Genomic DNA, 72,089 nt, shown 5'->3' on the forward strand with positions numbered 1-72,089 from the left:
ATTAAATAAAAAAAGTTCTAAAATTTATAAACTCATGCATAGTGATGTTTGTGATTTCAAAAACACTTAACTCGTGGGGGTAATCTTTATTTATAGTTTTTATTAACGATTTTCAAAATTTGTTTATGTTTGTCTTATAAAAAGCAAAAACATCCTTTGAAAAATTTAAGATTATTTAAGGTTGAAGTTGAGTATTTTGATAATTAAAATATTGCTTTATTTGGGTTAGATAGAGGTGGAAGATATTTATCTCATGATTTTATTAATTTGTGCAAAAAATATGACATATACAAACAAAACACAGTAACTTAGACTATCGAGAATAATGGTATTATATAACGTAAAACTAAAACTTTAATTGATATGGCGAATGTAATGTTTAATAGTTATTGTGTAATATCACGTATTTTTCATACTTAGTCATTTTATAATTTTGTCAAAGATTTAGCTAAGTCTGGGAGAAAAATCATTTGAGCCTCGATTTTAGACCGATGTTTTTTAGTCTGGGCTTGGTCCAGGTCTCGTCGACAAGGTTGAGGTGAGTCAATCGAAGTGTGAGAAAAAGTTTTATTTTTTACTTTTAAATTCGAGTAAAATGCAGGTTGTTTTTTAGCAAAAATCAGAATTTGATATTCGTGTAATGTGTCGTTGGATGTGTCTCAAAATTTTGAGCGCAATGATATTTTACTTTTTCGAATTCGAGTTTCGGTTGGCCCAAAAATCATATTTTTTCAAAAATTGAGCAATTTAATGGCTTGGATGAGGAGTTGGATCAGACTGGTTCTGAGGGATTTGATCCAAAACAATATGGATTTGGGCTCTATCCAAGACCCATATTAATTTAGATTTGGTCCAGTTCAAAATCTATTTGGATCCTTATAGATGGATTCGGATTTTGGATCTGAATCCATGTCCAAATCCATGCCCAATGTTTTTATAGCTTCAAATTAAAAAACAATTTTAATTTGAAGTTAAATAAGGTTGAGATGTCTTCTAGGTTGATTAGGCTATTTTTGGAAGCTTTTAAATCATTATTAATTATTTATTTATTTTTTATTAATTTTGAATCTTTGTAATTAGAGTTGGGAAGGACTCCTAATGGAATCCTTCTACATGCCTAATAGGGCTAAAGAGAGTTTAGAAAGACTCAAAAAAAAATTATCAAACGTGAAAAAAAGTTAACAAAGAAGAAGTTTGAAAAAAAAAATGAAAACTTGAGAGAGAGAGTTCCATTTTATTGGAAACTCTCCTTCTCCAGCCCTTTTAGAAAGAGCTGGAGAGAAGGGGGGGGGGGAGAAGGAAAAAAAGAAAAGAGCAAGAAAGGAAAAGAGAAAGAGGGAGAAGAAAAGAGAAGAAGAATGAGGGCTTTCTTCTCCAGCCCATCCAGGCTTTTTTCACCATTGGTTCTCATTGTTCTTTCAATCATTGCAAAGGTATGTGTATCTTCTTTTGTATGCAAGTGAGAAACCGAGTGTAGATGGGTTTCTATGCATGATTTAAATGAAAATCCATGAAAAATGAGTAGATATATATGTCTACTATAAGATATATAAAAGACGATTTATGGATCCTTTTTCATGAAGTTTTTTTTTCACCCATTCAAAAGAAATTCCTTTGTATATTTTTTTCTATGAAAACAGAAGTTATTTTATAAATAAAATATCCTAATGAATGCTTGTTTTATGCTGGATTTGATTTCCGTTGGTTTATATTGTTTTGAGCAATTGGCTGTATGTTATTTCGTGAAAAAAAATTTGCTCATCCATGCATATCACTTGGGGGATCCATAAATATAAGTGCTCTTGATTAGGCATAAGTATGTAAGCTAAATATTCATGTTGTTTATGTTTTTGGTGCATTCATACATAACCGAATGGGAGTATACATATTTATGCATATGTGAACTAATGTGCTTTTACATGAGTTCAGAATAAAATAGTCGGTTTAGTGGTATACTCTATGATGATTAATTTTATTCAGATTTTATGTGAAAGCTCAGTGTAAACCCAGCATGTGCACATATAGACTGCAAGCAAACCTATCTATATATGAATAGCTGGGGGTTATTTTGCTTAAGAATCCTCATTGGTTAGTGAATCTGAATGTACATGTATTTTTTTTATGGAAAGTTTCATGTGCTTACATGATGGTTTTCAAGCATGTATATACATGCATACCTATGAGATAGACTGGCCAGACCCTGTCAAGGAACCCGAACAGCTGGCCCGGTCTGCCGGGTTTTTTTGCAACCCAGCTGAGTGGGCTTGGCTGGACATGATTTGTGTTAAAAAAAAATTACATAAACCTGTTTGGGCTAACGGGCAACAAGCCGAGAATGCTCGACTGGCTGCATGCACAAACCTCAATGAGGCCTGTGTGTCGGCTGGCAGACCCAGCTGGTCTAGAGCCGAGCCCAGCCGATCGGGTGGACTGGGCGCTTACAAAAAATCTCTCTCTCTCTCTCTCTATATATATATATATATATATATATATATATATATATATATATATATATTAGGTGCTCGGCCATTAGTTCTCAAAAAGAAATAAAAAAAAAGAGATACATATTATATGTATATATAATGCATAAGTTACACCATTTTTTTTTAAATATTCATGTTTAAGTGTTCAATGGGTTTGTATATGATGATTTGTTTAGCAACATATTCGATGGATGTTTATATATCCTGTCATGCCTAGTTATAATGTAATCAAAATACCTATGTTACGAAAGATGGTTAGGCATGCATCTATGTTAGTGGTGTGATATAAATGGATTATGGTTGCGACCATGATTTGGCTAAACATGTAATTATTTTCGGTTGTCGTCGTACAAGCTGTTTCAAATGCTAAACTGAATATCCTATGTTGGGGTAAAAGTGTTAATCATATGGTTGTTTTTTTATGCATGAGTATACATGGAATTGATACGGGTTTACATGTAATTGATTGCATATTGTGTTCACATATTTTAATTGAAAGGGGTCATAATTGAAAGCATGCATTTGGCATGAATACAGGTATTAAGTGAAGTCATGCATTTGACAAGAGTATGTGAATCAAATAAAAACATGCAATGAGTATGAAGTGGTGAACCAATGCACATACATATGCATATTATTGTTCTATGCACATCTTTACATGGAACATATGAATATACAATTGTGAAGCATTCAAGAGTAATGCGTTGTGGTATGTTAATCATGATATTTGCATATGATGCATCGATGATCACATAATGGATCATCATGGGCCTGGTGGGCCTCGAGCTTTGGTTTTGCTCCTCTTTATGTATTTTAAATATATTTCAAAAAATTAATTAAATAGTTTACATTGTATTGCATTGTTCTATGCTTTTCTACGGGTGGTAGTCCCGTGATAGTTCTCGCAGGAGATTATGCGAGTTTGTGTTTTTTGTTGCAAGCTGATTTGCAAATTAAAGAATTGATTATTAGTAATAAATAAAGATAAAAAAATAATGTAATATACGTTCTGAAATCTTTTGTCGTTAAAATGAGAATCTTAGAGTTTTTGTCTTTTGAGACCACGAGGATACAAAAACTCTGTGTGTATTATTTATTACCCTTTAACACGATATTGAAGTTTTATCTCTTTGTCACGATTTTAAAAAAATATCTGTCACTTTACTTGGGGGTGGTGTGTAGACACCGTCGTTGTTTTTTTTATACCAAGAAAGTGAAACTATTGGATGAAGGTTTTTAGTGTTCCGACATTAGATGTAGAGGTCTAATGTTCCGAAGGTGATTCGGTCGATGGCTAAGTTTGAAACTCAGTAATAAAATACAACTTATGTATTAAGTTATCCTAAGAACCATACTTAACCTCAAGAAATTTTACCTGTTTGGTGTATCCGCAGGCAACGATAATTAAAAAGAACTTAACTGTGTGCATTTAATAAGGATATGCATATAAAAAAAACTCTAATAAATGTTAATAATTTACTCATGCATTACACTGAAGTCATGCATATTCCTGTTATGCACTAGATCATGTATATTTACTTATGATATATGGATGAATGCATGATATGCATTTTTCTTTCGCATAATAGCATATCTTTAATGCTTGATTAATGCTCCCTGTTGATATAAGATGTTTCCTCTTGTTTATCAATTGTTCTGTGCTAATTACATGCTTGCCTAAATTATGGATCGGTCATAAATGCATTTCCTCTAAATTATTGCATAAATTATTATTTATATTATTTATGCTTACTTGTTTCATTGGAAGGATTCGTAAAAAAAAATGGATTCCTTACACCCCCCACTCTTGTAGTTTTCGCAGTCGCAGATGATCATTGAAGCGACTCACTTATGGGAGAGCTATGAGTACTACACATTTGCTAGACAACTTCACAGATGGACAATGTGGCTCTGCTTTTCTTTGTTTTTCTTTAAAATAAATTGTTCATGAACTATGATTTTTCTTATGCAATTATCTCGAGACCATTCTTGTTCATTTAATAAAATTTAACTTATTATGGTATCGATGATTAATGTAAGATCTATGATGGTTTGTTTGGTTATCCAATTGAGAGTGAAACTGTAAAGACCTCAGGTCTCTGGAAAGATTTCTGCAATGGTTTAAAAAAAAAATATAATTTTTAAGAGGTATGAGTTGTGGTCGTTACATATTGACTTGCTTTTAATTCATAGGAAGAAACTTTACTTAGTGCATGTTATATTTTGCATAAGTTACATCGTTTTTTTTTTAAATATTCATGTTTAAGTGTTCAATGGGTTTGTATATGATGATTTATTTAACATCATATTTAATGGATGTTTATGTATCCTATCATGCCTAGTTACAATGTAATCAAAATACCTATGTTACGAAAGATGGTTAGGCATGCATCTATGTTAGCAGAGTGATAGAAATGGATTATGGTTGCGACCCTGATTTGGCTAAACATGTAATTATTTTCGATTGTCGTCGTACAAGTTGTTTCAAATGCTAAACTAAATATCCTATGCTTGGGTAAAAGTGTTAATCATATGGTTGTTTTTTATGCACGAGTATACATGGAATTGATACGGGTTTAAATGTAAGTAATTCATATTGTGTTCACATATTTTAATTAAAAGGGGTCATAATTGAAAGCATGCATTTGGCATGAATGCAGGTATTAAGTGAAGTCATGCATTTGACAAGAGTATGTGAATCACATAAAAGCATGCAATGAGTATGAAGTGGTGAACCAATGCACATGCATATGCATGTTATTGTTATATGCACATCTTTACAGGGCACATATGAATATACAATTGTGAAGCATTCAAGAATAATGCGTTGTGGTATGTTAATCATGATATTTGCATATGATACATCGATGATCACATAATGGATCATCATGGGCCTCGAGCTTTGGTTTTGCTCCTATTTATGTATTTTAAATACATTGCAAAAATCACATAAATAGTTTGCATTGTATTGCACTGTTCTATGCTTTTCTATGGGTGGTGGTCCTGTGATAGTTCTCACAGGGGATTATGCGAGCTTGCGTTTTAAGTTGCAAGCTGATTTGCAAATTAAAGAATTGATTAATAATAATAAATAAAGATAAAAAAAATGTAATATACGTTCTGAGATCTTTTGTTGTTAGAATGAAAATCTTAGAGTTTCAATTTTTTGGGGACCACGAGGATACAAAAACTCTGTGTGTATTATTGATTACCCCTTAACCCGATATTGAGGTTTTATCTCTTTGCCACGATTTTAGAAAAATATTTGTCACTTTACCTGGGGGTAGTGTGTAGACACCGTTGTTGTTTTTGTATACCAAGAAAGTGATACTATTGGATGAAGGTCCTTAGTGTCTCGACATTAGATGCGGAGGTCTAATGTTATGAAGGTGATTCGGTCGAGGGCTAAGTTTGAAACTCACTAATAAAATACAACTTATGTACTAAGTTATCCTAAGAACCATACTTGACCTCAGAAAATTTTATTCATTTGGTGTATCCGCGGGCAACGACAATTAAAAAGAAGAACTTAATTGTGCGCATTTAATAGGGACATGATATAAAAAAAAACTAATAAATGTTAATAATTTACTCATGCATTACACTAAAGTCATGCATATTCCTGTTATGCACTAGATCATGTATATTTACTTATGATATATGGATGAATGCATGATATGCATTTTCTTTCGCATAATAGCATATCTTTAATGCTTGATTAATGCTCCCTGTTGATATAAGATGTTTCCTCTTGTTTATCAATTGTTCTGTGCCAATTACATGCTTGCCTAAATTATGGATCGGTCATAAATGCATTTCCTCTAAATTATTGCATAAATTATTATTTATATTATTTATGCTTACTTGTTTCATTGGAAGGATTCGTACACAATTTTTTTTGGATTTTTGACACCCCCCATTTTTTTAGTTTTCGTAGCCGCAAAGAATCAGTGAAGCAACTCACTTCTAGGAGAGCTACGAGTGCTACACGTTTGCTAGACAGCCTCACAAATGGACAAAATGACTTTGCTTTTCTTTATTTTTCTTTAAAATAAATTGTTCATGCACTCTGATTTTTCTTATGCAATTATCTCGAGACCATTCTTGTTCATTTAATAAAATTTAGCTTGTTATGATGTGGATGATAAATGCAAGATCCATAATTGTTTGTTTGGTTATCCAATTGAGAGTGAAATTGTAAAGACCTCGGGTCTCTAGAAAGATTTCTGCAATGGTTTAAAAAAAATCGTAATTTTTAAGAGGTATGAGTTATGGTCGTTACATATTGACTTGATTTTAATTCATAGGAAGAAACTTTACTTAGTGCATGTTATATTTTAAATCTTGTACCCTACTCAAAATTAGAAGTACTTCTTATAAATTGTGAAAAAAATAGAAAACCAAACTTAAATTATCTAAAGGTTTTGGGTTGCATTGCTTATGTTAGATTGAATGAACTTAAATAAACTAAAATAATACCTAAAACTGGCATGTGTTTTTATTGGTTATTTCCAAAACAACAAGGCATATAGATTTATGAACTTATATACTAAAATAATTTGCAGATCTATACAAGTGGGGTTTACGAAAGATCTAACTTTCAAAGTTTTGATTTTTTTTTAATCCAAATATTTTTTTTGAACCTATATCCCAAAAACATGTTTTGGATCGTGAAAATCTATAAATTGGAGAAAGAATAGAATTAGAAAAACAAAGGATTTTAAAAGAGATTTTCATCTCTACGTGATTAATAGAGGTCGTTTAACCTTTTTCTGAATGTGTCATCACCTGATGAAAATAAGCTATTCAAGGTGAAATTAATTATATTCTTGAAAAAAAACATGGGTTTAACCGAAATACCACTTGATTGTAAATGAACTTTAAGAATAAAATTCAGAGCATATTGATCGATTATCAATTTTAAAGTGAGATTAGTAACAAAAGGTTTTAAACAATAATTGATAATTGATTATTTTGACATATATGCTAATGCCTCTCGAATCACTTTAATTGGAGTTCTTATAGCCTTAACTTCAAATTTCAAGCACGGAATTAATTAAATGAATGTTACAACTGCATTTCTAAATGACAATTTAAAATAAGAGATTTACATGAAAAAACCCTGAAGGTTTTGTAGTTCCCGAGCAAGAAAACAAAACTTACAAATTGCTTAAGTACTTATACAAATTAAAACAAGCTTCAAAACAGTGACATAAAAATAATAATAATAATGAATTTTAATTGTGATTTTAGAATATAAAAAATGCATTTATACTAGAGTTGATACAAAAAACACTGTCATAATTTGTTTATATGTAAATGACATGCTAATACTTAGCAATAATATAAAACACATTAATGACACTAAGGAATTATTGTCATTTAATCTTGATATGAAAGTATAGGTTTGTTGATGTGATTCTTAGAAACAAATTTGTTAAACACAAATATGAATATGGTTAAACTCAATCACATTATATTCAAAAATTGTTTAGAAAACTTGTTGGCAGTTTGTTTGATCTCAATGTTGTATTATCTAAATATATTTAAAGAAGTATTTCTCAACTTAAGTTTGTTAATATTATTGAAAGTCTTATGTATGTTATGAATATAACTAGATAAGGCATAGCATTTTGCATAAGCAAACTAAGTAAATATACTAACAATTCACGACCTAAGTATTGAGATGCAATTTTTAAAGGTATGTAAGTACCTTAAAGAGACATTGAATTATGAGTTAATTTATACGAAGAAACCCACTAATTTTGAAGAATATAATGATGTAAATTGAAATTTGGATATGGATAATTTTATATCTACAAGTGAATGAATATTTATCCTTGAATACGAGGCAATATTCCGAGCATCCAATAAGTAAATCATCACAACTCAACCCACTAGGAACATATTATAGTATGAAAGCCGAATGGCTTAGGAATTTCTTTATTATAGTTCCATTGGGTAGCAAACCCCTACCTCATGTAGCAATTTACCATGATATATAAAACAATGAGCAATGTATTTAATGAGAATTTTACTCATATCAATCTAACCACATTACTGTGAATAATATACTTAATCATTGAGTAATTTCAATAAAATATATGAAATATTGTTGTCAGATTCACTTATGAATGATACTGGGGAATGAGATTAAAACTTACTAAAGAATTTATCGGTGATGAAAACCCAACAAAGTGACTTAGGTCGACTTAGTTATTGATTCAGTGAAAAAAAATGTCACTAGAATAATTGGTTGAACACTAAATAATATATAAATATTGCTTCCCAACGTGCCCTATGTATTATTTCATGTCACCTTGTATATGAGATTCGTGACAATCAAACACATCTCAGAACTGCATCTAGTTGAGAATCAAAGGAAGTTGACTTGAGGTCCTGAATTACCCGAGTCTGACCCGGATCCAACTCTGTAGACAACTTGTGAGTTGAGAATGCAAAATTGCAAATCCAACCAGTAGGGATGCAAATGAGTCGGATCCAGAACGAGGATTTTGCAATTTTCAGCTGTTTCTGGTTCGATTCCAATCCAAATCTTCATGTATTTTAACTGTTCCGGCTCCGAACTGTTTGCTTTCTACCACAATTACATATAGGCAGCTGATCCAGAGACCCGTTTGAATGGATATCCGATTCCTACATCTCAACCGTTTATTGTGCGATCCATGATGGTGTCTGATCCGAGTGGCCCGCTGCAATTGTTGTCGAAGTGAGGGATAATTCTAAAATTTCAACTTTTTGAGTGGCGTTCCTGAAATTGTGCAATCGTGAAAAGAAAGAAATTCGAGCAACGAAACAAAGCCGTGATGCCCGGGCAGGGAGGTTTCGTGATTCCTCCATCTTCTTAACAAATATCAGGAAAGCCGAGTAACTTTTGAGTATTACAATATAGGCCCTGACCTATAAGAAGAAAAGATCGAGTGGCAAGCAGAAGTTTGCATCACCACCGTCCACCCAAGGATGTGCACAAAATCAATAGGGGTCATTTAGTCATTTTGCAAAACTAAGGTCTATATCCGTCACGAATATATGCCCTTTGACCAAGAACTGATGCCCCATTTCTCACCGACGATGCCGAAACTGCCCTCCAAAGCTGGTGCCGACCTTCTCGAAGCAAACCCTTCTCCCGTCTTTGACTCGAGAACGCGAGGCGGTTTTCGTAATTCTATTCCCGTCGCTCAACGAAGAAGCACAAACGAAAGCACAAACCGGAGGGCGCGGGGAGCCACGTCAGCAGCCATGGGTATGAAGTCCTCCAATCAGAGGCAATGACTGGGATCGATGACGTGGCAATGGGAGTTTTCATATCCCGCCCAAATCCGGATTTGATCGGTCTCTGTGATTTCAGTTTTAATTCCTCTACCTTTTATCTACGCCCTCTCTCCACCTCCCTCTGTGCTCTCAACGATCTCTCGCTTTTTCTCCGTCGTTCCCTCTCTATCTTCCAAGGTACGCTACTCTTTTTTCTACTATTTGTTTCTCTTTCTCTGCTTCTGTTGAGGCTGACTCAGTTTTGTCCGATCCGATCTGTTTTTTCTGGCAGGGTTTCCGATGAAAGGAGGAAAATCGAAGGCCGATACGGCCAAGAAAACCGATAACAAGTGAGTTTCTTTTTTTATATGTTTATTTTTTTTCCTGCAGATTTTGTTTTGTTTCGTTTTATGATCTTTCAATAATCTAGACTCGTCTCTAGGGTTTCGGATGGATTCCATTTTGCTAGGGTTTTGACTTTTTTGGGTTTTCTGGCCGGGGAACGTTCGGTTTTAGGCTAGGGACGAAGAGGAAGGCCTCCGGGAGCGACCGAATCAGTAAGAAACCTGCGACGACGAAAGCGAAGGATCCGAACAAGCCGAAGAGGCCTCCCAGCGCCTTCTTCGTTTTTATGTAATCCTTTTCCCTTTATATTTCTGATTTTCCTTTTTCTTTCGCTTTATTTAGTTTCCTTCGATAGAAATGATTATCTGATTGTGCCTCTGATTTATCTAAACAGGGAGGAGTTTAGGAAGCAATTCAAGGAGAAGAATCCGAATAACAAATCCGTTGCTACTGTAAGCTTCAGAGATCTGCCTTCCTTTGATATGTTTTTTTATTCCTTGATTTTCAATTGCTCGATTTCCCTTTTATTTTTTTGTATTTATTGCATCTTTTCTATTTGTTAGGTCGGAAAGGCAGCTGGCGATAAATGGAAAACGATGACTGAATCTGTGAGTATCGGGATGAGAACGTCTTCTCCCTTCAATGATCGTTAGCGGATAATTTCCGTATTTACTCATTTTATTCGTTATTTAATTAAATTTTAGGATAAGGCACCCTATGTGTCCAAGGCGGCTAAGAAGAAGACGGAATACGAGAAGACTCTGGCAGCCTACAACAAGAAGCAGGTGCCTGATATGGAAATCAAATTGGTAAAATATAGTCATGGATATTCTTGTTGTTTTGGTGGCTAATTTGTTTATCAACAATATGTAGTCTGGTGCTTCGGATGATCGCGACGAAGAGGAATCTGACAAGTCTAGGTCTGAGGTTCATGACGATGACGAAGGAAGCGAGGAGGTAGTGAAATAACTTTTAGTCTCACCCCATCTGCAATCGCTTATGAAATTTCTCTTGTTTTTTGCCTGTTGATTGATACGATATGTAATTGTCTTTTTCCCCTTGCTATTTTGTTCCTCGTCTATTTACTCCTAATTGTTATATTCCTTGCTTCAGGAGGAAGACGACGACTGAAGTATTGATAGAAGGATGAAAGCATCGCATAATTGGCCGTTGAAATGATGACGTGTAGTTTTACCAACCATCTAGTTATTTCTGTGGGGGTCAATCGCATCTGAACGGAGTGCACAAAACATTTTGCTTTCCTTTTCGTTCTCCCTTTTTGGCCTTCTGGCGTTATGTTCTGGTTTTAGGCGATGCATACGAATCCATTCTGTCTCTCCTCCCTCTCTTTAGTGATCGCCTAGCATCCTTTTAGCTCTCTTCTGTAATTAGCAAATTTTAATTGAAGTTTAAATGCTGCTTTAATATCGCGCTGCTTGTATTTAGCGTTTGATTTCTGTCGTTTTGTGACTCATTCGGTGGGGTCTTGGACTCGGTCCCTCGGCACGCGATTTTCTCTCTATTTTTAGGTTGTCTACTGCTCACGATAAAGTCTGCCCAACTGGATGGGCGAAATGACCGCTTAGACCGAGCGTTTGCTTAAATCTCTTATGTCACTGAGATAACTCGAAGTGCGATCCTTTACGTGTTTGTGAGAACCAGTATTGGCTTCTGTAAAACGTCGATTTTGCGGATTTACAGTTGAAATGGTGCAACGCTCTAGGTAGATGTGGCTGCATGTTTGCTTAGGCTTAGGTGAATGCAAGGTATCGGCGAGTCTGGTTTGGTTTTTTATCGGGGTCGTTTCGGTGTTCGATGTGGCACGTAATGTCCGGCTGTGGCTTGTGGGTGGTTTGTTTTCCTAGAATGGTGGGTCTGAGGGCTTTGGTAGGGAGTTGGTTTCCTCCTTATTTCATGTCCTCCCTTCAGTCGTTTGTTTTCTTAGCCATGGGTTTTTAATGGTTGCTGCTTGGTACGTGGACCAGTGCGCGTTGGTTGGTGGATTGCGGTTAGACTGGATCTGGGAATAGATTTCTAATGTCAACTTGCTAACCGTTCCCGCTGTTGCTGCAATGTTCTCATTGTTTGGTTTTTGTCTGGGTTGTTCTCAACATCTTCACTGACGTCTTCGTTTAAAAACGAATCCTCATAAATTTGTCTTGGCATTTTTTGTCGACGTGGGATAAGTAGTTTTGGCAATAATGCGACTATTTCGTGATTAGGGTTGATGTTGAGTAATTGGGTTGCATTGGTTGTGGCAAGCTTTAGGCGGTTGTATGCGTTGATCGTCGAGGTGTTTCGCTTGTATTCGCGGTGCTTTCTTGCGGCTTCCTTGCTTGATCCCCGAATGAGACGCCCTCCTGCACCACCCAGAAAAGTGGACACTTTCTCACGTGCAAACGATCATGAAAAAGTGAGGTAGCAGGAATTTTTTTCTTCGACATATATAGCTGGGGTTATACAGACCCCTCTACCAGTTTATTATCAAGAATTGGACAAAATTACAAATTTACAAAGTAACCCAGTCCGTGTTCATATTCCACCAATGTTTATCATTCTCTTCTACAGCCATGATCGCCAATGTTTATCATTCTCTTATACAGCCATGATCGCGAGGGTTTTCACTAACACATTTGATGCATTTGGGATACACTTGGCCATACTTATTTCAAAACTCCATTACCTACCGAGTCAATCAAATGCAAAGAGCCACCGGCTACCCCTATTCCTTCCAAAGTACTATTTATTAGACCCACTTGATCTTTCCTTGATGAGACGATCAAGATACAATCCTGATCTGAAACTTAATTCAGAATCCGCAGCCATCCATTAAATCGTCTATCTAGTTCAAAGATATGATATTGTTTTACTTTTTTTCATTTGGTTGTAAATCACATTGTTTACTTTGGTTTGTGATCCGATGAATTGGAATTCTAGATGGAATCGCATGGGATGCAAGCGAACGTGCCCATAAGTAATTATGCCTTTGGGTCAGGCTGCTGCTGATTTGTTACGAGTGATGGATCTTAACGGTACTCTTGGTTCATGTTAGGAGGAAAGTTGGGTTATAGCGTTTTAGTGGCAAGTTTTTGCTTAAGTGGAAACATACGTGATTGTGTTTTTAGAGCAGATCTATTTCAAGGAGCTTCTGTCTAAGGCACCTGGATGCGATCCATCATGGAGATGAATGGCATCCAAAATCGAACCAAAAGGTCAGTTTTTACTTTTTTTTTATATTTTATTTATACCTGAAAAAACTGCGCCTGCCATGGAGTCGTGCTGGCTCAGCCTGATTTCTATTGTCATCTTGCCGGTAGTGTAGAACTCTGAGGCTAGGACTCCTGCCTCAGAAGGCTCCCACAAAAATTTCTGATATCATTAACTTTCTAGATGAATCGTGTTAATGACAGATACGTGGAAGGTTGCTGTTTTTTTGTGCAAGGCTCTTTGGTCCTGATCGTCTCTTTCCCCGCCATTTATTCTAACTTTGGTCTCAGATTAATTTGGTGACCAGAAACTATACGAACTCTTGTTTGGTATTTTTTTAAATATTGTGTATTTTATACTTAGTCAAATTTAGATATTTCTTAAAATTTGTCAAAAAGTCAATATATGCTCAATATTTTAATTAGATAATGTCTAAATGAGTCCATTAAAATGTGATAAAAACTTTTATTTTTAACCTTTAAATTCAAGAGAATCTTGATGGTGAAATTTAAATTACATATGTTAGATGTGTTTTAAAATTTTAAGTTGGTAGTTTACTTTTTCAAATTAGGCCACGATTGGTTTGTAAATAGCTTTTTTAAAAAAAGGTCCCCCTTGATGGATTGGGCCTGAATTTTCATTGGATTGGATCCAATGCATATTATTCAAATTCATGTAGATTTGGACTCTATTCAAGATCCATAGTAATTAGAAATTGATTCAACCTAGGATTCAAAATGAATTTGGATACTGGATTCAGATTGAGATCTAAAATTTATATCCAACGAAAATATAATTTTAAATTCAATATATAGGATTAAATTGAAGAAATTTAAAGTTAAAAAGACTTTCAAAGGGATAAGGTACCCTGTGAAAGTTTTTGGATATTTAATTACTGATAATTAATTAATAAATAAATAATTATTAAATTTAAATTAATTTCAAATTTCAGAATTGCTAACTAATTAAGAGTCCTTATTAGTTTGAGAAAAAATAGAGAAATCTAAAAAAAAAATGAAAGATTACATGAATTAGAAAAGAGAGTTAAAACGTCAACAAAAATAGAATTTCAAAAAAATTGAAAAGAGAGGGATTCCCAAATGAGAAGTCCTCTCTTCGGCCCACATTAGAAGGGGCTGGAAGGATGGATAGGGGGGTGGGGGGTCACCCCCTATCCCATCTAGAAGCTAAAAAAAAGAAAGAGAGAGAGAAAGGAAGAGGAGATCCAATCATCCGTCGGTTCTTCCAGTCGTTTTTCAAACTCCAAACAATGTACGAGTTTTTTCTTTTGTTTCAGATGAGAAAAACAACTTAAATAAACTTAAGGCAAGATTTTGAAGGAAAACCATGAATTTTATTTTAGTTTCATCATTTCGATCTATGAAAATCGACGTATGCATGTTTAGAATATGTATTTTTGATTTCTACGTTAGTGTGTATATATATATATATATGTCCCATGTGATAAGGAGACAAATTTTGACAGATCTGACCATCGTGATAGTGCATGAGAAGATCTGGATAGATCTGAACCCTTGTCCGTACTGTCTGTTCTGGATAGATTTGTCCACCAAACTAGTGGATGGATTTAAACAGGTCAACAAGGGACTGTGATTCTGAAAATTGATTCTGAACCATGAAAAAAAAGGATTTTCTGACTTGATGCAATTGCTGTTCGAGACAGGACATATAGCTGTCCAATCCCAGCCGACTCTTGGGTCCCTGATTTACAAAAGAGAATATATATATATATATATATATATATATATATATATATATATATATATATATATATATATATATATATATATATATATATATAAAGAAAAAAAAAGGTTATACAAAAAAAAAAGAATAAATAAAACTTTTATTTGGCTGCAGCCGGCCTAGTCGAGCCCCTGGTTCGGTTGGGCAGGTGGCTTGGTTGGGTGTGGTTCTGTAGTGCATAGACCCAGCCCACTGGGTTCGGCTGGGCCAGGTGCCTGAAAAAAAAAATTAAACAAAAACTTTATTAAATAGAACCCTTTTAAGCCCCCCAACCGACTCATTCGGCTGGGTTGGGATCCTGTTAGAAGAAAATACTAATATATTTAAAACTTTTTTTTCTTATTATACTGGGCGGTGGGCCCAGATTTGGCCCAGTCGTCTGGTTCGGCTGGTCAGGACATGAGCACCGGTCGAATGGGTCAACTGGGCTCTGTCAGGGCAAAATTTTCCATAAGCCACCTATAAATTCCCCAATTTGTACCACGAACCAGGATGAGCGTGCAGGTCTATAAACGAATAATAGTACAGAACACACGATGATTTTGTACACTTTTTAGCTTTGTTTTTCAATATGGCAAAAGGTGGGACTTGAAACTTTGATCCGTTGGTTAGGTTGTCATGACCAGCCACCTGAACATCATATTCAGTTCTCAAGATGGATCATGAAAGATTCATAGACATAAATGATGGGTCTTAAACCACTACTGAAAATTAGATCCTTCATAGGGCCACTGACATAGTAAGATATGATCTTCATAGGCCCTACGAATATGCATTTAGTATAATTCTCACATAACAAATTCACATGCAGAGAGTGCTCTTTTGGAATTTATTTACATGCTTGTCTAGATTATCAGAAAATATGCCATTTTGAGAAGCCATATTTCTCCATGTAAAGAATTTATCTCATGGATTGATCTGGCTGGGCAGTTGATCAGATTAGACCCAGCTGACTGAGTTGGCTGGGCTCAATCTGGTCAAACGTAAATAAAAAAAAATATGCATATACAATAATAATAAGTATGTGATATGCGCATATTTACATGTACATGCACTTTCAGATTTACTTGTTCAAGAACATTGCATAATGAATGCTCAAGATTTAGATTAAATTCACAAGTGTGGAATGCTTAATGTCTAATAAGATTTAGCATGACAAATATTCAGATTTGTGCACCTTGAATGTGCTGATTGAGCTCGATTAAAATTCTGTTTGGTGCATGTATTTTCAGACTTGCTCATAATGAATATTTAGATTTCTTACATGACAAGAATCTAGTTTTCGCATGCTCATGACTGGTTGATTATGCATTATCAAGACCTTTAATGCAATGTTAATTACATCTACACGTGCAAACCTGAAAATTTATATTGTTTTGTATATGCATATTTGTATGAATGTTCACATATTAAGCATGAGATATTCATGAAAAGAAATATGTATTTTGCATAATCATGTGAACACATGCACATATTTGTGTTTAGTATGTATTAATGTACATTTGAAAACGTGTTAAATGAATGCATAAGTCACGTGCTCTTTATGGTTTTTGCATTAGATGCATTGGTGGTCAAAAGTGGATCACCGTAGGCTGTGAGGGCCTTGAGCAGGTGTTGCTCTATGTTTAATTTTTTTATGCATCACAAAAATTAATTTAATATTTATTGAACTAATTGCACTATTCATGTTTCCATAGGCTGTGGTCTCGTGATGTGTTTCACATAATAATTTGCGAAACAAATGCTATGTTTTGCATGTTGATTTGCAAAATAAAGAAGTGAAATAAATCATTCTTTTAATAAAAAGAAAAAAATAATGTAATTCAATTTTTTTTCTGAATGTCCATTTTTTAGTGTAGGAATCCTGAACTGCGGTTTCGGGGAATCGTGAGAATACTAACACTCTATGTGCGTTTTGTGTCCCTAAACCCAACTAGGTGATTCACCTCTCGGCTATGATTTTAAGGAGATTTCACCACTTTGCTTGAGGATGGTGTGTAGACACATATGTTGTTATTGGTATACCAAGTGACATTAGTGGAAGTTGATTTCTCTAATGTTCCGACATTAAATGCTGATTTCTAATGTTTCGATAGATGGTGTTGATTCCTGATATCAGTCGATGGCTAAGTGTGAAACCTAGTAATAAAATATAAATTGTGTACTAAGCTATAATTGAGAACCTAACTTGACATCGGGAATTGTTGTACTTGTTTTGAGTATCCGCGAGTAATAGTAATAAAAAAGAAAAACTAAAATTGTGTGCATTTAATAGAGACATGCATATAAAAAAAATTTCTGATAAAAGATAATAAATTACTCATGCATGTGCATTGATATCATGCATTTTTCTATTATGCATTAGATCATGTATATTTATCTGTTCTCTTGTGTTATTTTAATGGTTGCCTGTTAATTGCTTCTTAATGCATGATAATAATTCTTTAATGCATGATAAATGTTCTTTATTGCTTAATAGTGTTTTTTATTATTTAATAATTATTCTTTATTGCATGAATGATTAATTGAATTTTGAATTTATTATAATTATAACCTTCTAAAATGTCGTATGAATCTTATTTATGTTTTTTTTTACTTATTTGATTCATTAAAAAAACTCGTACGCAAGATCTATAATTCTGACACCCTTATTTTTATGTTTTTTTACAGCTTCTGAGACCCAGTGAGAGGACATGCTACTACGAGGGTTACATGACTATTTGACAATTTTACTTAGGGACAAAGTGACTTCACTTTTTGATTTATTTATATTCATTTGCACATGTTTTCAGACTTTATGATTTAATTAATGAAGTTCATTTGTTTTCGTTGATTGATGGTAATGTAAGATTCTTTATAGTTGTGGATTGATTATGATCGTAAAGGCCCTGAGTCTTTGAGAATGTTTTCGCAAATATTTAAAAAAAAATTTTTTTTAACGGGTATGAGTTGGGGTCGTTACATTCCACATGCATCACCTCATTCTTGCATACTAACTCTGGTATGGTATTCCGCATTCATCACCTCATTCTTGCATTCGGTCGTAGCTTCCTTGATCCCTGCACTCTACGCCAAGGTAATTGTATTGGGATAAGTGCTCAAGAGGTTGATTTAAATGTAAGTGTGGCTTGTTTGTATTATGAAACTGTAATTGAGGTCAACCTTTTGCACCAAGGAATTTTAAAAGAATAACTTTATCAATTTAAAGATCCCGCATGAACGTGCATTTCCAATGCAATCATGTCCCAATTGTAAGTTTCCAACAAAATATTCTTTGATCTAGCCATGATTTGATAGAGTTGATTGGCATCTAAAACATTTATTTTTAAACTTTTGATAACAAAATAACAATGCTCATCAAACATCTGCATTTCACTTGATTCACATATGACTAAGGAGCAAATTCAGCACAACCTCTACAACTCATTGAGAATTATTCTCTCCAAGTCTCTGACAATTTGTTTCACATCAACCAGCATGATTCCTATCCATTGAGTTGTCTCAAGATTCTTCCAAACATTCCCGTTTATTGTGTCATCTCCACTGCATGACTGATTGATACATTTGCATACCATCCCACATACATCATTGAGCAATTGGTCACTGCCAGGAACCATCACTGCTGACCTTAGAATGCCTTTACTTGATGCAGTGTTTGTTGCTAAAGGACCCTATTTGGATGCTAGCGCCTCATTCAATAAATAAAAAAGAAGCTTGTGTTCTATCTTGATCCCTCTAGAGTCCTGGACGTTACCTCGTAGTTTGCTTTGTTTTTTATAAGCTTCCTCAACTTCTTCAAAAACCCAACTTCTGATAGGCATGTTAGGGGAATCCCACAGTGATAAAATCCCATCCAAATCCTCAAAAAAGCCAGCAGCAACGAGTACATCTCTCAAGTATGTTTCTGCATAGCCTGCTCGCTCAACAGCATCCTCCTTGTTACCAGTTTGTGCATCTCTCAAGTAAGTTTCCACACTGCCTTCTAGCTCAACAACCTCTTCCTTGCTAACAGTTTGTACATCTCTCAAGTAAGCTTCTGCATCTACTTCTAGCTTAACATCTTGCTCGCTACCAGTTTGTACACATCTCAAGTAAGCTTGTGGATTGCCTTCTAGCTCAACAACATCCTGCTCGTTACCAGATTTTGCCACCACATCTGACCCTTCAAACCCAAGCTGGTCTGTCTGCTGCCTTGATTCTGTTCAACAAAGAAATAGATCAGTCCATCCATGGACCGTGATGACAAGAATGATTATCTTTGGGGCACCATATTATGCAACAAAGCTATGTTACAAGGACACGACTAAAAGAACATGGGACACAATTTTTGTGTAAATTTTCATTAAAAACTAATATACAAGGTGACACAACATGGGGAATGTTGAAGTATCCCTGTAACATTGAAAGGAAGTTTTCAGATGCTGCACATCTTAATTTCCGATTTGGAGCCAGACCTCCATATGGCAAAATCAGATTTAAGGTCTGGGCATTTGATATTTCAGGGGTATACAATAACCTTTTGTTTTAACATGCTTAATGAGCATGTTGATATAACCTATGCGCTAAAATTAACAAAAGTAGTCAGGAAAATCTATGAGCTAAAATGGACAAAGTAGCATGCCCAACTCAAAGTCTGATAAGTGGCACAATCTTTATATCAATTATGAGTTTCATAACAGCTGGTTATGTACTTCCTACTCACAGTCAACAATCAAGATGGAAAGCCAATTGCAGCTGATGACAGATATTTGCAAAACATCAGCTGTATTAAAACTGCACATTTTCAGGTAAAAGGAGCATTTATTAGCAACCCACAAGGGTAACACCCAAGCATGCCTATCGACAAGAAAAGAGAAAAAACACGTTTAGATTATCTATGGTCTGACCTTGGAGATCAGAACTGATCTCTTCAAAAACTTCTGGTACAGAAACATCTCCACCAAAAGTCACATCAAGAGTTGAGATTGGGCTTGAGTGATCTGTTGGTCCACACAGCATTTCCTCTTTGCTGTCACCACACGAAGAAGCAGGGCTAGGTGGTACCTCAGTTGAGTTTTCCTTCACAAAATAATCCAATATTTTACAATAAAAGTTAGCTCATGGGTGCAAATAGGTTCTGAATGTTAAGAAAAAAGCTTGATTAAAAATCTTGCCTGCATACTTAAGTTTCTGGCAACCGAAGGGAGTGTCACAAAAGTACTAGTTAAGCCAAGTTCATCCACTCCTCTCTTAGCTGATTGGATGTTCTTGCCAAATAATTTACCTCTCAGAGTCAAACTGTGTCTCAGATTTGCCACTTGAACTTTGAAACTGAACCTATTTTTCTTGTTCTTTCTTGGTTCTATAGAGACGTCAGTGATTTCATGCTCTGTTCTGATGGGGCCACCTGTTAAAATTGATTGATCATGTAAAAGAAGCTTGCCAGATGCAGTTGCTGATACTGGAGCTGACATAGACTGGATTGGAATCCTTGGTGATACTTCACGATGATTGGATTTTGTTTTACTCAAGTCATGTATGAGAGATTTTGCTTTTGATTCAGCCACATCTTGCATGCTCTTCAGACAATCGACCATCCTTCCAGTACTTGGAAAGCCGTGGTGCTGATGATTCCCCTTCATTAGAAATGAAATTCCTTGACCCACCTTTGACTATCTTAGGCATGCCTACATCTGATTCATTTCTGAACACATTGTTCAGCCTTTCTGACATGAACTTTTGGGTGTCTCTGTTAATGAGTTTGGGACAACCTGGCCTATCAATCTGAACATTGCACTTCTGTGATCTCGCTGATTGTGACCGAAGAAAACCCACATCTCTCGTAAGACCACCTCTTACCTGCTTTGCTATCTGTTGAGGAATTTCTTTGGGGTTTTTTGGTCTATCGAAGTAAGTACTGTGAGTCTGATTGTGTGGCCTATTAGTATCTTTTATAGCATTGATGGACGAATCTGATGCCGACGATGATGGTCACCGATGGTGGACAGAGAGAGAGGGCTGAGGGCCGACGAATATGGTGCTGCACGATTTAGGGTTAGTAAGTTAGTATATATTATTGTGGTTTTTTTGTAATTTTATTAGTTAGGTTTAGGTATTTTAGTAATATTATTAACGGGGACGGGGCGGGGGAAAGTGTAAGTCCATCCCCGCACGGGGATGAATTTTGACCTTCATCCCCATTTCATGCCCTTCATCCCCGGTCCATACGGGGCGAGGAGGGGGGGGGGGGGGGGGGGCGTTTTCCCCCGGTCCACTGCCATCCCTACACGTAAGTGCAGTTTTAAGGATTGTCAGATACATAAAAAAATTCATAACTTAAGGGCTTTTCTTATTATCATCTTCTTCTTTAGATTTAATTGCTTATATTGATGTAGATTAGGGAGAAAACTCTAATGATAGAATCTCAACAACTGGTTTTTATGTCATTTTAGCGGGATTCTTTAATATCTTAGAGGTGCGAGAAACAACAAAAAGTCTCATTGTCCTCTACTGAAGTTGAGTATCATGCAATGATTGCGAAAACCATGGAGCGTGTATGACTAAGAAATCTTCTCAGAGATATGAGTGTGGTCATCTCTAAACCTTTTAAGATGTGTTGTGACAATAAAAGTGCAATCTACATTGCAATCAATCACACATTCCATGAGCGAACATAGCACATAGAGATGAATTGCTTTTACGTATGTGATGCATATATGAGAGGGACTATTCAGTTGCCATATGTTACTTCAGAATATCAGCTTGTAGACTTCTTCGCTAAAGCTCTTCCAATACTTCGGTTTATTTTCCTTCTTAACAAACTTTCGATGAACACCGTAAGTTTGAGAGGAGTGTTAAAATATGCCTTTATTGTATATATCTATATCTATCTATATATATATATATACACACACACACACAAGTGCATGTATTAATGTACTAAGGGAATGCCCACCAGGGGCATTTTTATCTTTTTACATATATAATAGGCTATGTCCATTAGGGACATATTTGTCTATTTATTTATTTATTTGATTTACTTTTTGTTTTTTGTCTGTTTTGTTTTTGTGTAAGGGCTCTATTGTCAAAAGACCATAGACTCGGTGGGAGAAATCTAGATGACTGTATTTATAGCTGTTGGGTAGGCTTTTTTAAGGTTCGAAAAATCAACGATCCAAAATATTTGTGATTTTTCAAGGCTCCAAATATCCATTTTTTCATCAAAAACACATGATCCTGTAGACTCAACATTGCTCTCCCAAGAGTTGCATGATCTTATGGACAGCCTAGTATTCTTGCAGAATATATCATGCTGAGCTACTAGAGAATATAGCTTCCTTTTCAAAGAAAATGAAAATGCTACTGAATTAGCTAAAGAAGAAGACAAAGAGGAAATTCAGGCACAAAATTTAAATCTCAATGGAGAAGAAATTGCCTATGTCAAATGACTAGAGAAGTACATTTGGATAACACATTCACATAAAATGTCAAGGTTGTACAAAATTTTTTGAAATGGAGAAAAATTTACAAAAAAAAAGAATGCGACCCATGCTTTGTATTGGTGCACAAACAGAAAGAAAATTTAACAGATGAAGTCCCTAAAAAGTGCGCCCCCAAGCTGTTTTCTTAGGTAACATTCGCATCGTAGAAGATGAGATAATTTTCTCCAAAATCATTTGCGGTAAATGGTTCTACTTGGACAAATTTCTCCGAGGAGAAAAATGTATTGAGCAACCAAATGGTTCCTTATGGAAATGAAACAACTAGCTTTTGCAAATCACAAAGAAACCACTACAGTGTTCAACATGACATTTAATAAAAAAAATGAATGAAATTACCGGTATGCTTTCTTCTTGGGTATATAGATATTGGGATGATTCCATTGGCAGATCTAAGCTGTTTCTTGGAGCTTCCAGCCCTGCATGAACATTAAAAAAATAATGCAGCATTATCAAAACAGGCTAAAACACAGAAACGGCATGCAGACACACACACACACACAGAGTAGCATAAAAATAGATGCATTAGAATAGTGCCTTAGTATAGACCAACTATGTCCTAGAAATCATGAAAATCCTCACCATTCATATATCTCTTATGGACAAAAAGCTTCTTGGAGGTGCTAGCTTGATCAAGTAAAAAAGATGCACTATGCCTGCCATTGTCTGCATCTCTTCTGTGGTTGCAAGCAAATTTCACAGACTATTCAAAGCCTAGCTGTTAGTTTGGCAGTCTATCAGGTATCCTGTCAAACAAAATTGTAGAATTTGAATTAGAAAATCACGCTAACACAAAAAGAAGAAAAGGTGATATTTGAAAATTAAAAAAAAGGAAAAAAATGATAGCATTTTGTATGCCATTCAAATAATGAAAAGAGAGATCCTCATATTCCTACTTATTGCGGACAACAAGCATTCACATGCTTGTTGCATAATAGCTTTTAAAGACTCTATGCCATTAGATTTGAATTTTTTAGTATCATTGCATAAAATTACTAGTAGTCAATTAAAAAATGGTAGTCTTTACAATAATTCCTTTTTAAAATAAAATTAATGCAAAGATGGCATAGCATATTTTATCAGAAAACATACCATAGTTACATGGTCAGACCAGTTAGTTTCTGTACCTAGAGGGGCAGTTGTTGCATCTCCGAGTAGCTTAAGGGGTTCAGACAGGAGATTTAGAGGGGAAAATAACCATATTACCCAAACTCATTTTGAAACATTAGCACAATAATGAAATCCATAATTAATAATTGGTTGAGCATGAGTTTTCCTAGCAAAACTGTTCCGCATTAAGCAGCTGATAGGTGTAACGATTCAAGAACTTCAAGAGTTTCCATGAAAGTATACAAAGTTCACCCTAAAGAAAAGAAAAAGTATACGAAGTTCATCAAGGTGCAGCAAAAAGAACTCACATGCAGTCGCTAGAAGGCTAAAAATTTCAAGATTTGACACAAAGGCATGGAACAAAACCGCAACCATTTCACCAACTCATCAAGAACTTTACTAACAATCAAGCCCCGGACCTATTCAGAAACCCCAGTTTCGATACAACCAACACAAAATACGCACACCAGATACAAAATCACAGAACCAAATACAACATATACATAAACCAAACAAGCCTACACCTATCATAATCCTCATATAACACAAAATTTTCAACATCAAACACCAGATTACAGACAAAATAGACGACACCCATAAAATACCATAAACCAAATCCATGCACAAACCTACCAGAATCCTCATATAACACAAAATTTTCAATATCAAACACATACAACAGATTTTTTTTTAACACCAAACACCAAATTACAGGAAAATAGACGACACCCACAAAATACCAAAAACCAAAATCATGAAAAAAATTAAAGAACTTAGACACAATCCAAGAGCCCATACCTATGGGGCATCTGGGGATCAAAGAGAGGAGCCACAGGAAGAGGGGAACTGGGAAGGGCTTTGGATGGCCACCCTGGCAGGAGAGGATGTTGGTTGACTGAAGAAACAAACAGGTGGGGTTGGGGGCCTTGATTGAATAATAATAATCAGGCGAAAGACTGAAAGGAATTTGGGGAGCACGATTTCTTTCTCCCATGGCTTCCCAGATCATGAAAACCGTTTTTTCTTTTTCCTGGTTTTGAGACATTTAAATATTAAAATGGGGGGAAGCGTTTGTGGAGGAATACTTTAGTGGCAAAGTAACAAGTCAAAGATGGTTCAGGTGCCTTGCCGTTGCCACCACTCCCCTGGATTCCCGATGTAAATCTACTGCTTGCCTATTATATAGGAAGGAAAAGTTCAAACTTTGCTCTTATCACTTTCCAAACTATGTCACAAGGATACTCCCATTTACCCGTGTCGTATCTTCTTTCATATTATTTTTAATTACATCACAAAGATACGGGACGCGAGTTCGAGTTTGTTGTTTTTTTAAAAATAAAGCACCAGGGCATGGATTTTTAATTTTTTAATCAAGAAAAAATATAAGGTGGTTCTGCACGATGAACGATGATAAGGTATGCTGCTATACACTCTTGTTTGCATAAATCTAACCACTAAATAGTAGATCTAACCATACATGTATCTTTAGCATGATTTATTTACTACGTTAGAAGGTTTTATCATAAGATCTCACTTCTGATATAGTAAAAATTTACTACTCATAATTCATGAAAATAAAAGTAGCCTAAAAGCTGTATAAAACATCATATATCAGTTAACTTTTAACACATGAAAATAGTAAGTAGAATGTTTGATTTTGCATTTGGAACATACATATATGTAAATCAAGTATGTACCACCCTAAGTTATGGTGATACCATACTACCATATACCATAGAAGCACCCTTTAATCAATAAAAACTTATTTTGATCTTTTGATATTTAAAAACGCATTTACTTTTAAAACATTTATAAATATATTAAAAATATTAAAGTAATAATTGTGCATGTTGATTTCTATGTTAGTCGCTCCACAACCAAAATGGTATGATGACGCACATTCTTAATGAGAAACTACTCAAGAATGGTGTTCTTTGTGAGATACCCTTTATTCTCAACCTACCACTTTGCCTAAAATGGATGAAATATCTAAGCTGCTTTTGAGACATTGATAAGGATAACGATATCCTTAGCACCAGATCATGCTTACCCTTACCATTTATTACCAAAAGCTGTTATCACCCCTTCCTATTGAGGATTCTGTTGTTAGGATTATTGTTTATCCTGTTGCCATAATTTGAGGATCTACCTCTATATGTATCTCATTCTGGTGATAATGAAGCATAACTGAGCCACTACTCTCCAGTGGACGTAAGTCTAAATGACCGAACCACTTTACAGTGCGTGTTCTCTGCCTTCTCTTCTCATTTTCTTTGAATTATCTCAACATGGTATCAAAGCCAAACGCCGATCTCTTTTTTCAGACATCATATCATCGAGGCATCGTGCCTCACTTGCTGATGCAGAGATACAAGTGTTCGTGTGAAGCGTCTGCTGGAACGTCGACTGCATGCTGTGTTTCTGCGCTCAAGTTATTATTCCAAGCATTCTACTCACCGTATGCTGCAGACATTGCCCACTGATCTGACGTCGTGATCGTGCTGCTCTCAGTCCCTTGTTGTGCCAACCTACCCTTTCGTTGCAGATGTTGCTCTCTGATTCAACGATGTGCTATGCATCCTCCATCATCCGTCTGCTGTAGATGCTGAGGTTGTGTTGTGCGTACTACTTGCCATGATAAACAACAGTCAGACTGCCGTCTGCTGGTTCAATTATGTCTCAAGAGCAAATCAACATGTCTCTCAAAATCACTACCGTCCCATTGAATGGGTATAATTACATGGCTTGGGCTAAATCTGTCACTCTTATTCTCAGCGACAAATCCAAATTTGGACACGTTACAGAAAAGAAACCGATCCCCACTTCGAGAAATGGGAGTCGAGTGATCATATGGTTGTGTTATGGCTCTTAAATTCTATATAGCCACACATCTCTGAAGGTTTTTTATTTCTCGATTATGCTAAAGCCATTTGGGATGCAACCAAAGATCTGTATGGACAACAATATAACATGGCAAAAAGCTATCAATTGGCTTAAGATATTCATAACTTAAAGCTTGAAGAAACGCCTTTCAGCGAATATCTAGGGCGCTTGAGAGGTACGTGAGATGAGTTTGATTCTTATATTCCAACTATTACTGATGCTATTTCTTTTAAAAAATAGAGAGACCAAGAAAACTCTTTCAAATGCTTGCTGGACCGAGACCAATATATGAACAACTAATAAGTCAGATCTTAATGTCTTCTGAATTGCCGTCTCTAAGTATAGCATATGCTACAGTCATGCATGAAGAATCATGCCGAAAAGTTATGAATACAAAGAATAAAGAAATCGATGAAAGCATAGCTGTCCTTGTTGCTAAGCATGATGAAGGGCAACAAAAACTCACTCAGAACACTGAATCTCAGAAATCCAAAGAAAAAAAACTGTTCTGCACATTTTGCAAGAGAGATAACCACTCCAGGGAACATTGTTGGAACCCGAATAACTTTAGAGGTAAACAACAGGCGAATGTAGCAAAGTCGAAACTAAATGAGGAAACTTTAATAGTGGAAAAGCTCACACAGATACTTCAAAGTTTTGCAAAGAACAATATGGCTACTCTTGCAACCAAGGAATCAAGTATATTTAACGAATCTCGCTCACGTTTTGCTAATTATCCTTCTGACAGTCAGACCTGGATTATCGACTCTGGTGCTTCTGATCATATGACAAGACATGAATCATGTCTAGCAAACATTAAGCCTAATGCTAATTCCAATCCTGTCTCTGCAGCAAATACAACAAATGGATCTCTTATAAATGTCGAAGGTATAGAAGAAATTGATTTTTTGATCAAAAGGATAAAGCTCTAGACATGCTGACATTAATGTCTAATATGCTATCTGTTAGCAAAATTACAAAATCCTTAAATTGTTATGTTATTTTTACCCCTACTGAAGTATTATTTCAAGACAAGGTGATGGGGAGGACGATTGGTAGAGGAATGGAATCTTGAGGACTTTACATTCTTGATAAAATGAATAAAGCTTTGGTGGCTTGACCAGATGATGAGGGAAGGATGTGGTACATCAAGTTAGGTCATCCCTCCAGCAAAGTTCTAAAACAACTGAAGCTAGGCTTAAGTTTTGATTGCAATAAATGTGAGACATGTCAGTTTGCTAAAATGACTAGTTTACCTTTTCCTTCCTCCGAAAGTGTCTCATCACAAAAATTTGATATTATGAATTCAGATGTCTGGGGACCTTCCTCGGTCGTGTCACACAATGGCTATAAATACTATTTGACCTTCATAAATGAATTCACCAGTCACTTGGGTATATTTCCTCAAAACTAAAGATGAAGTTTTTGATAAATTCGTGAGTTTTTATATGATGATTCAAACACAGTAGAATTGCAAAATTAAAACTCTGAGAACCGATAATGGAACTGAGTATATTAATGATAGATTTATTAATTTTCGTATAAAAAATGGTATGGAACACAAAACATCATGTGTTGGAACTCCTCAGCAAAATAGTGTTGTCGAAAGAAAAAACTGACATTTGCTTGAAATCACTAGGGCATTGCTTTTTCAAATAAATGCCCCAAAAAAGTTCTAGAGTGATACAGTTAGCACTGCAAGCTATATTATAAATCGTCTTCCCACCTGCAAGTTGGAATTTAAGGCACCCATTGAAATTCTCAAAGAAAGAAAACACACTCTTCTCTACTTGAAAACATTTTGTTGTGTGGCATATGTTTGGAAGCATCCAACATTTAGAAACAAACTTGAACGAAGAGCTATCAAATGTGTTTTTCTTGGTTATTCACCATCTCAAAAAGGGTATCAATGTTATGATACAAAAAACCACAAATTTCATGTATCTCGAGATGTCTCTTTTGATCAAAACAAGGCATACTTTGAGAATAAAACAATGGCCTCACACAAGATCTCATTTTGCCTAATGTCACCCTGGATAATACATGTTTATATAACAATGTACAAAACTTGACCAATTCTGTTCCTGTCAACTTAGAACCGCCAAGTGTCCCAAGTTAGAGCGAAGAAGACATAGTTCTTCGTCGGTCTGAAAGAACTACACGTGTGCCCAGTATATTGCGAGATTTCATTACCTATAGTGCTGCTACATATCCTATTGAAAAACAAATTCAATATGATTGAATCTCAAAAGGATATGTTTCATATCTTGCCAAAATCTTGGATCATCATGAACCAACCTCTTTTGATGAAGCCTGCAAAAACAAACTATAGCGTGATGCTATGAAGGAGGAACTAGAAGCCTTGGAAAAAAATGGTATATGGAAAGTGGTGTCAAAAACCCAAAGATAAAAAAATCTTTGGGTGTAAAAGGTCAAGTATAAAAGTGATGGATCTGTGGAGAGATTTAAAGCGAGATTGGTTACGAAAGGATACTTTCAAACTGAAGGAATTGATTATACGAATACTTTTGCGCCTATAGCCAAGATGAATTCTCTTATAATATTACTGTCTGTTGCATGCAATAAGAATTGAAATATGTTTCAACTGGATGTTAAGAATGCATTTCTACATGGAGATCTCATCGAAGAAAATTTTTATGAAAGTTTCACCTGGACATCCTAGTTGGAACGATTCTAGTGTTGCTAGCACGCTTCAAAAGTCTATCTATGGGCTCAAAAAATCACCTAGAGCATGGTATGCCAAATTAAGTTAAGCCTTGGAAGAAAAGGACTTCAAAAGGTGTGCTTCTGATAACCCTCTTTTTATTAGAAGGATGAAATGCACTATTATTATTCTGGTATATGTCGATGACATAATTGTGACAGGTGTGATAATAAAGATGATATAGATAAAGTCAAAAAATACTTACACAAGGTTTTTGACATCAAGGATTGAGATAAGGTTGCAAGGTTTGGGTTTTTGGGGGCCATGGGGTGAAGGATTTGTGGCTGAGAAAGGGGTTTGAGACAGAATAATAATAATAGGAAGAGGAGGAGGACTCCAATCTTTTGAGCCCAACCCAATGGTTTAAAGAATGAAGGGGATCGAAAGAAGACAAACATTCTTGGGTAGCGTTGGAAAGGCAAGACGCGCCTCTTTATCTGAACTAGTGCTTTAGCTTTAGCTCATCTTTCACATTGTCTATAAGAAACATATGATGGGACCCATCAGCTTTCCTGTGAAAACGGGCTCATACTTTCCTCTGCGAATGCACTTTCCCTTTAGAATGGCCCTTTCAAAGGAAAGAGGTAGCACTTCCCTTCCAAAGTGGTCCTTTCAGGGTGAGAGTGTAACAAACACCCCTTAAGTTTTTGACAAATAAGACATGAAGATACAATTTTTTTAATTTTAATAGAATATTTTTTCACTCGATCCCCAAGATACATGGGGGCTGCCTTTGCTTTATCACTGTCAGGACACGTAAGGGTGGGTGGTCTGTCTTCAACCCGGAGTTTTACTTTGTAGGAAAGCAGGCCCATTAAGTGACCTGCTTCTAAGTGAGGATTCCTTCATCATAAATTTTTTTTTGATATTTTTAACATATAAAAAGGTACATTATCTACAGTGGATTCAGTTTTCGCTGACTCCCCATCAAACTCGGAATCCTAATCCAAGTAGATCATTCAAGATCTGATTAGGTCAAACTTGGTATTTGGTGTTGCCTAGAATCTGAACATATGAGATTGCCATGTTATCAAATATCAACCAGATAAGGAAGACAAACCACAAAACTATGAGTTTTACACCAATAAGTGATCACTATGACAACTCCAACAAGCAGAGAGGACTTCAAGCAAACTTTAAGGTTTAAATTAGTTTTGACCTATAAAACCGGGTTTTGGCCGGATTGTGCTAGGTTGCATTAATGATTATAGTTAATTAAAAAGTATATAGCCTTCAATAGAATAGATGGCCTATTAGCTCAGTTGGTTAGAGCGTCGTGCTAATAACGCGAAGGTCGCAGGTTCGAAACCTGCATGGGCCATTTACCTGTGCAATTTTTTTTTTGCAATTTCTTTTTCCATTTTTTGGTGAATATTGCAGTAGTTGTTCAAAATTTATTTCTCTTACAGCTTATTTTAGATTTTTAGTAAGACCCATTTGGATTATCAGCATCAACCATGTTTTCCAGTTAAAATTGGCTATTGCAGACCCTTCTTAGCCAAACCAAGCTTGAACCATTTAAAGTTCGGCTTGTTTATACCATAACTACACGGCATGACATCGGATTGGGGCGCCAAGGGTTAGAAACCTCATCAAGCCAGGGTGGATCTGGACCCAGTTCCAACTCTGAAGTGCTGGTATTGGATCCGGATTTGGTCCTCACTGGACCTATACTGGGAGAAATCTCTCCATACCCAGATCTTATATACCTGGTAAAATAATTCATTCTTTTGTCTTTTATATTAAAAAATTACCCACGAGGTCTCATATGGTTTGAGGGGCTTGTAGCTGCAGGTATACTGTACAAGTAGTAGGAGTTTGGGGGTTTGCTCGATTTCTATCGATCGACAGTTGGGCTTTTTCGAGTCTGCAATGGAAAGGAGATGTAGCGTTCGTCCCCTTCGAGCCTGCAGAGAGAGAGGGAGAGGCTCCTGGGGTCCAGTTGCGAGGACGGCTGTGGCAGCCGGTGGTTGGAGGTCGAGGGGTTGGCGGTGGTCCAGCGAGAAGGGGATATATATATATTTATATATATATATATATATATATATATATATATATATATATATATATATATATATATATAGAGAGAGAGAGAGAGAGAGAGAGAGAGTGAAATAGGAAACGGGGAGCGGGTTCAATGCAAGTTATATGTTCCCCCCCCCCGAACAGGGCCGGTACTGAGATCTCATGTTCGGGGCTTCCAAATAGCGCCACGTATACGATCGAGACCGGCATGGTTCCCGATGACAGACCGCATCATACTGCATCGTAATTTGGTGCCGCAACAAAGACTTAAGTACCCTTTACCGCCATTCGCTTCATCTTCCTCGAACGGACATAAATGCCGTCCTTCTAGAAAACTGAACCGTCGGTTCGTGAAAAGGACAAAACTGCCCTCCATCGTTATCGCTCCAAAACGTTCCGCAGAGTTTGCGTATGTAGCAAGCGTTATGTTGTAGGATTCAAATAGTTCGAAACAATCCATTCTCGCTCTAAGCACTCTACCGGAGATTCTTTGCTTTCATCTGCAGTCGTCGGAGCATCCTTTCCCTTTGTTCCAGAGCATCTGTTTCCGTCTGACCACTGCTTACTCTACAGTTGGAATATCCAAATTCCCATCGTTTCGGTGAGTTTCGTGTAATGTTTCTTTCTTCAATCTGAACTTTGCTTCTTATACAACGATTTGTTTCTTATGAACACAAATATTCCGACGATTTCTAATCATGATGATCATGTAATGTGTTGTGCAGGTTAGCAATGTCTGCGCCTCATCAGATTAGAGATACCCCGTCGTTCTATGGGTTGTCTATTAGAGAAGTGATCCGCCAGTTCCATCTATCTAAGGTTTTTGAAAGATACCAAAATATACTTAAGATTGAGAATGATGAAGACAGGGAAAAAGCCTTGGAATCGTATTATGCAGAGGATTATCCATCAGATATCGATGCTGCGGACCAAAGGAAGAACTCTGAAGAACGAAAGATGCAGAACAAGGATGACGAAGAGAAGACAAAGGCAAGAAATATTGCTGAGAATTTGAGAAGAAGGCTGAGGATTAAGGCACGGGTGAGGGAACAGAGGAAGAAGAATGAGGAGGAGTTTCAAAGTTATGTTAGCTATTTAGTGGATGAAACTGCGGCAGAATGTAAGAGGAGAGGCTTGGAGCGCAGTGCAATGTTTAATAAGACATGGCTACTGAAGAAAGAGGAGGAGAGGCGAAGGCAAATGAATAAGGAGGAGGAAAAGAAGGAACAGAATATTCCTCAGTATGAGGAAGAAAAAGAAAGGCGAACGAGGGAGAAAGAGTTTGAGGAAGCTAAGGAAATGCAAAGGCAGGAGAAGAAGAATGAGGAAAAAAAAGAAAGGCAACAGAAGGAGAAGAAGGAGGAAGAAGAAAAGGAAAGAGAAAGGAAGAAGCAGGAGGAAGAATTCCAGGAAAGAAGGAAACAAGAACTGGAAGAGAAAGAAAGGCGGCGAAAGGAGAAGGAGGAGGAAGAAAAGGAAAGGGAAAGGAAGAAGCAGAAGGAGGAATTGCAGGAAAGGTTAAGGAAGAAGCAGGTTGAAGAGGCGAAAAGGGAGAGAGAAATGAAGCAGAAGGATGAGGAGAAAAAGCAGAGAGAAAGGATGGAGAAGGAGGAGGAGGCAAAAAAGGAGAGAGAAAGGATGCAGGAGGAGAAAAGGGAGAGAGAAAGCAAGCAGATGAAGGAAGAGGAGAAAAGGGAGAGAGAAAGGAATGATAAGAAGGAGGAGGAGAATAGAGAGAGAGAAAGGAAGCAGAAGAAGGAGGCAGAGAAAATGGAGAGACAAAGGAAGGAGAAGGAGGTTGAGAAAAGGAAGTATAGAGAAAGGATGGAGAAGGAGGGCGAGAAAAGGAAGGCGAGAGAAAGGCATGCGATGGTGGAGCCAGTAAAGATGGAGATTGAAATGCAATTGGAGGCAGTGGACCCACCAGAAAGTCCCAGGTTGGATGGAAAACAACAGAAAATAGCGACGAAGGTAAATATATCCGTTCTGTCTGTGAAGATTTAATAACATGTTTAGCGATTTTGGTATAGCGATTACTGTGTTAGGTATTAATTTGTATAGCGATTACTGTGATAGTCTGTCTGCAATCAATATTATTTATAGCAGTTAGTAGAATAATATTTATAAGTACAAATGGAACTAAATTACAATTGGTAGGAATAATATGTTATTTTGTGTTACAGAGAGTTCACAGAAGAAGTAAAGCAGTAGGTGAAAAACTCGGAGGTCGGTGTCAATGGCCTGTAGTTCTGTCGTGGTATAGTCAGCTGAGTGCATATCAGAAGGACCGATTATGAAATATGCACTTCGGTGGCCTTTTGGACCAGCAATATTTTGAAACTTGCTGGAATACCATGACCCACCTGGTAAATAAATGGAATGATAAGACGAACACATTCCAGTTTGATTCTTTTGAGATCACCATGACTCTAGAAGATGTGGCGAGGATCACTGGCCTTAAGTGCGATGGCAGTGCTGTCCTGTTACAACATTCAAACTATAAGGCGAGGGAGAAATGCACGATCCTGTTAGGAATGTCGATGGACGAATGGAGTCAATGTATTTCTGGTGAAATAAATTTCACATCAATGAAGGTCTCATTTTTTCGTAATAAATGGGAATGCCACTCCGCTACTTGTGCATCTGAAATAGCTGACCAAGAGTTGCGCGGCTTCCTTCTATATTTTTTTGGTCTTACATTATTTTCCCATTGTTCTGGTTCGAGAATAAGTTCCATGTGGCTGCAGTACCTGGCAGACTTAGACGAAGTAGACAACTATGCCTGGGGTGCCGCTATGCTCGCACACTTGTACAGTCAACTCCACCATGCGAGTAACGGTACGAAAACAATTGGTGGATTTTGGCCATTTGTTCAGGTATTTGTTGATTACATACTTAGTAATTGTAGAACAATCTCATTGCAGGTTGTGGTGTTACTAATAATATTGTTTTTGTTAGGCCTGAGCGTTGGAACATATTATCCCATTGCGTCCTCGTTGTGGCCCTCCGATTTGTGGTTTTCCAAAGATCGGTCGTTGGGCTAGAATAAACGTCGCAGTTTATAATGCTAAGTCCATTTTAGATGGGCTGCAACTAAACGAGGTAAACGTTCCAAAATTGTTTACAATCGCGACAACATTTACCATTGAGTATTATAAATCGTTGTAATGTTCATCATTCTTAAGTATCCATCGCTGCAGGATTGTCTTCCGTAGTACATATCGTTGTTGCCATATCATGCGTAAATAAATGTTAATATATTTGTCATTCGTTATTAAAAAGAATTACCAATGTATAGGTTTTGTGGAGACCTTATGGAGATGGGGAGGACGATGATGAAGACGTTGTTGCGGTGGCTGCTAGATTGTCTGACCGCGATTTGTGGCTATTCTGCAATTTTGAAGCCGAGTTGCAGCAAGGTAGTCGAGTTCTTCTACAATCTGGCTTGGGGCAGTCTATCCCAAATAAGCCTTTAGAAGTGAGAAGGAAGATGAATAGTGGTGGGGGCAGGAACGTTAATTGGCCCGATCGCTACAGGGACGAATTATTAAATTGGAACTCAGGTGGTTTGATCCCTTATATTTCGAAACCACATGAAGGACGACAATTTGATCCCTTCTATTTCGAAAGGTATTGGGAACCAATGCGGCGAAATCGGAAGATTGAAAAAATTGTGAACCCATGCCTCCCAACTGCCCCTTCTCATGTTGCAGCCCAGCCTCTACAACCAAAATGTCGTCTCTCTCCGGTTACTACGACTGGTCCCTCAGTAACAACTCGCGAGGAAGAGCGAACACTTGCACTAAAAGAGAACATTGTCTCTGCCGCAAGGTTCGAAGTTGTGGAGAGGGAGAATAAGAAATTAAGGGCAGAAGTAAGCACTATGGGGATTCAATTGAACTCAGTGGTAGAGATGATGACCAGTTTTCTTAATAAAGGTCTCGCAACGAAGATGCCACGCATGATAGACAGTGCACAAATAAAAAGTGAGAGACAATTCTATGATATTTCATCTGATTCGTCAAGTGCCTCGGAATAAATCGTACAACAACAACAACAACAACAACAACAACTACGCCTTCATCCCAAAACAATTGGGGTCAGCGATATGAACCAAAAAAGAAATTCATTTTGGGTCTTCCACATGAATCCTTTTCCTCCAATCATTTCTATCCAACGCCATGTCCTCGGTGAGGTTCAAAGCATTCATATCCTTTCCTATCATCTCCATCCAAGTCTTCTTAGGCCTACCCCAACCTCTTTTAACTAATATATTTTCCCATTTCTCCAACCTTCTAACTGGAGCATCATTAGGCCTTCGCCGAATATGTCCAAACCACCGTAAACGATTCTCTCGCATCTTATTTTCAATGGGTGCAACACCTACCTTCTTACGTATCTCTTCGTTCCGAATCTTATCTTTTATTGTATTTCCACACATCCATCTAAGCATCCGCATCTCAGCTACACTCATTTTTTGAATATGATGTCTCTTGGCAGCCCAACATTCCGTACCATATAGTAAAGCGGGTCTAATAGTCGTCCTATAAAACTTTCCCTTCAACCGCAATGGCATTCTACGATCGCACAACACTCCAGTAGCACTTTTCCATTTCATCCACCCAACCTTTATCCTATGATTTACATCTCCATCAATTTCTCCATACTTTTGAATGATGGATCCCAAATATTTGAGATAATCATTCACCGGTATATCTTGCTCACCAAGCTTCACTACACTCCCATCACTACTTCGTTGCTTACTAAACCGACATTCCATATATTCAGTCTTACTCTTACTCAACTTAAAACCTCTAGCTTCCAATGTCTGTCTCCATAATTCTAACTTAGCATTAACCCCAGCTCTAGACTCATCAATCAAAACAATATCATCAGCAAACAACATACACCACGGTACATTTTCTTGAATTGATCTCGTAAGCTCATCCATCACTATCGCAAATAGGAAAGGGCTTAAAGCAGATCCTTGATGTAACCCAACCGTTATCGGAAAATTGGTTGTCACCCCTCCACAAGTGCGGACATTGGTTACTACTCCTTCATACATATCTTTAATTATACTAATGTACTTGAGAGAAACACCTTTCTTCATCATTGTCCACCAGAGAACGTCCCTAGGTACTCTATCGTATGCCTTCTCTAAATCAATAAAAACCATATGCAAATCTTTGTTCCTCTCTCTATATCTTTCAATAAGTTGTCTAAGAAGATGTATAGCTTCCATAGTTGATCTTCCAGGCATAAAACCAAATTGATTCTCCGATATCATGACAACCTTCCTCAACCTAGACTCAATCACCCTCTCCCAAAGTTTCATAGTATGACTCATGAGTTTTATACCACGATAGTTTGTGCAATCTTGTATATCACCCTTATTCTTATATAAAGGCACCAAAGTACTCTTCCTCCACTCATTAGGCATCTTATTTGTTCGCCAAATCAAGTTAAAAAGATTTGTCAACCATTCTAAACCTTTCTCTCCCAAGCATTTCCAAGCCTCGATAGGTATACCATCTGGGCCAACTGCCCTTCTTGATTTCATTTTCTTCAAAGCCTCTGCAATTTCTTTCTTTTGAATCTTGCGCATGAAGTCACAATTTATCTCATGAAAAGGAATGGAGAAGTCTCCAAGATCTTGAGCATGACTATCATTAAATAGATTATCAAAATAATCTTTCCATCTCTCCTTAATCTCCTCATCTTTGACTAAAACCCTTTGCGTTTCATCTTTGATACATCTAACCATACCCAAATCCTTCGATTTCCTATCTCTCATCTTTGCAAGCCTATAAATATCCTTCTCGCCTTCTTTGGTATCCAACTTGTCATAAACCTCCTTATATACCTTAGCCCTCGCGTTTCGAACAACTTTTTTAGCTTCCTTCTTTGCTATCATATATTTCTCCAAATTTTCATTATCACGACTCTTACTTAGATTTCTATAACACTCTCTTTTAACCTTAATAGCTAATTTGACATCCTCGTTCCACCATGATGTATCCTTACCTAGTGGTGCACCGCCTTTAGACTCACCCAATACCTCCTTAGCTACTTTTCTCATACCACCCGCTATCTTATTCCACATTGATTCTGAATCCTCCTCGAGACACCAATCAACTTCCTTAACTACCTGCTCTACAAACATTCCTTGTTTAGCTCCTTTCAGTGCCCACCACTTAATTCTAGGATCTATCCTATGTCTATCTCTTTTGCGGCATTGTCTAATTCTAAGATCTAAAATTAAGACTCTATGTTGTGTAGCTACACTTTCTCCTGGTATAACCTTACAATCGATGCAACAACCCCTATCTCTCTTTCTAAGTAGGAAAAAATCTATCTGACTCGTATTAACCCCACTTTTAAATGTTACTAGGTGAGACTCCCTCTTCCTAAACCAAGTGTTTGCTAAGATCATATCATAGGATAAACAAAAATCTAAAATCCTTTCTCCACTTTCATTTCTATCTCCTATACCATAGCCTCCATGGATATTCTCAAATCCATCCCTACTAATGCCTACATGTCCATTAAGGTCACCGCCGATGAAAAGCTTTTCTCCATAAGATGTCTCTTGTACTACTCCATCTAAATCTTCCCAAAATTGATGCTTAATGGAATCATCTAAACCTACTTGAGGTGCATAAACACTAATAATATTAATAATATCCGTACCTAATACTAATTTAATAAGTAAAATTCTATCACCCTTCCTACGGACCTCAACTACATTATCTATAAACTGACGACTCATAACAATCCCTACTCCATTCCTATTCCTATTTATTCCTGTATACCAAATCTTATATCCCCAAGGTTCTATCACTTTAGCTTTCTCACCTACCCATTTGGTCTCTTGAAGACATAAAATATCAATCTTTCTCCTACACATAACATCTACTAACTCTACCAACTTACCAGTTAAAGACCCTATGTTCCAAGTGGCTAACCTAATTTTATGGTCTTGGACTAACTTCTTTACCCCCACCCGTCCAACAAAGTGAGGGAACCCTTGCCTATTTGACACCACACCCGGGCGCCGGTGTGACGCGTCGCTTCTGGGCGACGACCTAGCAACCCTTGCACATTTATCACTGCCTCCGGGCCTAGAGAGTACAACGCGTCGCTCAGTAGGGAACGCCCCAACGAAATTCTCATATCGGAATAAATCGTAGTTTTTCATTTTTATCACGCTAGGTTTTTGTTGTAATTGTATAATAAGTTGTAGTAACGTGACATTCTTTTATTGTTTAATTCTTTTTTATTACATCTTTTCATCTGTGGATCTCTGAAATAAATAAACTTCAATCGAAAATAGATGTTTGTTCAAAAATCGTGGCATTGCCTAACCTCTATAGCATCGCTAACATATATCATTTCTGTTTAGCAATCGCTGTATTTGTCTCCGCCTCGAAAGAATATATCGAGTTCTGACGGCGTAAATGATAACAGTCAATAGCGATAAGAAAAGGGTTTGTCGTTGCATGAATATATCGATGTATCCATATACAATAATCAATAGAATAATCGTGAAAGATTATTCATACCCAAAAGCTTGTTATAATGCGACCGACAAACAACGAGGTTTTTATTATTTAAAAGTGAATAATTAAATTTTGAAGGTGTTTCCGAAAAAGTCCGGCATGTGAGACGACGTATTTTTAATTATTTCTATCGAAAAGGGCGATATGTGGAAAGACGTATTTTTAAATTTTTCGAAAGCAATCATTTAATTTGGCGGCGGCTATCGAAAATAGGGCGGCATACGAAAAGACGTATTTTTATTTATTTAAAACGCAATCATTTAATTAACGGGCTGTTTTCCGAAAATGTCCGGCATGTGAGACGATGTATTTTTAATTTTTTCTATCAAAAAAAGGGCGGTTTGTGGAAAGACGTATTTTTAAATACTTCGAAAGCAATCATTTAATTATCGGAAAAAGGGCGGCATACGAAACGACGTATTTTTATTTATTTAAAACGCAATCATTTAATTAGCGGGCTATTTTCGAAAAAGGGCGGCGTTTTCGAAAAAGGGCTTCATCCTTTTTATTTGACTGAGGACGGCGTTTCCGTATCTGCGTTGCAAAGGTGACATCGATATCTCCGTCCATGCATGGCACCGAAGAAGGGGACAATCGGAGCAGTATGACCAGCCATGACGTCCAAGAAGACGACTACGGGTCCAATACGACCCGGCACGGCGACAAAGACGATGGGAGCACTACGAACGGACACGGGGCCAACAGAGAGGACGGTGGGAGCAAAACGACCAGGCACGACGACAACTGAGAGGACGATGGGAGCAAAACGACCAGGCACAGCGGCAACGGAGAGGACGATGGGAGCAAAACGGCCAGACACGACACCGAAGAAGAACACAACAACATCCACATTACCAGCATTAGCGCTTAAGACGTATATTTTTTGAAACGCCTGAGCAGTTTAATCAATATTTGCCTTTTCATGTCGTATTTGGACTATTGTTGTTTACTGTACACAATAATTTCAATGTCGAATCCTGAATACCACGCTCATGGTGCACACAGTTCAACATCCACAGGCAAGGTTGGGTTACAACGCCCTGACGAGTCCGTAGATGACATCGAGCAGATGCAAGATGAATTTGCAGTTGGGAACACTATTAGTAACTTTGTAAGTATTTAACCACTATCAAATTCTACGTCGTTCCGGTTTGTATGTTTTGAAGTTCGTAAATTTATGCAACCAGACAATGTGTGATTTTGTCAATTACATCTAGAGCAAGCCAACGAGCAATACAGTACGCATCATCACCCCTTATTTCATGGTATGGCTGTTCCGCTGTTGTTTTGTTTGTTTTTATTACGTACTAAAGTTTTTTGATGGTTAAATCTTACTATTTCGTGCAACAGATGTACGTCCGGCGAAAGCCATACAACATTAGATTCAAAGATGCAGAACCTTGTTGGAACGACGATGATGAGTGCCTAGACATTTCGAAATTTGGAAAGGTAAGTGAACAAACCTCTTCTCAAAGGTTTAGTCGTAACATCCCCATCACGATATGTCTCTGGAATGAGAAATTATTTTTTCGATTCGCAGATTTTACTTCCTATACTCTGGCAAAATCGTGACCATTGGGTCCTATACGAGATGAATTTTCTGGAAAAACAACTATGGTGCTACAACTCATTGGACTGCCACAGTGGCGTAGAACGCGACGCTATGCATTTGGTAAGCTTTTTTGGGGCATTGACCAAGGTTGCGCTTCATTTTATGATCCAAGTAGGCTTTCAACCGCGCAAGTGATAGCATACTTAGATCATAAAATGGAACGCAACCTTGATCATAAAAAAGCTTACTTGAACAACCTTTGTCATCCAGTTTTGATCGACATTCGAACAATACACTGAAATCACTACGCTGCGATGCCACATACGCTAATCAACGATAATCACAAATTGCCATACAGTGATGTCATCGATCGACTTCCTGCAGAAGCAAAAAATCGCTATCTATCGATTTAAGCAAATCCAACCACGGACCGCAAGTCGTCAGTGACAAATGACTATAAACGCAAAAACAAATCCGACATTGTGGAGATCGGGGCATGCAAAGAGGCATAACAACTAAATTAATGGCCCACACGAGATTCCTGTGTCCCATACCTATCTGTCGAATGCATCAGAGCCTGTCATGAAAGAGAAAATATTAGACACTGAATTAAGTTTCACAAGAAATGCATACCTCATCGCAACATTGATTACATACCAAAAGACTTGTAAAACTGTAGCGATCGTTGCCAGAAATCTGGTCGGGAGGAATGTAGGTTTGAACGTTTGGTGGTACTTCGGCATGGTATTGCTGCATGATGGACATTACACGAGTTAGCTATTTGACAAGCTTCACGCAATGGGAAGCAATATAATGTTTTACATACCTGTTCATTGCAAGGGCCTTGTTGTTTTTTATTATAGGTAGGTTGTTTCTTAATCCTTTTCTTGCCAACCAATTCTACTGTACCCTTTGCCCTCCGACGACTGCGATCAAAGGCAGGTTTTTTTTTGATACCCTTCGCTTCATGAATATGTCCATCATAATCAACAACGTTCACTACTGACTTGTTGAAGATAATGTTTACGCTTCGGTGCAACTTCTCAGGAGTGTCAAGCGAAACATGATTTTGACCTACGCTTTTCGATCCCATTATCTTCGTCTGGTATTCATTCGCTGCAACGGACTTAATGTGAATTAACTCCACGTTTTCAAGTAACTCCGTTGCAGCTTTTCTCACACATGCATAGCCTTCTTCACTTCTCGATGCCAAATCAGCAACATGCATGAATGACCTACACAGTTGTTGGTAACGGGAGGCTATATGGCATTTCTCGTCAACACCAGATTTACTCGCATTGTCCATAACGAGCATTTCAATCTTCGCGCGTCTGGTCCATCTTCGCATTACGTAAGACTCAGGTATTTCTTGTATCTTCTCTTGATTGAGTGCCTTTAATGCATGACAGCATAGAATGCCTTTGAATTCATACATTTTGCACGAACATTCTACCCTTCTGTTGTCAACATTGTACGTGACATGTGGTTCTTGCCTTTCCTGATGCTTTTCGCCCTGACAAAAAATATGGTATTTGTGCATATTCTCGGTTTGCACGAGTCCTTCTATTTTGCAATTCATGACATGCAACACCTCTTTCTTGATCCATTCAAATACACTTAGTGTATACAGAGCTGCAGGTCGCATCAATATTTCCATGCCAAAAGTTTGAGGTCGTGTATTGAAGCATTTCACGTCTTGTTCATGCTCATTTTGTCTTAGACCGTCTACAAATAATTCATATTGTTCCATGAAACGAAACATTGTTAAACATGAATACAAAGTTTTCTTCAGGGTGGCATGCATAGATTCGGCTCTTTGTGTGCTTATCATACCTGCACAAAAGTATTGTCTTCCATATGCCAATGCCCACTTCTCTTTTTCTGCATATAAATTTTGTAACCACAGACAGTTAGTAAGGTCGTATGTCTTAATCATTTTGTCCCAATCTGACTTAAAAGTGACCTCGTCTACGCTATGAAGTACACACCTTGTAAATGTTTTGTCAAACCCTGTATTCTGATTAAATATGTGTCCTATGTTCTTTGCTGCATTTTGAAAGATATGCCACAAACATAGGCGATAATGTGCATCTGGCCACACATGAAGCACTGCAGCCGCAATTGCGTGATCACCATCTGTAAGTACAGTTTCAGGATGCTTCCCGTTCATTGCCTGTGTAAATACTCTGAACAACCACTCAAAGCTTTCCTTAGTCTGGTCATACACAAAAGCACCGCCTAATATACAACTCCGTGCGTGATGGTTCACTCCCACAAACTGCGCAAATGGCCACTGTTCAGTATTAATCTTTACTGTAGTATCAAACACAAGCACATCATTGAAGCATTCATAATCTACTCTAGACTTTGAATCTGCCCAAAACATATTCACAGCATATCCATCTTCGTCCACTTGAATTGCACTAAAGAAACCATGTTCATTGCTTGATTTATTCTGTAAGTAGCGAACCAAACAACATATTTCTCCGTTCTTCATGTTATCTGTCCTCTTCCTTCTCAAGTGGTTTCTTAGATCCAAAGGAGTGAATGACACATTTTCGCGACCACCATCTATGCGGGTAAACAAATTGTATGTCTTCCTTGGTGCAATGCCGGCGCTATCGGCTATTTCAGCCATTTCAGCATGCACTACAGTTACTTTACGATGTGACCTTAGCATAGCAGTCATAAATGATGCAGATAAATCATGATTATGATCACTTATTAAAGTACGCACGACAAATTTCCCATTCAGATGTCTTCTCAAAACCAATCTCGCCTGACATCCACATCTTGATTCTGGCATGCTCCTTGTTAGATTTCCCATTGATTTCTTCCAACCTTGCTTGGAACAGACATATGTCTTTCTAACCAAGACACCCTGTGCATTTTTTGACCATGAAAACCTTCTCACACTGAAGCCAACTTTTAAGGCATAATCATTGTAAAATTTATATGCATCTTCCTCGTTATTAAACTGCATTCCTTCTACAAGAACATAGTCACGTGTAATTCCATGTACATTCCCAGTTCCTACGGTATCAAAATCTACCTCATTATTGAATTACATTTCTTCTCCTGGAACATTCAAGTCAAGTGTACTTCCATGTATATTCCCGGGGCCTACACTTTTATTATGTGCACTGTCATCAAAATCTACCTCATTATTGAATTGCATTTCTTCTCCTGGAACATTCAAGTCAAGTGTACTTCCGTGTACATTCCCGGGGCCTACACTTTTATTATGTGCAATGTCATGGTAGTCTAACTCATCATTGAATTGCATTTCTTCCGCTGGAACATTCAAGTCAAGAGTGGGTCTAATGCCTGCACCCTTCTTTTCATGTGCATTGTTAGTGCAGATGTTCAAAACTTCAGTTGCGTCATAAGTATAGATATTCAATTTTCTAGATCTTTCGATGGATTCAGCTACATCGTCTTTATTACAACCTGATGATAAGCTCAACAATGTTTTAAGCAATATATCAATTTGTGTTTTGCAGCAAAATAGCAAACAAATCGATATTAACTAACAAAAATGTATCTCACAAAAACGGAAGTCTGTTACTAATACAGCGGTTTGAGATACAATGCATACGATGAATGAATGTAGGATACCTGATGGGGTAGAGACCCTTCCTAGCATCTGCAAACAAGCATTCTTGTCAATAGGTCCCAGCGTCTTACAAATATCGATAAGTTTCCAACCTTCGTAAGAACAAGATCTACCTGCAATAACCAAACAATGCTTTAATGGCACACAAGACGACATGCCTTCTTCATCGATCACATGATGAGATGAAAAGCTACTCACGCTGCCTTAATGGCACTGGTTGGAATGTTTGTGCATCATTGCTTTCTTCGATAATGCCTAACAACAACGACAAATAAAATAAGACAGTGGAATGTTTTGTAAGCAATATATCAATTTGCGTTAGCAAGCGGCATAGCTTTACTACGATTTAATCAGGATGCATATAACAACGGATACCACTAGGGTTAAGCAAGTCAAAGCAACGATTTAATGCATGACAGTATCAAATCAAGTGCAGTTTGATGTTTGCTTATACTGAGCATCGACTTATCGCTTACCATGCCAATAAAATACACGTCGTACATGTGTGTTGACGATAACGCTCTCATAATATCCACGAGTCTCTAAAGCGAGTTCAATAGAAGTCGCTGAGAGAACAGCGATATGCATGAGAAAATCGCCCCGCCATTCGTGTAACGATGTGTTTCTGCATCCACATGTTTTCAAAGTCTGTGTACAAATATTTTACAAATACATATTACATGAAATATAATATCTTACACAAACGATATGTATGTACAGCGATTTGTAAGATATTGAAAATCGATGCGGCAGTTCAGCATAATAACTTACAACTCGACGATACAAAACCATACTATCTAAAAGGTCGATAAATATATCGCACAATAAATTACAAATCGATAAGGAAGAACTTGAGCATAATAGCAAACAAATCGACATTAACTAACAAAAATGTATCTCACAAAAAAGGGAGTCTGTTACTAATACAGCGGTTTGAGATACAATGCATACGATGAATGAATGTTGGATACCTGATGGGGTAGAGGCCCTTCCTAGCATCTGCAAACAAGCATTCTTGTCAATAGGTCATAGCGTCTTACAAATATCGTATGTATAGCGATTTGTAAGATATTGAAAATCGATACGGCAGTTCAGCATAATAACTTACAACTCGACGATACAAAACCATACTATCTAAAAGGTCGATAAATATATCGCACAATAAATTACAAATCGATAAGGAAGAACTTGAGCATAATAGCAAACAAATCGATATTAACTAACAAAAATGTATCTCACAAAAACGAAAGTCTATTACTAATACAACGGTTTGAGATACAATGCATACGATGAATGAATGTAGGATACCTGATGGGGTAGAGGCCCTTCCTAGCATCTGCAAACAAGCATTCTTGTCAATAGGTCCCAGCGTCTTACAAATATCGATAAGTTTCCAACCTTCGTAAGAACAAGATCTACCTGCAATAACCAAACAATGCCTTAATGGCACACAAGACGACATGCCGTCTTCATCGATCGCATGATGAGATGAAAAGCTACTCACGCTGCCTTAATGGCACTGGAAGGAATGTTTGTGAATCATTGCTTTCTACCATGATGCCTAACGACAACAAAAATGAAGAGAAGACACTGGAATGTTTTGTAACGCAAGGGAGGCACGAGAAGGCGACAGTGTGTTGTACAACAGGATAAAAAACAAGGCGGAAAGCTAGACTGGAGACGAAGGCAAAGTTTTGGTTGATAATGGGAGCAACTATTACAACAGATGGCGTAAGAGTTTAATGAATAGGGAACGTCTCCACTTTAAATGGTTAACATCAAACTTTTTGGATGGAGGACTTTTTTGTCTTTTTATCGACCCGTCGTTTCATAACTTTTGAATGGAGGATATTTTTGTCATTTCCTCGAACCGTCATTTCAGAGCAGAAAAAGCAAGTAAGGGTGATTAAGTCTTTGCAACAACACCAGAGTCCGATGCAAAGTTATGTCAACATACACGAGAATACGAGCTCCATGTGCATGAATACGTGGCGCTCATTCGATCCCCCGAACACATACGTGGGATTCAGTGAATCATCGGGGGCGAACATACACCACCCTCTCGAGCGGGTTAGGGCGAGAAAGGGGGTAACAGGGATAGGGATTTAAGTACCCTGAGTGCTGAAGATCCAACAGCCAGAGTGACATGTTGGATATAACGGATGTGGGTTTAACCCATTGGGTGAACCGGTTTGACACCATTAGTGAGCCACATAATGGGGGTGTTAGTGGGTGGGAGTTACGAGAAAGTGGACTGCTTCTTCCTCGCATTATATAGGGGGGAGGGGGGGGGGGTAGGCTTCCATGAAAATGATGAGAGATTAATAACTAATAGCCTACCCAAATTCCGATTAATAATAGCCTACCCAAATTCCACAATCGGTTTACGTGGTATAGGGTTCCCACCGTCGACCTAAGGCCTGGGCTCATTGTGAGTGTCGACCGGTTGAGAAAAACGCCGAATGGCATCTTCAGGTACACTTCTGTGTTTGATTTTACAGGAAACACTAACATTGGGTTATCGGCTCACATCCACTTATTCTGCTGCGCATGGGTGCGAGTAGGCCCTCTCAACATTTTTTGAATTCAAGTGCACTGACCGCATGTCACTGTGGGGCAACATGGGTCACTGGTTTTTCTGGTAGACTATTGCTATGGGGCGACAGAGCCATCCTATAAGGTGACCGCCCATCGCCGTGGGGCGACATGGGTCAACGGTGACTGTCGCCGTGGGGCAACTGCTATTCTCGACAGTCGTATGTCGGTGGTGCTTGCAGCCCTAGCGACCCTCTGTATATATATATATATATATATATATATATATATATATATATATATATATATATATATATATATATATATATATATATAAAATAGACGATTGAGGGTTTTACCTGTGACCGTCAGGCTACAGGGGGATATGCTTGCGACGAGGTCGCCACAAAATGTCGTCAGTGGAGGGGTGTGGTCGCCGAGTTGCAGGTAACCGGTCGATCATCGCCGTGGGGCTATGTGGTTCATCGGTTATCGACCGATCATCACTGGTATCATAAAAAAACAGCAAAACCCCTCTTCTCAGTTTACCTTTGTAGTTGGGCAATGGGGTTCTTCGTCATCGATGAACGACGACGGCAGAGTCATCGTGGGGCGACAAACATCGGTAGGCAGAGATGGTCGCCATGAGGTGACAAACACCCTCGATGGCATATCAAATTCAAAAGGGGGGGGGGGGGGGTTACCTTCGCAAAGATCATCACCTGGGTTGCCGGCGTCCGTCCAACGACGTAAGGCATCCGGGGTTTGAAAACCCCCTTTCTCTACTTCCAGCCATCGGGGTCAATGAAGCGGTTGCCGCGGACATCGCCAGGCGGGTGGGGGTGGGGTGGGGGGGGGGGGGTATTTTTGCTGAATTGTAGGCGTCTGTCCGTCGACGTGTGGCATCCAGGGTAGAAACCCCTCTTTTCTCTCCGTGTGGCCGTTGGGCTGCTGAGGGGATTACCCTCACTGGGGTGTTGCCGGTTGGGCATCAGTGTCGATCACCATATATCGCCGTGGGGCGATGTGGGGGAGAGCGAAAATGTGGGTTGCCATGAAGCTCGGTGAGGCTGCTCACCTTCTTCCCCATTATAAGAGCGGGGCTTTAAGTTTCTATTTTCTTAGAAACCGAAAGCCGGTCTTTAAAAGATTTTAACCCTAACCGGTCTGCCATTGTTTTTTTGGGTCGGTCCTAACCCAGGACCAGACCCAGACCCATTCGGAATCCAAGTTTGGGTCTGATCCACTGAGTCAAGACCAGAGGGATCGACCCAGATCCGGTTTATGATCGAGTCCAAACCTGGGTCCTGTTCGGACCGGGTCTTGGTTGGATCCAGATTCATTTAGGGTTCAGGTCAGTGATCGGATCGAAACTGAACCCATTTGGTTCTGGGTCTTGTATGATCCGGTTGAACCGGGTTAAGATCCATAACCATTTGGATCAGGTTATGATCCAGACCCATTTGGTATTTGGGTTTGGATCTAATCCGAAAGACTCGAGTCCAGTTTTGGATCTGGTCAGACCCGGATCTTCTTTAGATCTGGTCAGACCCGGATCCTATTTGGATCCATAACAGGGGTCCAAACACTATTTGAACCTAAACCGGATCAAGGACTGATACGACTCTTTTCAGGATCGGTTCAGAGCCATTTTCGATCGGTTACTTTCAGTTTTTCACCGGTTTCGAGATGCTAAGACCTTGTTTTCATAAATATATGAAGATACAATAATTTTGGCATACAGTTATAGGGTTTTATGAACTTTTGTTCATACTTGTCATCGGTTTATAAGTTTCAGAACTGGTTCAGACCCTTTGATGACTGGTTCTGGGTCATTTCAGATCGGTTCAGGGTGTTTTCAGACCAATTTCAACTTGAGAACCTCAGATTTTACCCATATGAGCTTGTTTTTGTTATTTTTTATGCTTTATAAAGTGTTTATTGTATAGACTACATGACTTATATATGTTAATTCATGTGTTTTTACGTTGGTTAAGCATGAATTATGACTAAATTCATGACAATTAGTTTATGAATATTGGTTGAAGCATGAAATTGTATTATGTCATGAATATATATGCATTAAAATGTGTGCATGGGTGTGCTCCATATTACGAATATGTTTTCGATAAAAGATCTTGATCAATCGATTCATGTAATCACCAAAGTGATCTGAGTCGTGTTGATTAAGGATTCTTTAAATCATATTAAGATTCGTTATTATGATTGTGTGTGAGTTTATAAAACATCGATTCTACCCAAAGGAGGGTCGTTGTGTTCCAAATTTACACATAGTGTAATAGTAGATGTGTATTTAAGCCCATAAAGCATGTTCGTACCCAAAGGTATAATGCTGAAGTCCCTGCAAAATAAACACTTCTCTAGTACCTCAGAGGGAATGTATTCTCCTGATGACTCTTGTGATGCCTGCTGGTGCACCAGAATATGCGAAGCAGCGAATCCACCTTCTCGAGTATAAACTTCAGCCCACGTCGCGGTCAAGAGTTTATGGTAGGCGACTGGTAGTGGAAAGCCCTGATCATCTGTGAAGGTGAGCAGGAGTGGGCGGTTAGCCTAGTAACCAGCCCTAGACATCCCATGTTTGCCCCTTTTCATGAAGAAACCTTTTTTCCTTACAGAACGACCATGCAACCTACGCGTGCCCTTACTGTGACTACCACTAGGATCAGCGAACAAATCAATCTTTCGAACCGTACTACAAACAGAAACAAGAATATAATTTAATCTAAGCATGCTATAAAATACCAAAGACTGACTTACAACGCGATGGGATGCTCAATGGTTAAGATTCACCTCTTTCTAAATGATTCTGATACCAAGTTGTAATGCCCCAAAATTTTTAACTTGTGATTTCGAAAACATTGATGAAAGACCTTTCAAAGGTTAAGGTTTTGACTTTTAAAATCGTCAGCGAAAGCAATTTATAAAGAAAAGCAAGTTGACAAATTCTGGGCATGTTAGCTTTAAAATCATCATTAATAAAATAACTACTCAAGGGAAGGGTGGAACAAAACCATAGATTATTAATAGAATTTGCAGTTTATTACAAAAATGAGCATTTTCTTCTACAATCCAAAAAACTAAAGAAAACTCAAAACATAGAGCGAGGACGTCAGTAGAAAGAAAGAAATCTTGAGTCAAGTTACATCGCGCTATCGGTTGTATGTAAGGTCCTACTTGTCACCTGCCCATGAAATGGGTCAGTTTCATAACAAACTGGTATGTGCACGAATAGATAATGTAGAATAAATAAAGTAAGACATTCATAAAAAAATAATTTATTTAAAATAATAATTAAAATATATAATTGAAATACGAGAAAGTAAATTTATTCTAACATGAGCAAAAGAACTACTATACTGAAAGAGATCTTCATCACAAGATATAAGAAACATCATAAGCAGTATGAATCTCATTAATCTACAACTATTGTGAACAAGATATTATTTAAGTTCTGATATTAACTGGCATGCAGGTACGCATAGACGCGGAACGTAGAAATAGCCGAGACCGATCTGGGGGTTTATTATGTCAACTATTTTTCATTAACCCGGATGACTGACTGAGTCTGCTCCTAAAGGGATGGTTAGTGACCAAGAAAGTAAATTCCCAAAGGCATTCGTGGCCTATGGATGCATCCAACTTCTGCAGAAGTACCTGGGAGCTACCACTTAGGATAATTTATGGTAGTCCCATTTTTTTTAACTCCGACGATTGGAGAAGTTGAGTCTTTTGTCCGTGGGGTGGTTGTTAACAACCTGACCAATTTGATGAACCGTGAGAGTCAAATGAGCATGACAGAGTTTTCTTAACTATCACCTTATTCTACATGCTCTGATCTGCTAGACCCACTCGAACATCTTGCCTATGAAGGTGAGCTGTCACCATTTATGTGCTCTCAGTATTGTGCTATATGCACGCTTCAAGGTTGCCACAACCTCTTCATCCAAACATCATAAAACTAGTGTGGCGTACTTGTTTAAAAGTATGGTCGTACCTATCTAAAGGTACGACTACGATGAGAGGATAACATTTAATATGTTATAATTCATTTGGTTCCAATTTGACATGCATTGCTTTTTGAGCCTTTGGCCTATAGTGGCAAACATCATTATCTTTATTTATTTTAATAGAGTGCTCATTTCACAGTTCGAGGTGCTAAATGACCTCACATAGTTCTCATTGTAGTGTACATATCGTACCAGTCTAAAAGTTCGGCTACGATGGTAGATCATGGGTTTCTCGAAGGATAACCCAACATTGTGTTCCGTAGGATGTAGTATAAGTGATTTTAGTTAGCAAGCTTAGTTTCTACAAAACTAGAACACAAGTCTCAAGATCGCCGTGGATCAGAGCACTTCTTCTGAGCAACCTACTCGGGGTGCAAATAGTTGCATCTAGCAATGCACAAAGAGAATACTAGCTTTATTAGCAGGCTTTCGTGCTTAAGAAATCGAGCCTTGCACAAGGAAGACCCTCTTCTTGACACTGCAGTGTTTGTACTCAACTTCACACATTTTTGAAAGGTGCAAAATGTTGTACGCGCACCTGCATACCTTGTGAGGCTTGCCTGAGGGCAACATTAAGAACAAACATGTACTGGCAAAACTAAGCACCTACGGTGCGACGACAACAGAAAGCAAGTTCAGAAAGCAGTAATAGGAATTTATCATAGAACAAGCCTATGCATGTAGAATACAGGAAAACATGAAAATTTCAGAAGCATAAGTACAAGCAAGTACAAGACAAGCAGTAACAAGTCATATTTCTCTACATGTACGCATGCATATAATATCAATTATTTTATCTCAGAATCCTAATATATTATTTAATTCATCCACAAACATCATGCAACTTTCCCTTACCTCGGGAGGTTACGTCGCTGCGAGTGCCTACGAGTGTAGGTGATGTAGGTTTCAAGTCGCGGGGCACGAGTGGGATCCATCGTGTGAACTGCAAAAGTGTGAACACTTAGAAAACTATATCCATAATAAAAAAAATAGAAAGAGGCAGAGGTATAGCCCATGCCGCCCATCAATAATTAGAGAAGGGGCATGGGTGCAACCCCTACGTGCCACTCTACTGGTAACCCTAATGAGGGGGTAGTGGCAAGGGCTTGGCCCTTGCCAAAAATATGAAAATGAAAAAGTGGCAGGGGGAAAAGCCCCTGCTAATCTACAGGGAAGACAGAAGGCAGCAAGAGCTAAGTCCCCTCCCGATCTTATGTTAATGCAAACAAGAGCAAGGGCTTGGCCCCTACCAACCTGCCGGAAAGGCAAAAAAATGACAAGGCTCGACCCTTACCATCTTGCTAATGAACACAGGAGGCGGCAGGGGCTGAGCCCCAACCGATCCACCAGGAAATGCAGAGTGGCAGGGGCTCGAGACCTGCCGACCTGCAAAAGGCGACATGGACTCAACCCCTACCGACCTACTGCAACAAGGTGGCAACGGTGGTAGGGGCATCACCCCTGCCTACCCACCGATCAAGGGAAAATAGGGGGGTGTCGACCCTACTGTCAGACAAAACAAACATAAGACAGGGGGCATCGCCCCTCTGTCGAGCGACTGGAAAAGAGCAGGGGGCGCTGGCCCCTTGTCTGTCGATCGATAAAGGAGACAGGGAGTGTCGCCCCCCTGTCAGACAGGAGAAAAATCAAAGAACAGGGGGCACTGACCCCTTGTCAGATGCCCATAACAAAGTGACAGGGGGGTCGACCCCCTGTCAGGCGTAAGGACCAGGGGCACCACCCCCTATCCGATGATCGGAACAAGGGCACGGGGCGTCGGCCCCCTGTCGGACGGAAAGAAAAACAGAAGAAGATAGAAGACAAAAGAAGAAGATAAAGAAGAAGAGAAAGAAGGTGACAGAGCGTGAGGGAGGGCACGACAGGGGCTGCCAACCCTCTGATAGCATAGAGGGAGAGGGAGGTTACGACAGGGGGCCGCCGACCTCATGCCGGCCCTCCGACAATAAGGGAGATTCGAAGAAGAAGGGGAGGAAGACAAAGACATAGGGCTTGCCTGTGAGGGAGCCGACGATCGTTGTGTTAGACTCGATCGCACGCTGGGAGTGAGGGAGGAGGACTAGAGAGGAGAGGAGTCAAGAGGGAGGAGGACAAAGATGCAGGCCGTGAGGACCCTCTCTCCCCTCTGCATTATTTAAAGAGGGATCGAGGGGAGCCAATCGGAAAACCCCAAAGGGGTTTCCCTTTTCAATAGTGGGGGGAAAGGGGGTGTCAAACAACGTGGGGAGGGGAAAGGGTTTTAAAAGAAAAACCCCCACCCCCTCTGTTTATAACCTGTTATCATCGCAAAATTTTTACTTTTGCGAGTCAAACTGACATTTGAATTTTTTTTTGAAAATAACTCGCCTTCGTTTTAAAATGCGGGATAATTCCGAAGAATGGGACTCGCCTGTCGGTACGAGGTTCAACCGTTCTTGGCGCCTTTACCAGGGGTAATCAAATCAAGGATCAATTGTGTGCTTAGCTTTGCTCAACTTGTCTAAATCGTGTTCTATTTCCTAAATGCATAAAGAATCAAGCATGTGCTATGATTTTCTGAAAAATGCAGATTTGAAAACATGTGTTTGCTTAGAATAACTGAATAACTTGGAAAATTCTTGGAAAAGATGTCACTTAGAAAATCGTGAGCTTAGTGAGAGAATATTTCTGAGGAAAGTGAAAATCAATTTTTGAAGAATTCAAGTGTTTTAGGAAAATCGATTTCTGAGAAATTTCTAACTTTGAAAAAACTTGATTTCTTTGAATTCAAACTTTGAAATTGAATATATAACTTGGAAAATCATGATTTGAACTTGATAAATACTTGAAATATCATTTGAAAGCTCAAAATTTTGAGAAAATCAATTTCTGAATAAGACTTGAGAAATTTTAAGAAAATTGATTTCTCTGGATTGGAATTGGAATTTGCAAATGACTGAAATGAATGAATATGGATTTGAAAGACTTGATTTTGAGGAATTGAGAAAATCCTTTTGTATTTTTGAGAAATGCAGTGCATTTTGAAGTTAGCCTAAGAGTGTAGGCTGAATATGGCTAATCCGAAGATCACAAATCTCTGTCTCATTCGTATTCTGACTATGGCCATGAATACAAATTCCACCGAGTTTGTCAACTCCATAAGAGCTAGTGCACATGCCATTCATGTAAAACAATGTGAATTTATAAAAAATGTGCATGAATTGGCATACATGGCAGTTATATATCAAAATTTAAAACTATATACAATGCATCCTATTCTATGCAGGAATTGAAATTCTTATTCCAAAATTAATTACAATTTACACCACTAATTGAATTTAAATGACTGAAAATTAAAAGAAAGTAAAGTCTTCAATATCCCTGCAAAACTAAAAAATTTGTTAGTGAAGATATGTTGGCTTTTCTAGATTTATCCAGTAATATCTAGAAATTACTGGATTTTGCTAGATATAAGCCATTTTCCATATGATTCCCTTATATAAACTTAATAAAATATGAAATAAGATGAAATAAATATGAAAATGGAATTTGAAATTTCGAAATTGGGGTCAAAATAACCAAAATACCCCTGATAGCAAGACTATGACCTTGAAATCAGAGTTTTTAGAAGGATATTTTGTAAAATGCAAGTTTTAAAATTCAAATAAGGATAAATTAAACAAAAAATGATAGGGCATGATTAAAAATATGAAAACTAGGGTTTTGAATTTCGAAATTGAGGTCAAATGACCAAATTACCCCTGATAGCAAGACTATGGCCTTAAAATCAGGTTTTTCTGAAATAGATTTTGGTAAAAACTTGGGATTTATGATTGAAATAAATATAAAATCAAATATGAAACATCCTAATATGATTCTAAACATGAACAAACCCTAAAAATATGAAATTATACACGAAAATCAAGAAATATCACAATTTTGGCAGTGTTTTTGGATCTTTCAGGTACCCTGTTTTGCAATTTGATCTATTCAAGCATCAAATGAATTCTAAATTTGATAAAAATCAAAACCTGTACTTATTATAACCTTAAAATCAGATTGGAATCATAAAAATATAATTTTGACGTTATTCCAATTCGAAAATTGCATTAAAACCGTAAAATAAGCTATTTTCACCCATGTTCACAGACCAGTTCCAATGTTAGACCCGAATCAGAGGTCAATTCACCATAAAAATTTCTAAAATTTTACATAGGTAAACTAGATAGAAAAACATAGATTTCCTTTTTTACAGATCGTAAAATTCATCTCCGGTTAGGGAGAAACCCTTCCGAAAATCTGGACTAAAATTTAATGAATATAAAAGTGCTTAGAATAGGTACTTCCAGTTGAAAATACAGAAATAAATAGCAAACTTAATCAAAAATTTCTGAAATTTTAGAAGTGAACAGTAGATAGAAAAATAATGAACCTTTCTTTTTACAGATCATGAATCAAATCTATGGTTTGAGATCTATGAGCAGTACAAGTCCGATTAGGGTTTTGGTAAACCCTAATGAGTTTTAAATTTTAAATCTGATTCTCTGACAGAGGAAAAATACTAAACATAGGTTAAAAATGATCAAAATTTCACAGTAAATAGTTCATATCAACATAAATCCACTGCACTTTACGAATCTCAAATCGGATATCGTATCAGAAAAATAACACAACTGCAAGTTACCTATGAATTTCAATATCTATTCTAAACGATGGAAAATCACGGTTTAATCTTTTATTTTTTGGCAGGGTTCCCGAATCCCAAAACATCTGATTTTTTTACAGTCGCTCACTGACATATCCGTGTATCACATATTAAAAAATCAGAAATTTACAGTGAGTACTTCAATACAAAATAACATGCTCTTATTTGATCTAAGCTTAAAACACACAGAAATTTAATAAAACCTAATAAAACATGCATTAATCAATGAAAACAATAAAAAAAATACTTAAACAGTAAAATAAAATTAATCTATATGCTGTGAAACGTGTAATAAACATGAATAAGTAAAGAAATAAATAAAACACAGGGAATCCATGGCTGGAATTGCTTTTACCCTTGAAACCATGGATTTAATCTATTTAATCAGATAAATCTCATGTTTTCTTGGTTAAGAATATAAAAAATAATGCAATAATCAATTCTAATGGATTAGAATAATGGAAAACAGCATGGAACAGGGTTAGAACATCTTCTTGAATTGAACTTGAGGTTCTTGAGGTTGAATCCATGATTAAAACCATGAAAGGGGAGTTTCTATGGTGAAATCTATTGAAAAGTCATAAAAAACTAATAAAAAAATAAAAAAATAATATTAAATAACTCACCTTGGGGCTGCAACTGCAATGGAGGAAGGTGGAGGTGCTGGAAAGGAGAGAGAAGCCATGAAAATTTGAGAGAGAAAAGAGCTCCCTTTGACCCCCTTTAGGTCACCTATTTATAGATTTTTTTTTGGATTTGTTTAGGAAGAGTTTTGATTTTTTGGATTCTTTTTAATTGTTTTTGATAAACTACATGAAGAGGATGATTTTTTTTGAGAATTCTAACCTAAATGGACTCTAATTAATCCCTAATTAAACCCTAGAAAGTCCAAATGTGGCACCACCTAGTATGGACCCACTTTGTTTTTAAAACTTGAATTTAAAACCTTTAAAAACCAATGGTTTAAAACTTAAATAAAATAGATTTTTAAAATTAGTTTTGACTCTTGAACTTCCTAATTAAGCGCCTAACTAACCTAAGACTACTAATTAGACCTCTAATTGACCTAAAAACCCCAAATGTGGCGCCATTTGGGTTTTTCAAAAACCTAATATTTTTAAAACTTTAAAATCAAAGTTAGAAACTAGAGTCAAGATAGGGGTTTTAAAAATTAAATTTTGACTCACCTAGACATCTACCCTAGGTAGGACCTAGTTTAACCCTGACTTTTACAAATGTGGCGCCACCTTGAGTGGGCCCCGCTTGAATTTTCAAAAATGATTTTAAAGCTTGAAATTGAGAGAATTTTCAAAAGATTTTCAAAAGTAAACTTGAAATCAAAAGTTTTGAAATGGCATAGAGTTCCAACTGGGTCAGAACTCCTCTGGATATGACGCCAACTGAGTGGACCCCACATAAGAGTTTTAAAAATTTGAAATAAATACTGAAAATGGCTTTGAAAATGGGTTAAAATCAATAGTTGAAATTCAAAGTTTTGAAAGTAGAGTCTCGAGCGAACTGGAACTCCGGGTTAGAGTTCTAGATTTTTAGGGCTTTGTGATTTTGGTTTTTTTAAAAGCCAAATGAAGGAGTTTTTGAAAAGATGTCATCGAAAATGGTGAAACGAGTCAGAAAATACAGTCAGGATTAGACTCCTTACTCAATCAGAACTCTAAAATAGAGTCCTGGATTAACCGGACTCTACAAAATGAACTAATTTTTGAAAACAAATGGAAATAAATGAAAATAGAAGTAAAAACGAACTTTAAAACAGACTCTTGACTGGATTAAGACTCCGGGACAAAGTCCTGATCAGACTAAAACTCTAGATTTTTTTTGGTATTTTTCTGAAAAATAGGTGAAAGAACTTGTGAAAACAGTGAAAACAATAGCAAATATTGAAATAAAACAGAGTTTTGATTCAACTGGGACTCTGAGGACGGAGTCCTAATTGAACTAGGACTATCAATTTTTTGGATTTTCTGAGAAAACAAATGAGAGAATTTTGAAAAACGGTTAAAAACAGGATAAAATTGAAGTTTTGGTTTACCTCACCTAATTAGAACTCTAAGAAAGAGTCCTGATTCGATCAGAGCTCTAAGAAATTTGGTTTTCTGATAAGCAAATGATGAAATTTAAACAAAAATTTTGAAGATCAGTAAAAATGGAGTGAGAAAACAAACTTGGGATAGAGTCTTAATCCGATCAGGACTCTGGGGTAGAGTCCTGATTTGAACAAGACTTTGAGATAAAACCTCAGAATTTTGAAATTCTTTGATAAAAGTGTAACAGTTTTGATAGATGAAAAGATTTTTGCAAGATTCTCTCAAAAATGAAATCAGGATCAGAGTCGTGATCCAACTAGGACTCTCTGAACAGAGTCCTGTTTTGACTGAAACTCTGAGTTTTTGACTCATTTTGAAAGATTTGGTTAAAAACAGGTAAAAATAGTGACAAAAGACAGAATCCTAATCTGACTGAAACTCTAAAGAAGAGTCCTAATTCGACTGGGATTCTTGAAACAGAGTCCTAATCCCACTAGGACTCTGGGATTTTGGCCAAAACGGAAGATTTTGAAAGGTTTTCTCCAAAACAGGTAGAAAAGGTAGTAAAAAGTAGAGTTCTGATCCGACTGAGACTCTGAAAAAAAGAGTCCTGATCCAACTAGGACTCTAAGATTTTGGCCAAAATGGAGAAAATGGACAAGGGACATGATCATAACTGGTTTAAAATCAAAATGGAGTTTTGAAAATGTTTTAAAAGGATAAAAACAGATGAAAATACAGAGTCCTGATCCAACTAGGACTCTAAAATTTTTGAGAAATTTGATAAATAAAGGAATCCAGAAGCGACACCACCTAAATGGGTCTCATCTGAGAATTGAAATTAGTTGAAAATTGAGTTTAAAATGAATCCAGATCATTTTCTGAGAAAAATTCTTCAAAATATAAGATCCTGGGGGTTGGCAAATGACAGATTGCTGATTAAAAACCCAGGTTTTAAAAATTGATTTTGAAAGAAAAGTTTTAAAACCCGAATCTGGATTAAATATTTTGAAAACAGGAGTGCTGGATCTCGAAAATGAGATGTAATGCCATGCAATGCAATGAAATGGTATGCCGAATGATGCAATGATATGCAATGACACATGAAATATATAAACACTGGATGAGGGTGAAAATTTGGGGTGCTTACATAACCCTAGCAGGTTAACAGATTCAGATCGGATCCGAATACATTTGTTTTTTTGTATCATGAGTTTTACATTATGTGATTTCAATAATGTGCCATTGCATGTTTCGAGGTTACCATAGAGCTCTCATCCTACTCATTATAGTACAAACATAGCATACCTGTCTAAAAGTACGACTATGATGAGAGGGGTATGAGTTTCTAAAAAAGAAACCCCAACTTTAATGTGTTATGAAAGAAATGATGTAATCATTTTAATTTGCATTTGATATGCTTGGGTCCTTTAAACCAACACGAGCATCCTGCTTGTGTGGGCGAAACATCATTTTGTAAATGATTTCCATATTGTGCTATTTGCACGCTTCGAGGTTACCACAAACCTCTTATCCTACTAATCGTAGTAAAAACATATCATATCTGTCTAAAAGTACGACTACGATGATAGAGGCATGGGTTTCTCAAAGGATAACCCAACACAGAGTTTTCACAGGTACATGCCGAAAGAACAATCAAATATTAACATGCTTATAGAGATAAGAACAACATGCATGGTTTGGAATCCCTATGAATTTGAAAACACTTCTCCCAAGTGTACCAACTCTAAGAGAAAGCTAGTTGCTAATTTGCAACCCATGACATCTTATGCGAACTCAAGAAGCCGAGATCCGTGCATGGAATCCTCTTCTCGAGACTGAAATGCCTGTACACAATTTTGCATCTTTTTGAAAAGAGCAAAAATGATACGCGCCTTGCGAGACTTGCATTTACAGAGTAACGTGTACCCAAAAATATAAGTCTGCTCTCTAAGTATGGCGACAAGGAGAAATAAAAGTAGAATTGCAAAAGCAACAGCCTGTGCATGTAAAGTGCGACGGCAAAACAAAGACAAAAACAATAAAGACAAAGCAATAAAGACATGAAAGTAATTGTGAAAAGAAAAGCCTTGGCACATAAAGCACGGCGATAAAGTAAAAACAAAAAAATAAAGATAGAAAGTAAATGCAAAAGCAAAAGCCCAAGCACATAAAGCACAACAACAACAGAAAGCAATAAAGACAAGAAGGTAAAAGAACAAAGATCGCAAAACCGTGCCCTTGAGTTAAATACATATATATATATATACATATACATATATATTGTCCATAGTCCTTTCTTTTCTTATTTTAGGTTTTAATTGTTTAATTTAAGTTCATCCATTATTCTTTGCACAACTTTATCCTACCTTGAGGGTTGCGCACATTTCAAGTGTATGAGCTGAAGGTCTTAGGCCGCAGAGCACAGGACGATACCGTTGCGCAAGCTGCAGAAAGTTCAATATGTCAGTATGCTAATCAATGCAAAGGAAAAGAAGAAGGGGTAGGGGCACAACCTCTGCCCTCTATCCAACCTGCAAAAGAAAACAGGGACAGGGGGCGCAACCCCTGCCTATAGATTCAAAATGAGAGGGAAGGGGGCAGGGGTTGTGTCCCTGCTCGCTGCTCATCCTATCAAAAAGGAGCAGGGCAGGGGACGTGCCCCTGCCGACTACTGCAAAAAAGAGAGGTAGGGGGTAGGGTTTTGCCCCTGTCCGCAGGTTGCCGACAGAACCAAGGTAAGAGGAGGGCACAACAACACCCTCCTTCGCAGAGAAGGCAATGAGAAGCAGAGGCTCGACCCCCGCCTGACAAGAACAGATAGGCAGGGCGACAACCCCGCCTGCCTGATGGTCTAAATGGCAGGGGCCTTGCCCCTACCTTACGAAGTTTGAAGAGAGGGGAAGAAAATAGAGAGAGAGAGCAGGGGTGGCAGGGAGCGCTAGCCCCTGCCAACCGACTTGCCGAGAAGCAGGTGACGACAAGAGGGCATCAACCTCCTGCCAACCGAAAATGGTGAACCAGAGAGAGACAGAGCAGGGAAGGGGCAACGCCTCTCCTCTGCGAGCCTAACACAAAGCGAGAGAGGGGGAGGGCAGAAAAGCCCTCCCACCCTCTGTAATGGGGGGAAGAAAGAAGAAGAAGAAGAAGGAGAAGAAAAAGAAGAAGAAGAAGAAGAAGAAGAAGAAGAAGAAGAAGAAGAAGAAGAAAAAGAAGAAGAAGAAGAAGAAGAAGAAGACACGCAAAGGGGGAAGGAGTTACCTGAGGGGAGTCACCGACGTCAGGCGGCCTCCGCTGAGCTGGAGGGGGCATCTGGCAAAATGAGGAAAGAGAGGGAAACGAGCGAGGGAGCAAGGACGGTAGTCGGCGAGGTTGGCATCACTGATGAAAGGAGGCTCTGGCGAGGACCCTGCCAGTGAGCTAAGGGAACTCGAGGAGGGGGGGTCTTTGAGAGAGAGAGAGAAAGAGAGAGAGAGAGAGAGAGAGAGAGAGAGAGAGAGAGAGAGAGAGAGAGAGAGAGAGAGCAAATGACTAAAGGGAGGGGTTTTCTTGAATGAGAAAACCCTAACCTCTTGTGTTGCTTAAAAAGGCACGGGGGGTATCAGGTACCTGGTTTGGATCTGGGTCGGGTCTGGACCTGACCTGTGTCTGACCTAAAAGTTTTTTTTATGTGGGTTTTTACAACCTCTGCATGTGAAACTTCAAGGAATGGGACTCAATTTCCCAACCTTCCTTTAAAACATTTCAAGCCTTGGTGGTAAAGTTTGCTCCTATGTTTGCAAAGTGTTTATGTTGTCCATGGTGGGGCATTCAACATAGTGGCATGAGTTCAAAAAGAGCAATATATCTTGGGAAAATTTCAACAATTTATTTCCTCAAAATTTGAGAAAATCTTGGCAAATAAACAAATTATATAAATCTCAAAAATACAAAAAGAATAAAAAAATATGTAAAAATCAAATGAATGTTTTTTTGATTGAGTTTTTACACTTACATGTATGTTGGGATGAAATCACAATTTAAATGATCATTTTATCTAGGGGTGGGCAACGGGCCACCCCAGCCTGTCGATGATAGGCTTGTCCAAAAGCTCAGTTCAGGCCAGCCCATTGGGAAAACCTCGGCCTCCGGCCTGCTTGTTAGGCCCATGGGCCTAATTAGGCCAGGCCTATTATATAATATATAATTTATATTATATTATATTATATTATGTTATATATATATATTTTTGTAATAAGTGAAACCCATTAGGGGTATTGTAGTCATTACACATTATATAATTAGTGGTGTTCCTAGAGGGCACTTTAGGATTTTCTTTTTTAATATATTTTATTCTTTTCCTCAAGGGCATCATAGTCCTTATAATACCCTTGGAATAGAGTTGGGAGAACTTCCCAACAATAACTATATTTCTAGTTGTTGGGAAGTGCCCCCAACAACTATATTTCTAGCTATTGAGAGCACTTTCCAATGGCTCTTCTATGCTTCCTTTTGTGTATAAATTAGGGGGCATCTTGTATGGTATGCTTGTTCTCAAGCAATTCTCCAATAAATTTCTATATTTTTTATGTGTTGTTCTTGACCATAAGAGGCATTTGTGATTGAGTTTTGTATTTAGACTCATAAGTGGTCCTTGTTCATGTGTATTGTTTTTGCCCATAAGAGGCTTGTACTTGTGCATTGGGTTTTTTATTACATGGTATCATAACATTGGTGCTCTTGGATTGAATCTCTAAATATATGGTGATTTATTTGCTCTTTGAGAATCTTTATATATGTTTTGGCCCTCTTTAGCGGTATATGTTTTTGTTGTCTCATAGTAGACTTGCTTGTATTGACCATGCATATGATTGCATCAAATGATATCTATTTGTGTATATGATTGCACTGTATGTTCATTTACCCTTATTGGATTTGATTTGAAACATTATTTTTTCAAATCAGTTCTTATATTTGAACTCACTTATTTGAAATTGTTTTCCGTGAGTATGTATTGCCTTTTCATGACATTTGAATTTTATATAATGCATCATTTGTTTTTGGCCTTGTTGTTATTGGGTCGGAGTTAGCCGTTGAGATAAGTTATGTGTGCACTTCAAGTCATCTTATCAATCTAGATTCTCAAGTGTATGAGTGACGTGTTGTCATTTACCTTGGGTTTGATTGATGATTGATTGACCTCTGAACTCATTATTGTTGAAAATCCGAGTTGGTCGTTGGGGTGAATTGTGTGTGCACCTCATGTCATCTTGTCCGTATAGGTATGTGACTAACGGGGAGGTGACTGACCTCAGTTTCTATGAGTGTCTTTTACCACTCGTTTGTTTGACCATTTTTACACTATTGAATGCTTGATATCTTGTTTTTCATGTGTTATGAAACCATGGAGTTTCAAAAGATTGATATTCTTATTCTTCTTAATGGCATTAGTTTATTTTCATTACAAGTTATCCTTACCTCTTGTATTTCCTTAAGTTATGCCTCTTATTTAAGTGTTATTATATGTGGACAAGATATGCTGATTCACACTTTTGTGTGTTTGTTTAGCCCATAAGTGACACTGTGATTTTACTCTTGTTCTAATAGCTAATACACTCATTTTTAGTGTCATTAGATGTAGACAAGAGATGTTTATTCATACTTTTGTGTGTCTGTTTAGCCCATGAGTGACATTGAGATTATATTTTTGTTCTAGTAGCTGATACACTAATTTTGAATGCCATTATATATAGACAAAATATGTTTATTTACACTTTTGTATGTTTGTTTTGCCCATAAGTGACATTGAGATTAGATTCTTGTTTTAGTCATTGATACACTTGTTTTAAGTGTCATTTTATATAGACAAGAGATATTGTTCTTTAATATGGTGAGTTATGTGCACCCATTGTACTCTTGATCTAGTCGTTGATACACTTGTTTCTAAGTGTCATTATATGTAGACAAGAGATGTTGGTTATTCACACTTTTTGTGTGTGTTTTAGCCCTTTAGTGGCATGATGGTTATATACTTGTTCTAGTAGCTGATACACTTGATTTTTTAGGTTTGGAGGTCTAGTGAGAAATGATAATTTTTCTAAACCCATTTGCTATTATGAAAAATGGTTACTGAAATATTTTCATGCATTTTGCATTAAATATGCATTAGTTGCATAACCAAAGAGTATTTTAAATATGCTCCATGATTGATTGTCTTGTGTGTTTTGCATAAGTTTAATTAATGCTTTCTAAGAATTTATTAATGAAGGATATATTATTTTTATCTTGTGAGTTGTTGGTGTGTATTTTCATTGTGGATTTTTTTTAGTCCATAAGTGACCACTATCATATTAATATCTCATTGTAGCCTTTTGTAGCATTTCTTGGAGATATCATTTGTTTCATTAGTTAGTTTTCTAAGCATGTGTTCTTGAAAGATTTTCATTGTTATCTCTTGAAAGGATTTCTTAAAATTAGTCCCTAAGTAATTTTTTCGTTGATTCTAAACTATTGCATGATTCATTAATATATGCATTTGTTGTGTAGTTAATATTGCTTTTAAAATGTAATAATGAAATTGATCTATGTATTTGACTTTTCTTAAATCTTTATTGAGTGATTGAAATCATTTTTTATCTTCTGCCATGTAAAAATGATTTGTTATTTATACTCCTTTATATGTTATTTCTTCATGGTATTGATAATGTTGAAAATATATGTATATTATACTTTAATGTGTTTTTTGTGATAGATATATATGTGTACATGATTTTCATGAATAATTAAAGTGATTAATGATTATCGTGTTTGAAAATAATGATTTTTAAAATTAACTATTTAAATAATTTTGAAAAATATTAAATTGACTTATTAACAATTTTTTATATATTGCATATTTGTGTGCTTGGCCATCCTCTCCATAATATATAACTAATATAGTTAGCCTTTGAAATCTTCTTATGATATATATGCATAGTTAAATTGTTTTGTTAGTTCTATTTACAAGTTTTCAAGAATTGATGATATTGAAGATCCTATGTGTAATGGAGCATATAATTGAACACCCTCTAAAGAAGCATCAAATGAAAAAACTTGATGAAGTCTATGGAGACATTTATGTAATGGGTTTCTTCTTTTGTAACCGTAAGTTTGAAGGGGGTGTTAAATGTTAGAGTATATATATATATATATATATATATATATATATATATATAATGTAATAAGTGAAACCCATTAGAGATATTTTGGTCATTACACATTATGTAATTAGTGGTGTTCTTAAAAGAGACTTTAGTTTTTTTTAATGTATTTTATTCTTTTTCTCAAGGGTGTTATTAGTCCTTATAATGCCCTTAGAATAGAGTTGTTGGGAGAACTTCCCAACAACAACTATATTTCTAGCTGTTGAGAAGTGCTCTTAACAACTATATTTCTAGTTGTTGGAAGCACTTCTCAATGACTCTTCTTTGCTTCCTTTTGTGTATAAATAAGGGGTGTAACCCCTCTTGTATGTTTTGCTTGTTCTCAAGTAATTATCCAATAAATTCTTACATTTTTTATGTGTTATTTTTGCCCATAAGAGGCATTTGTGATTGAGTTTTGTATTTATACTGGTCCTTGTTCATGTGTATTGTTTTTGCCCCTAAGAAGCATGTACTTGTGCATTGGGTATTTTATTAAACGGTTCGACCTGGCCGAATTTATAGGCCCGATGCCCACCCCTAATTTTATCAATGTTTTCAACTTTTAAATTTTTTTTTTTCGTGATTCATTTTAAATCTTTTGATATTGTCATTATGGTCTCCCGCACGACCCAAATGCACCACTCATGCTCATTTAACTCAGGATTTCTGCTTAGATTGCCGTCTTGTCTTATTCCTTGTTTTTTATGCTTCTATATCTCAGATGAGAAGCTCAGATGGAGATGCTCCCATGCAAGATCCAACTTGCACCAAGTCATGTACGCAAGTGAGTAAAGATGTATTGATTCCCATGATCAGAGGATGCTAAAACCTTCATTTTGCTCATTGAGAATAAACTTTCTGTTTGCGCACAGGTGATGAAAAGAAGATGTTAATGATCTTGGGCTTCCAGGTTATTGTTTTGATTGTACTTGCTGGATTTGTCCGTTTCTGTTACATATTCTGGGGGAAGAAAAAAAATGCAAGATCAGGACCTTGATAAATTCCTTGAACAGAGGGTGAGAAAAGTCAATTATCTTTTTGAAAATAGTGATGGCAACTGATGTCGGGAGAATATTTGACTACAGCCGACTTTACCATACTCTCTGGTGGAAAAGTGTAAGCTTTATGTGACCAATCTACCCACAGATGCACTCGGTGCAATTTGTTTTTTCAATCGTGCACTATGGCTTGAGTGGTTTGAATGTCAAAATACTATTCGTTTTCTATGGTAAAAGTTTTGCAGCATTGCGATCCATTGACTTTTGAAGCTCTTAAAAAACCTGCTTACAACACTAATCGAACAATTCAGAATGTTATTTTGACTAAACAAACCATGTAAATCGTATCCAAAGGGCCTGATCTGCAAAAAAATACAGATGTGAAAAGAGTAGTTTTACCAGAGTATTTTAGTCAATTGCATCTAATATTTTCCCGCTTATGACCACGACTTGTTTGTTCCTATATGTCTACTTCCCGCTTTCCCTTCGTACAAGGAAGAAAGCATCTGACAAGATTATTTCAGAGCTCGAAGATAAGGCATCAAAGGATCCTACTGATGAGCAAGTCCTAGAGCAGTTGCGTGATATGGTGCAAGAGCGGCAGAAGATAGAAAGGAAGCTGTCAACCACATATAGTTTGGATGGTGATGGACCTGAGCTGCCATTTGACACCATACTTCCTTTGCTTCAGTGAAATTTCGGGGAGGCTTGCTCTTTTGGCAGAAGCAAAAGAGAAAGTATGTCCATATTTAATACACTCAGTGCAACTTCATCTATGGTGGTGGAGCTGGTGCAAATTATTACTATGGGGGCAAGGGATCAGCTACAGATCAGATGAAGGAGCCATTGGAGGTTGAACCAAGCAAGTACGATAATGCATGGCGATCACATAGAATGGCATTTGAGGAAGGTGAATATTGGGACCCAAAGATCTAGCTCATCACGTGGATTTACAAATCCTTTGTTCGATGACGAGCCACTGAGTGGTGCAGTCATGGTTGTTGATGATGATAACGAAGAACATCAAATCGAGATAATTCAGCAGGCGTTGCATGGGAGTGGCTGTTTGAAGAGGAGGCACTCAGTGACTTCTTCTGGCTAGCCTGCATGTGCATCATTAACCAGCGGGATTAATGGAGAGCGGGCACTAATATTGCAGATTGATGCATTTTAGTTAAAAGACCCGAAGTGGCAAAGCCCCCGGTTAAAATAGCGCTTGGGGCGGTTATTGTACTGAAATAATTCATATAGTTTCTAAAACATGAAACTGTATGAATAAAAGAGAAACTCCATGAAAGGAACATCAATGATTCATATAAATGACTTAATGGTACATGCCCCGAATAAATCCAACGACAGTCAGTCATGTATGATTCACACACTTTCACCATGCACGTCAGTCATTTATGTCATGTACATATTGTACAAACTGTCCTGCTTTCTACTGCCTTATATCAACTCACAATGTGAAGGCTATCTCACAAATTCATGATGGTTTTAGTTTCCATGTTGGTAGTAAGATTTATAGTATGAAATTTCTTTGGGAAATTTTTTTATACTTTTGCTTTGGGATCTTGAAGCCATTATTATCAGAACGGTGTATTTGGCAAAAAAAGAAAACTGCCCTGCATTGCCTGTATGTGGTAGGTATGGTGAAGCAAGTCATGGGTCTGATTTGTTCCATTTTTTTCGAAGCAGGTTATATGTCCCCCCCCCAAAAGGCCGGTACTCCATCTCATGTTTGGGTGTTCCCAAAGAGCGCCACGTATAAGATGCAGACCGACATGTATCCCCATGTGTGTCCGCATCATATTGCATCGTAATTTGGTGCCGTCGCAAAGACTTAAGTACCCTTTACCGCCATTCTCTTCCTCTTCCTCGAACGGACATAAATGCCCTCCATCTAGAAAACTGAATCGGCGGTTCGTGAAAAGGACAAAATTGCCCTCCATCGTTATTGCGCCAAAATGTTCCGCAAAGTTTGCGTATGCAGCAAGCTGTATGTTGTAGGATTTAAATAGTTCAAAACAATCCATTCTCGCCCTAAGCAGAAAACTCTACAGGAGCAAACTTTGCTTTATCTGTGTACAACAGAGCATCCTTTCCTTTGTTCCAGAGCATCCGTTTTCGTCTTACGCGCAGTCGCAGCATCGTTGCCACCTTCTGTTTCAGTGAGTTTCGTGTAAGGTTTCATTATTCAATCTGTAGGTTGCTTCTTATACAACGACTTGTAAGTTTGATAAATCTTACAAAGATGTGTACTTATGAACCCAAATATTGCGATGATTTGTAATCATGACGATCGTTTAATGTGTTGTGCAGGTTAGCAATGTCTGCGCCTCATCAGAGAAGAGATGCCCCGTCGATCTATGGTTTGTGTATTAGAGAAGTGATCCGCCAGTCTCATCTATCTAAGGTTCTTGAGAGGTACCAAAATATACTTAAGATTGAGAACGATGAAGACAGAGAGAAAGCCTTGAAATTGTATCATGCAGAGGATTATCCCTCAGATATCAAGGCTGCGAACCAAAAAAAGAATGTTGAAGAACGAAAGATGCAGAAGAAGGATGACGAAGAGAAGGCAAATCAAAGAAATAAGGAGGAGAATGAGAAGAGAAGGCAGAGCTTAGGGAAAGACAAAAAAAGAATGAGGAGGATTGGCAAAGGTATTTTAACAAGGTAATGATGGAGTCAATGGCAGAATTGGATAAGAGGACCTTGGAGAATAAAGCAAGGCGAAACAAGGCAAAGATACTGAAGGAGGCGGAGGAGAGGCAAAGGCAAATAAATAAGGAGGAGGAAGAGAAGGAACAAAATAAGCCTCAGGATGAGGAAGAAAAGGAAAGGCGAAGGGGGGAGAAAGAGTTTGAGGAAGGTAAGAAAATGCAAAGGAAGGAGAAGGAGGATGAGGAAAAGAAGGAAAGGCAACGGAAGGAGAAGGAGGAGGAGGAACAAAAGAAAAGAGAAAGGAAGAAGCAGAAGGAGGAAGTGCAGGAAAAAAGAAACAAGAATTGGAAGAGAAAGAAAGGCGGCAGAAGGAGAAGGAGGAGGAGGAAGAAAATGAAAGAGAAAGGAAGAAGCAGGAGGAGGAAGTGCAGAAAAGAAGAAAACAATATTTGGAAGAGAAAGAAAGGCGGCGGAAAGAGGAGGACGAGAAAAAAGAGAGAGAAAGGAAGGAGAAGGAGGAGAAAAAGGAGAGAGAAAGGAAGGAGAAGGAGGACGAGGAAAGGAAGGAGAGAGAAAGGAAGGAGGAGGAGGAGGCGATAAAGGAGAGAGAAAGGAAAAAGAAGGCGGAGAAAAAGGAGAGAGAAAGGAAGGCGAAGGAGGACGATGAAAGAAAGGAGAGAGAAAGGAAGGAGAAGGAGGAGGCGAAAAAGGAGAGAGAACGAAAGGAGAAGGAGGAGGAGAAAAATGAGAAAGAAAGGAAGGAGGAGGACGAGCAAAGGAAGGAGAGAGAAAGGAAGGAGAAGGAGCAGGAAAAAAGGAAGGAGAGAATAAGAAAGGAGAAGGAGGGCGAAAAAAAGGAGAGAGAAAGGAAGGCGATGGTGAAGCCGGTAGAGAAAGAAAGGAAAAGGCAGTTGGAGGCAGTGGACCCACCAGAAAGGCCTAGGTTGGAGGGAGAACAGGAGAAAAGAGCGACCAAGGTAAATAAATCTGTCATGTCTTTGATGAATTAATAATATGTTTAGCGATTTTGGTAAAGCGATTACTGTGTTAGGTATTAATATGTATAGCGATGACTGTGATAGTTTGTGTGCAACCAATATTATTTATAGCGATTAGTAGAATATTATTTATAAGTACAAATGGAACTAATTTACAATTGGTAGGAATAATATGTTATTTTGTGTTACAGGGAGGTCACAGGAGAAGTAGAACACCAGGTGAAAAGCTCGGGGGTCGGTGTCAATGGCCTGTAGTTCTGTCGTGGTATGGTCAGCTGAGTGCATATCAGAAGGACAAATTACGAAATATGCACTTCGGTGCCCTTTTGGACCAGCAATATTTTGAAACTTGCTGGAATACCATGACCCACCTGGTAAATAAGTGGAATGATAAGACTAACACATTCCAGTTTGATTCTTTTGAGATCACCATGACTCTAGAAGATGTGGCGATGATCACTGGCCTTAAGTGCGATGGCAGTGCTGTCCTAATACGACATTCAAACTATAATGCAAGGAAAAAATGCACGGCCCTTTTAGGAATGTCGATGGACGAATAGAGTCAATGTATTTCTAGTGGAATAAGTCCACATCAATGAAAGTCTCATTTTTCGTAATAAATGGGAAGGCCGCTCCGCTACTCTTGCATCTGAAACAGCTGACCAAGAGTTGCGCGGCTTCCTTCTTTATTTTTTTGTTCTTACATTATTTTCCGATTGTTCTGGTTCGAGAATAAGTTCTATGTGGCTGCAGTACGTGGTAGACTTAGACGAAGTCGACAACTATGCCTGGGGTGCCCTATGCTCGCACACTTGTACAATCAACTCTACCGTGCGAGTAATGGTACGAAAACAGTTGGGGGATTTTGGCCATTTGTTGATTGCATACTTAGTAATTGTAGACTAATTTCATTGAAGGTTGTAGTGTATCTAATAATAATTTTTTTGTTAGGCTTGGGCGTGGGAACATATTATCCCATTGCGTCCACGTGGTGCCCCTGCGACTTGTGGTTTTCCAAAGATCGGTCGCTGGGCTAGAATAAACGTCACAGTTCATAATGCTAAGTCCATTTTAGATGGGCTGCAACTGAATGAGGTAAACGTTCTAAAATTGTTTACAATCGTGTCAGCATTTATCATTGAGTATTATAAATCGTTGTAATGTTTAACATTCTTAAGTAATCATCGTTGCAGGATTGTCTTCTGTAGTACATATCGTTGTCGCCATATCATGCTTAAGTAAATTGTAATATATTTGTCACTCGTTATTAAAAAGAATTACCAATGTACAGGTTTTGTGGAGACCTTATGGAGATGGGGAGGCCTATGACCAAGACGTTGTTGCAGAGGCTGCTAGATTGTCTAACCGCGATTTGTGGCTGTTTTGTAATTATGAAGCCGAGTTGCAGCATGGTAGTCGAGTTCTCCAACAATCTGGCTTGGGGCAATCTATCCCAAATATGCCTTTGAAAGTGAGAAGGAAGATGAATAGTGGTGGATGCAGGAACGTGAATTGGCGCGAACACTACAGAGATGAAATATTCATTTAGAACTCAGGTGGTGTCCCTGCCGTATCGTATGATTCTAACGGACGACAATTTGATCCCTTCTATTTCAAAAGCTATTGGGAACCAATGCGCCGAAATCTGTCGATTGATAAAATTGGGAACCCATGCATCCCAACTGCCCCCTCTCATGTTGCAGCCCAGCCTCTACAACCAAAACGTCGTCTCTCTTTGGTTACAACAACGATTCCCTCAGTAACAAAGCGCGATGAAGAGCGAACACTTGCTACAAAAGAGAACATTGTCTTTGCCGCAAGGTTTGATCTTATGGAGAGGGAGAATAAGAAATTAAGGACAAAAATTAGCAATATGGGGATACAATTGAACTCAGTGGTAGAGATGATGACCACTTTTTTTGTAAGATGAACGCTACCCAGAGGCCACCCAGGATAGACAGTCCACCAATAAAAATAGAGAGACAAGTGTATGATATTTCATTTGATTCGTCAAGTACCTAGGAATAAACCCTGGGCATTATTTTTTATCACGATAGCTATTTGTTGTGATTGTATAATTAATTGTCGTAACGTGACATTCTTTTATTTTTTAATTCTTTATTATTACATATAACAGACACGTTTCGTTTGTGGATCTCGTAAATAAATAAACTTTAATCGAAAATAGATGTCTGTTGTTCAGAATCCGTGGCATTGACTAAGGTCGCCATCATTATGATAGAGCATTTCTGCCCAGCAATCGCTGTATTTGTCTCTGCCTCGATAATACATGTATGCCGTGAACAATAATTTCCCTGACAGAAATCGCTCATTTGCGGGGACACCTTTAATGTAAACCGCGAAATAGGATTGCAATTCATGAGGTCAACAACACAAACGACAATGGCTTGTCCCTTTGTAAACATTGTAGGTCAACAACGATTTACAGTGTTAAATGATACTAGTATAAAGCGACAATGAACATTTGTTGTTAAAAAACCGATAAGGGCTAAGATATGTGGCATGAATATATCGATGTATCCATATTTGATAATCAACTTAATAATCGTCAAAGATTATTCATACCTGGAAAACGGGTTTGTTCGGGTCGAGTCAATCTCCCACTCAACCATTGTTATAATATGAAGTCGAAACGACAGTTTTTTATTTATTTAAAACCCAATCATTTAAGCTGCGGGTTGTTTTCGATAAAGGGCGGTATTCAAAACGCCGAGTTTTTAATTATTTAAAACACAATCATTTAATTTGCGGGTTGTTTTCGAAAAAAGGCGGCATGGGGAAAGACATATTTTTAATTATTTACAACGCAATCATTTAATTTGCGGGCGGTTTTCGAAAAAGGGCAGCATGTCAAAGGACGTTTCCTTTATATTTGACTGACGACGTCAATTCCGTATCTGCGTTGCAAAGATGACATCGATATCT

The 72,089-nt window shown here is 37.6% G+C and overlaps 2 protein-coding genes, 1 long non-coding RNA gene and 1 other non-coding gene across 4 annotated transcripts; 2 read left to right on the top strand and 2 right to left on the bottom strand.

Moving 5' to 3' along the window:
- The first annotated feature begins 9,834 nt into the window (after positions 1 to 9,834).
- Positions 9,835 to 11,529, top strand: LOC149818039 (HMG1/2-like protein). Its single transcript, XM_089986531.1, has 8 exons — positions 9,835 to 9,953; positions 10,048 to 10,105; positions 10,272 to 10,388; positions 10,495 to 10,552; positions 10,664 to 10,708; positions 10,805 to 10,885; positions 10,974 to 11,057; positions 11,214 to 11,529. The coding sequence occupies exons 2-8, from the start codon at positions 10,056 to 10,058 to the stop codon at positions 11,229 to 11,231; spliced, it is 453 nt and encodes a 150-aa protein (XP_089842657.1). The 5' UTR covers positions 9,835 to 9,953; positions 10,048 to 10,055; the 3' UTR covers positions 11,232 to 11,529.
- A 7,216-nt stretch (positions 11,530 to 18,745) lies between these two features.
- Positions 18,746 to 20,650, bottom strand: LOC149818040 (uncharacterized). Its single transcript, XM_089986135.1, has 3 exons — positions 20,228 to 20,650; positions 19,961 to 20,132; positions 18,746 to 19,272 (listed from the first exon to the last, which is right to left on the bottom strand). Exons 1-3 carry the CDS (start codon positions 20,648 to 20,650, stop codon positions 18,746 to 18,748), a joined length of 1,122 nt encoding a protein of 373 aa, XP_089842261.1.
- A 322-nt stretch (positions 20,651 to 20,972) lies between these two features.
- LOC149818041 (uncharacterized) lies at positions 20,973 to 24,585 on the bottom strand. The gene is made up of 4 exons (XR_016427201.1): positions 24,461 to 24,585; positions 23,135 to 23,298; positions 22,892 to 22,971; positions 20,973 to 21,093 (listed from the first exon to the last, which is right to left on the bottom strand). It is a non-coding gene; the product is annotated as an uncharacterized LOC149818041 (long non-coding RNA).
- A 5,932-nt stretch (positions 24,586 to 30,517) lies between these two features.
- Positions 30,518 to 30,591, top strand: TRNAI-AAU (transfer RNA isoleucine (anticodon AAU)). Its single transcript has one exon. It is a non-coding gene; the product is annotated as a tRNA-Ile (tRNA).
- The last annotated feature ends 41,498 nt before the right edge of the window (positions 30,592 to 72,089 follow it).

The sequence above is a fragment of the Nuphar pumila genome, chromosome 13 (genome assembly GCF_984573655.1).
Source record: "Nuphar pumila chromosome 13, dmNupPumi1.hap1.1, whole genome shotgun sequence".
Lineage (NCBI taxonomy): Eukaryota > Viridiplantae > Streptophyta > Magnoliopsida > Nymphaeales > Nymphaeaceae > Nuphar > Nuphar pumila.

What these genes read in the sequence shown, in the direction of transcription:
- LOC149818040 (XM_089986135.1), bottom strand. Translation starts at nt 20,650, where the DNA reads ATGGTCGATTGTCTGAAGAGCATGCAAGATGTGGCTGAATCAAAAGCA. An exon ending in CCAGAAACTTAAGTATGCAG is followed by an intron (nt 20,133 to 20,227) that starts GCAAGATTTTTA and finishes TATTTTGTGAAG; the next exon opens with GAAAACTCAACTGAGGTACC. An exon ending in GATCAGTTCTGATCTCCAAG is followed by an intron (nt 19,273 to 19,960) that starts GTCAGACCATAG and finishes TTTGTTGAACAG; the next exon opens with AATCAAGGCAGCAGACAGAC.
- LOC149818039 (XM_089986531.1), top strand. Translation starts at nt 10,056, where the DNA reads ATGAAAGGAGGAAAATCGAAGGCCGATACGGCCAAGAAAACCGATAAC. An exon ending in AGCGCCTTCTTCGTTTTTAT is followed by an intron (nt 10,389 to 10,494) that starts GTAATCCTTTTC and finishes TTATCTAAACAG; the next exon opens with GGAGGAGTTTAGGAAGCAAT. An exon ending in GGAAAACGATGACTGAATCT is followed by an intron (nt 10,709 to 10,804) that starts GTGAGTATCGGG and finishes ATTAAATTTTAG; the next exon opens with GATAAGGCACCCTATGTGTC.